This window comes from Castor canadensis, chromosome 14, assembly GCF_047511655.1.
Source record: "Castor canadensis chromosome 14, mCasCan1.hap1v2, whole genome shotgun sequence".
Classification (NCBI taxonomy): domain Eukaryota; kingdom Metazoa; phylum Chordata; class Mammalia; order Rodentia; family Castoridae; genus Castor; species Castor canadensis.
Genome location: NC_133399.1, coordinates 32,617,519 through 32,689,607, shown reverse-complemented (window position 1 = coordinate 32,689,607; position 72,089 = coordinate 32,617,519). Strand labels below are relative to the sequence as shown.

Below are 72,089 nucleotides of genomic sequence, written 5' to 3'. Positions count from 1 at the left end.
GAAGACACACAAAATGGTAGAGGACATTGAGATAAAAGGAGACTTTGAGTAAAGAGATAGATTTTGGATTTATATAACCGGTATTGCAGTATCAGTTCTTGGTCATTTTCCTTTAAAATTGTCATTTTCACAGGGTAGTAATGCATTCAATCCCTACTGAGGAAATTCCTATACAATGTATTTCATAAATATGCTATAATTTAACTGTGTTAAAATTTTTTTGGTGGAGTGGGGCCTTGTACTTGCCAGGCAAGCACTCTCCATTTGTCCTATGCTCTCATTCTAACTTAATTAATGATTCCATGACTTCTTGTTAGTCTCATCAGTTCTTGTGATACTAGGACTTGAACTTAGGGCCTTCACTTTGATCCACTCTACCAGCTCTATTTTTGTGAAGGTTCTTTTGATATAGGCTCTCATGAACTATTTGGCCAGGCTGGCTTTGAATTGTGATCCTCCTGATATCTGCCTCCTGAGTAGCTAGGATTATAGGCGTGAGCTACTGGCACCCAGCTAGTCTCATCACTGTACTTAAGAATCACTCGTGTTTTTATTCCTTTCTTATCAATAGCTCATGTTTGTATTTTGTACCTGGGGACATTTAGAATAAGAGGCATTTCTGATGTTGATGGAATTTTGGTATCTATATTATATTATATCTATATTATATTTTGAATTAAGCTTTTTGAATAAACTCTTATGTGACTTTTGAAGATAATACAAATTAATTTTATGTTCTGGGAGGAATTGTTGGTTGCAACAGTGTAGCTTGCCATGATTTAGAACTTCTAAAGACTTTTCCTAAATTAATAAGCTAATTTACTTTCCCACTAAATACTGCTGGTGTTCCACATCATCCCTCAAATACCTTCATTTACTCTAACATGTCATTGGTGTAGAATAGCATTCATTAATTCACATTTCTACTACTATGAAATTGAGAATCCTTTTTCCTTATCATGTACCATCTGTTTTTCCATTTTTTGGAATATTTATTTTTGATATTTCCATTGAGAGGCTTATGTGTTAAAAATTAATTCATAGTTCCTTTTGTGTCTGTGTGTGTTGTGTGTGCTAGATAAGCATTAAATTTCCTCCTTAGCCCCAAATAGGTTTTATTTTGTTAATGGAATAGTTGTCTTTGAAATATGAATATATTCCTAATTTAGTCTTCCAGAGTGACTTGACTTTTTTATTTACTTTTTGGTGCTTACTATATGCCCTCAAGTATGTAGGTTTCACATTGTTTAATTGGTGAATATTTTCTTTGGTCTTTGTTCAATAGGTCCTGATATTGAAACCCCTCCTTGCCTCAGTAAAAGTTTTACACTATTCTTTTTGTAATTTACAGAGAAAAAAACCAGAAAATTCTTTTAACATTTAACTTGAGACAGAAAACCAAATTCATTTCAATTTTATAAAACAGTTGAGTAAGCAGACCAACCATCCACTGTAATGCCAGTTCAGAAATAAACATTTTTGATTTATAGGATAATATCTGTATGGATTTTCTTTTCTAAACAATAGAATTGTTGTATTTTTCCTGCACTAATTTCACTTGTATTCATTATTGCAGCATATGTGCCAGATTAAACAAAATTTGTTGTGGCAACAAATGAGCACTAAAATATTTTTACTTATAATCACAATGCTACCACAGGCCACAGATTATTGTCTTTTTGAAGGTTTTTCAATTCTCTGCATCAATATTATTAACCCAGAAACACAATTTCAATCTAAGAACTGTGATCTGTGTTAATATGTGTTTGTATATAACATATGCTACTGTTTTGAATGAAAATCGGTAGCAAAATTCTGAAAAAGGAGTGAAATAACATTCCAATGTCTAGTCCATTATTATTGCACATAATATATTAGAAATTTCACGTTGTAGTACATAAAATCAGATTCCACTTTACCTGATCCATCAGCACTCACTTCTGCATTGTTTATGCTACAATGTGTATATTATTACTTTCTTTGCAACATATACATGTATCATACAATATATAAACATAATATCACTATACCTGATACTGTTTGTAAGGATGATTTTGACTATAAAGATAACTAGGGAAAAGGAACTAGAATTTAATAAGAAAGGAAGATATGTACATAAGTGAATGGCCCTTGAGATCCACAATGGCAGAAACAGGTAGACAGTAAAAGATCACAAATTTGTGATGACAGATTATCCAAGACTAAATTGGGAAAGGCAACAATAAAGTCCTCAAATTAATGTCTCAATTCCTTACTCAATTATCTTAATAATTTTACATAATAAGGAAATCACACTCAGCACATGTGAGTTCCTTTATAAGCTATGAGTATTCATTAAATATTTACTCTACTTCAACTATGACAGGTCTTGAAGTATTCAAGTGTGCTTTGCTCAATGCCATTTTTCAGTCTCCGTTATCTTTCCTCTACCTAAATCTTTCCAGGATGGCTGGAAACTTATGATATTGAATTTTCTCATCCTAGGAATCAGCTTAGGACATACCAATAAAAATTTTTACTTTTTTCAGTTTTATCTACAGACTGTAATTTTCATGATTTTTCTCATTTACTCTTTGGGTAAAGGAGATGTGCAACATATCCTTACAGATTAGTGTTTTATCTATAAGTAAGTGTGTACAATTAATATTCCACCAAAATAATAGTCACTATAAGTGCACATTTCAGAACTATATTCTCAGGTCCCAAGTGTGTGTCCTGGTTCGTATCAGTCTCTTGCTACATAATCATTTTGTAATTGGAGTCACTGAAAATGAAGGAATCCTTGTTGATTTTCAGAAGCATGAACTAAAACAACACTGACCTATCTAAATTCCTAATGCTGCTGACTTAGAGTTCACATCATGTGGGGGTAAATACTCATCTCTGAATCTCAGTCTCTTGACTTCAAATTCCTGAACCACCATGCCATAACATCAAGGTTTGATGTGTCAGTGCGTCTATGTGTCCATACCTAAGTCACTTTCCCTTTATCCTAAAATGAAATCTGGGCTGAAATGGGGGCCATGGAGGTACCTGACTCTTAAAGCTTTTAAAAGGGTAAAATCAGTTAATATTAGTAAAGTGCTGAGAAATGTGCCCAGTAATAAAATTCCATAAGTCATAGTGCTATGTTGATAGCATTTTATTGTAATGTATATGTATTAGAATTTATAATAATACTCATATTAGAAAAATTAAGTAAAAGGATAAATATTCAATAAATGAGACAAAGAAATGGAATAGGTTATTTAAGAGGTCTTGGAAACTCTAGCTTTTGCTGAAGATGCTATTTTGTTTCATGGGCTTGGAAATTTTAGTTCTCTCTGTAGAGCACCAAAAAACTAGGTAAGTTCATAAAAATTTATTAGTTCTCCTCTAGGCATGCCACAAGATTGACAATTTTATGAGCTCCTGGTTTTCATATATAGTTGTCTCATGAATAACAGCACTACATTATGGAATGTCTTCATAGTTCACTATGTTGATCTATGTCCAATTTTATGAAACTGACACTTTGTGCAGCCAGCCCTCTGTGCTGTTATAAGTATCCAACTCATTCTGATATAAGACCAGTTAAGAGAACCACTGGTCTAAAATCCAGAATGAATATTTTTGCATTTCATTTTCTTGGTCATTTGATATTTGAATCAATCAATCAATCAATATATGCTGAAAATTCCTTGCATGGAAGGTATAAAACACAGCTTGTCAATGTGTGAAATTCACCCAAAATTTTACTGAACTTGGTTTGCTAATATTTGTTAAGAGATTTCACATCTATGTGTTCTAAGAACATTGGCATGTAGTTTTGTTTTATTGTGTTGGGTGTTTTTGTGTTTGGTGAGTATTGTGTTGGGTGTTTTTGTGTTTGGTGAGAGAAATACTGTACTCTCATAAAAGGTTTATGAAAGTACTTCCTATCCTCTTCAGACTTTGGAGGAATTTGTGAAGAATTGCTATTTCTTAATGGTTTCTAAAACTCTGACAAATCAAGTATGTCCTGGATTTTCTTCAATGAGAGACATTTCCTTATTGATTTACTTTTCTAGAGTGTTATTAGTATGTTCTATTTTCTATTTCTTCATGAATCAATCTTCATGGATTACATGTGTCTAGAATTTCTCTATTTTCTGCAAATTATCTAGGTTATTTTATAATTTTTCATAGTAACCACTTATGAACATTCAAATATCTTATGATCCTTCAAATATGAGTACAATAATACTCAGTATTTTCTCAGTAAATAGAATTGGTTTTTTCCTTTGAGAAATGAGAGCATGTTTAATAAGGAAGTAATATTATCACAAAATCATGTCAAGCTATTTAGATAATTTGAGTAGGAGAATTTTGTAAATACAGAAAATAGGTAGAGGGGATTTTAACATGGCCTTGTAAGGAAAATGTTTTTCAGGAAACATCTCAGTAACTACTTAATCAAGGATGAACATTCAGTACATTTACCTCAAAGTGGGTTTTCCTGTTATATAGAACCCACATTGCCCTAACCTCAGGAGTAGACTGAATCTAGTCTCTGCATATGATCTGTCCCTTGCTAGCCCTTTCTGATTAAACTTCTTTAAATTTTCTTCTTCTCAGACATATCCATAAAAGTTCGTTAACTCTTGCCCTCTTTCTATGGAGACCAATGAACTGGAGCATTGAGATTGAAATAATTTGTGAAATGTTACACAACTGGACCCAATACAGAGTCAGATTTTAAGCACAGATAAAGATGTAATTACATTTCACCATATCTTCTGTGAACAGTGTTCAACTTAAAACATATGAATTGTTCATATCTGTAATTTTCCACATACTCTGGTTAAATGTAGGTAACAAAATTAGAGAGATATAGTACATAAGGAAATAATTTGTTAAATACTGATAATGCTTTAAAAATAACAGGAAAAACCTAAACTCAATTTGAAATATGACTTGATTTGATGTTGTGATAATTATATAAATGTAAACTTTAGGATGGGTGTGGTGTCTCAAGCCTGTATTACAGGCTGCATCACAAATGGAGCTTGGGTAGCTCCCAGTGGGTTCTCAGAGCATCCCCAGGAGAGAAACCTGTGCAAAAAGCAGATCATATTCAATAAAAGCCTGCTGTGGTGACACATACCCATCATCCAAACTATTCAGGAAGATTAAATAGGATGATTGCAGTACAGCCTGAACTGTGCATAAATTGAAGACCCTATCTTAAAAATAACCAAACCAAAAAGAGCTAGGGGCATGGATCAAGTGATAGAAAATTTCAAGGCCCAGAGGTCAAATTCCAGTACCACAAAAAAAGTTAATACAATATGAAATAGTGGTTACTTGAATCTGGAAAAGGCAGGCAAAAGGAAGAGACAAGGCAAGATCAAAGTTACAAATAGATAGGAGGGATAAATTCTGGTATTTCATTGCACTTTAGTATACTGCACATCATAAAGTAGGGATTTGATGATGACTGCATTAAGAAAATGTGACAGATATATGTATATATACATATATAATGGAATATTTTTCAACCACAAGGAAAAATGAAATTTTGTCATTCACAGGTAAATGGATGGAGATGGGAAACATCATCGAAAGTGAAGTAAACCAAGTTCCGAAAGGCTAGGAGCACATGTTTTCTCTCATATGTGGAAGAGAGATCCAAATACTAATATAAGCATTATCATATATTTACATTAGATTTCACAGTATCTACTCTGAGCAGTGTTCAACTTAAAACATATTAATTGCATATATATTTATGCATATACATACAGAACATGTTTCCAAAAGTGGGAGTGTTGGGGGAGACTAAATGAAGATGAAAAGAAGCAAAGTTTGATAGATAGTGGATAATATTAAAGTGCAATCACATCTGTGTAGAAAAAGACACAATGAAATGCAGTGAAAACTGTGGAGCAATACAGAGTAGTGGAAATGATGAAGAAAATAATAGAGGGGCTTAGACTGTTAAAAGTACAATAAATTTATAGAGAAGATTCCAAGTCAAAACCCCAGTGAACAATGAACAAACACTTAAACAATGAAGGACAGGAATTTAAAGCAGGATATCTTAAGGGGAGGGTAATAGTAGCAGGAACAGGTTAAATGAAGAGGTTAAAGTGGTTAATATGATTGAGATGCTTTATATACATGTATGAATATGGAACATTGAAACTTGTCAAAGTTATTTTATGAATGGGAGAAGGAAATGAAGGATAATGATGTAGAGATTGAGGCAAACCAGTGTACAATATGTGTATATGGATATGTCACAATTTAATCCCCCCCTTTAACTATCATATACTAATAAAAACATTTTAAAAAGTAAAGGAGGGTTTTGAAAGAACACAGCAGACAGTCTCTTATTTCCAGTCATTTATAAATGAATGAGGTTTTCATTTTTACAGATCAAACAGAGGTCTAGGAAAGACACATCAGGTGGCATGAATTTGAAAACATAATACACAACAAATTACCTAAGAATATTTCCAAAAATTTCTATTTAATATTTTCAAATTATATTTCACTACAGAGCTAAAATCATGATAAGAGAAACTACCACCAATGGGTCTACTGTATTTAACTAAATAATTTTAAAAATTGTGTGAAATGAATTTGTAAATTTACTTGAGTATACTAATAATTTCATTGTGTGCCTCTTAAATATAAAAATGAAACTAAATTGAAGAACTGCTTCATTAAATTTGTTTTCAATGTTATATTATCTTTCAAAATCCACAGGAAAAAATGTACTCCTGACACACCATAACAGTATTAAATCTCAAAAACAGAATGTTAAGCAAACAATACACAAGGGTCATATGTTAAGATTCAACTCTTACTTGACGGAAAGTACTGGTGTTTAAAATCTTTGCCTTGCACTTGCAAGACAAGCACTTTATCACTTGATCTGCATTCTAGCTATTTTTGTTTAATTTGTCTTTAGCTATGTCTTGTGTTTCTCTGTTCCCCTATATCTGATTCCCAAATAGCTTGAATTGTAGGAAGATTTCCATCTTGCTTGTCTCAGACCTGTTCTGAAGAGGTGGTGCTGAATACAATGGATCCCAAGGCCATCAAGAACAGATGTCTTCCTGAGCAATCACTTGATTTTCGTAGGAACCACTGACTCTCAATGATACTTTAAATATGACTTTCCTTTTCCTTCTTTACATCTTTACACCCAACACTTTCAAATGATGACCTAGTCTTTCTAAGATCACAGAAATTGAATTAAATTTATTCAAACATTTCATTTTGTTGAATTCATGTGAGATGAATAAACAGTGAAGTCTTAAAAACACAAGCTAGAAGGGAAAATTAAAGTCACCTTCAGCAAATATTCAATGATGAGGAATGAAGAAGGAAAAATATAATAAAAATTATGATTTAAAAAACAACAAAATTACTTATATCACATTAGGAGTTCTACCAAAAATGTTGAAATTAATTTAAATTAAAATCAATAAAATTAAATTCTAATGCACATGTACAAATAAATGTATGAAAGCAAAAGCTATACAGATCTAAAATAAAGATCTAGTCATGGAGTATGATAATAAAAAATTATATTGAGTATTTGCTTTTTGCCAGAAATGTACTAAGTGTCTTTTCAACAGCTGTAACACACTCATCAGGGACACTCATAAGATTATTATTAGACCATCCACACTATCATTGTCCATGGTCTTGTAGAAACCCACATCCAAATAGCTAAGAAACATTACATGAATTTTCAAGAATCCCAATGCCAGTACAGAAAAAAGTCAGTTCCCAATCCCGAGTAGAAACATTCTCAGTTATTATGATATTTATTCCTTGTACCAAAAGAAATTGGTGGTGGAAGATATCACCATTTGGCTCACTTCTAACGTGAGGCATTCTAAAAGGCCAAGTCCAAAGACATGACACAGTCAAAGAGAACATCTTCTGATTAGTTTCTTCAAGGCGTCTTTCATGTCCCTGTTCCTCAAGCTGTAGATAAATGGGTTCATCATTGGGGGAACTACAGTATACATTAATGAAGCCACTGCAGTAATCCTGGATGATTCAGCAACTGCAGAACTAATGTATACACCAAAAACTGTCCCATAGAACAAGGAAACAACAAAGAGATGAGATCCACAGGTGGAAAAAACTTTATACTTTCCCCCTGCTGATGGCATTCTCAGAATACAGGAGACAATTTTAATGTAAGAGAAAATAATTCCAAGGAGAGGAACACCACCCAATAAGCTAGTCACTGTATATACCAGGATATTATTGATGAGGGTATCAGAACAGGCAAGCTTTATGACCTGGTCAAGTTCACAGAAGAAGTGGGGGATTTCAAAATCTGTGCAGAAGGACAGCTGTAACATCATCAGACTATGCAGCAAGGCATCCCCAATGCTAATGAACAAGGAGAACAGAATTAATAAAATACACAGACAGGGTTTCATGATGACTGTATAACTAAGGGGAAAGCAGATAGCCACATAACGATCATAAGCCATTGCTGCAAGGAGAAAATTTTCCAATCCAGCAAATATGAGGACAAAGCAGACCTGGGTGAGACAGCCCGTATAAGTGATGGTTTTGCTCTGCCTCTTCATGTTCACCAGCATCTTGGGGACTGTACTGGTGCTGAAACAGATGTCAGTGGATGAGAGATTGGAGAGAAAGAAGTACATGGGGGTATGAAGGTGAGAGTCAGAGGTGATAGCCAGGATGATGAGCAGATTCCCAAGCACTGTGACCAGATACATGGACAGGAACAATCCAAAGAGAATGGACTGCAAGTCTGGATCCTCTGAGAGTCCCAAGAGGAGAAATTCCATGATACCTGTTTGGTTTCCTGAGAACATGTTGTTTAGGAGGCTGATGATAAAATACAGGTGATGAGATAGAAAACAAATGAATAGGACTCATTATTTAATAAAACTCTCACATCTGCTTTGAAATGTGAATATTATTAATCTTTCCCACTGCTTTTGCCTCTCTCTCTCTCTCTCTCTCTCTCTTCTCTCTCCCTGTCTCTTTCTCACTTTCTCTCTCTCCCTCTTTCTCTCTCTGTCTTTTCTTTAGATATTTTATTTCAGTACTCTTTACTATACTGCTTTCTTGTCCAAATTTTATTCCCTAACTTACTTCTCTTTTCTTGCATTTTTGAAATGGATAAGAATAAAGTACATATGCTATATAGAATTTTCCCTGGTAATTCTCCAAATCTGAAACCAGTATACAAACAAAAAATTTACTGTATTGTCTAAATCAAACCAGCATAAATTGGCTTTTAAATGGAGACAGACATGAATTTAAATCTATTGTTTTTGCTTAGGTCAAATAAGAAAAAATTCTACTGTGTAAGTATTTCCCCTTATTCATAAAATGAGAAACCCTTATTGAACCTTATAGGACTCTTGTACACATAAGCAATGAACAGACAAAATATTTATTTCTATTTTTGTTCTATTATGCCATGAAAACAGCCAGAATATCTGGTACAGTTCAACACAGAAGGTAAGTGATGGGTGGGACAAAATTTAGGAAAATGAAAGATAGATGGCCAATCTTTAGTATGACCAATGAAAATTTTAGGGAAAATGATTTATTAAAACTCCCTTTGAGAATTTTACATATGTAGAGAAGTATAAAAGTTCAAAAAGTAAATGAACAAAGTTGGTATGAATGTCTCTTATTATCATGTAAGTATATGTCTACTAGTGAAATGAATCACACCTACATGCAGCAATACAAATAATAAAACCCTAAGATGGATAAGTAATTTGCTTAAAAGGTATCTATGTTATAATGGAATTAAGTTTTAAAATATCATATATACTAAAATTTATTTTCCTACCAATTATATCAATTGTTCAAAAATGGCAAAAATGAGAAAGATTAAAGTACATACCAGTAAAAATTAAATTAAATTATGCTGCTATATTTGCATTAGTTACTGTTAAAATAAAACAATGCATATCTACTTTTCCACATTCTTCATCTATGAAGGTCATGCATTTTTCCATTCCCAAGAGAACCATTCGAAAGAAGTTAGTATTTGTCGTTCTCTTGGGGCTTCAGTACATTGAGTGCATCAGCAAACCATGCTATTGTTTTGCATTTCAAAAATTCATGTACTGTTCATGTTATTTTCTTATTTTTGAATAATATGTTTAATTACTCCTCTGTTTTAGTACATTGTATCTGTGTTTCATTAACTTCAACCATCTTATCTTATTTCAATATCTTATAACATCACAATTCATTTATTATTTTTCCAACTGATGCACATATTTATTATGGCATATACATATATGCTCAGAGATAAATAAAATATAAAATGTGCATAAAAGACAATAATACATGAAGAATAATTGAATTTAAGACATGTTTCACTTTGTAAAATGGAGAATATAGTGAAATATAAAATATATATTATCTTAATGCCTATGAATTTCTATTAAGAAAAGCAGTCTGATGGCAATATATCATTTTCTATTTTTGAAAACATGCATACATTTTTTCTTCTGTTCGGAGTTTTAATATTTAAATACTTCATGAATATAGACAGATAGGTAGACTAATATGTAGTCATAAAGTCTTCCTTTTTTCTCTACTTGTTCCCCTTCAGAATATTTATAAACAGAAGTGTCAGCCAAAGATTTCCACTACAACTGGGAATAATGAAATTATTTTATTATAATGAAATTCAGATGTAATAATCAGCTACTCATATATAATTGACCATTGCCAAATAAATAAAAGGTTGGTGGATTCTAGAATATTCTTCAAAGATAAGACAGAATAGACTGCTGTTAGGAAGAAAACGATCCTTGGACTTTGGGTTCAGAGTAATAAATTAGCATGCAAATAGTGCATAAAAAGAAGCAAAGAGGGGACAAGAGGAGAGGAGGAAAGTTTAGGCAGATAGCTTAAAAGTAACTCATCTTCCACATAGCTTCATGTCACAGCTGTGTAACAGACTGAAAGACGAAGATGTGTCACCTCTGACAAATTAGAAAACTAGTAGATCTCAGATTACCTGGACGCCAACACTAATGAAACACATTCAGTTCCCTGTGTGTGAAGATGAAAGTTCTGTTTTCAGGAACACAGAGAGGAAAACACCTGCCTCCTGTGGAGAATTGATAGTCCCTGAAACTAAGGTGGTGTGTGTTGCCTATTGATATGGTCAAGGGTATTGAATGGTGATCACAGGCAGTCTGTTTGCAGTCTTGATGGCCCTTGGGTTCTTAATATCCACAGCTCCTCATTAGCAAAACTCTTTGGGTCTCATGTGATTACAGGGCCACACAAATCCCCAAGGTGCCAGAATGAGCGATCAAGAACTTGTATTTGCCTAATTGTCTGCAGTAGAGAGGCAAAAAAGAAACCTTCTTTCTTCCCCATTTTTGTTTAACATTCATTTAAAGTATATTTGACACTTCAACAGTGTTTGACACTTTTATTCAATTCCATACTGCCTTACTGATATCCTAAAAAAAAAGAAAGACTGGTACCATATTTACATTTGTACATATAATTTTTTAAGTATGTAGATATAGAGATTACTATTTTAAATGCATGGAATAATGAATACATAATAAAAATCAGAAAAAACAAGTAATGATACTGTGCATGGCTCCTGTGACAGACTCTGCTAATTCATATTATATTCAATAATTCTAATATATTATGGGAAATCAATTTTAAAATATCAGTTTTTTATTAGGTAGCATTAATGTGGGCTATTTGACATAAAGTAAGTTGCATTATGTCAACCATAAAATTCAACATCCTTTTATGACAAAATTCATGAACAAATTTGGTACAAAAGGATCATATTCTGACATAATAAAAGCTATATATGGCAGACCCATAGTCAGTATCACACAGATGATAAAATATGAAAACATTTCCTCTAAGGTCAAGAACAAAACAAAAGTATCCACACTAACAATTCTTATTATATTTGATACTAGAAGTTTTAGCCAGGATGATTACGCAATAGAAAAAAAAGTGTACAATTAAGAAACAAGGAAGACAAATTGTGGCATTGCATGTGATATGATCCTATGTATAGAAAATCATAAAGACTCCACCAAAAGACTATTGGAACTGGTAAATGAATTCAGAAATGTAGCAATATACAAAATGAACATAAAAAATCAATAGCTTTTGTACACACCAAAAATGAATTTTCTGAAACAGAAATCATGATAACAATCCTATTAAAAATAGCCCTCTTAAAAATATCCAAGATGTTGGCCAAAAAATAGACATTAAGGCCAATGGGACAGAGTGGAAGACTCAGATATGAATCCATGCATCTGCATCCATCTGATTTGTAGTGTGGCACTGTAATCACTTGAAACTCAGAGAGTTTTGCTTAAGAGCATCTGTGGATATTAATGACCCAAAGGCCACCAAGGCTGCAAACAGACTGCCTATGATCACCATTCAAAACCCTTGTCCATATTAGTAGGCAACACACACCACCTTAGTTTCAGGGACTGTCAATTCTCCTCAAGAAGTAGTATTTTCTTCTTTCTGTGTTCCTGAGAAAGAACTTTCATCTTCTTCTTCAGGCACAGGGAACTGAATATCTTTTATTAATGCTGGCATCCAGGTGATGTTCTCATGCTCCATCCATTTACTTGAGAATGACAAAATTTCATTCTTCTTTGTAGCTGAATAAAATTCCATGTGTATACATACATTTTCTTAATCCATTCATCAGTAGTGGACCATCTTGGCTGTTTCCCTAAGTTGGTTATTGTGAATAATGCTGCAATAAACACAGGTGTGTATTCTGGTATATCCCTAGGAGTGGTAGTGTTGGATCATATCAGAGCTAAGTTTAGGTATTGAAACTAGTGCAGGAAAGAGTAAGGAATACATTGGAACATATAGGCAGAGGCAATAAATTTATAACTAGTACTCCAATGGCTCAGCACTAACAGAAAGGATTGACAAATGGGATTATATGAAATTAAAAAGCATCTCACAGCAATCAAAATGGTTAACAATTTAAAGAGGTATTCCAGGGAATGGGAGAAAATCTTTGACATACCTCAGAAGGGATTAATAACAAAATTAAAAAGGATATGTTTAAACTTGAATTAATTCAAAGAGAATATAAATAAGCATCTAAAAACAACAAAATGACAGGAAATACTACACACCTTTCAATAACACGATTGAATGTTAATGATCTCAATTCTCCAATGAAAAGACATAGACTGATGAGTTAATTTTTTTTCAAAGCTTTGAACATTTCTTGCCTACCCAAAATGAATTTCACTGTCAAATACTGGCTTAGAATGAAAGGATAGAAAAGTATTTTCCAAGAAAATAGACCAAAAAAACCAGTCAAGAGAATTTGTGCCCATATCTGACACAATAGATTTCACCTCAAAATTAGTCAGAAGAGAAAAACAATGTCACTTCATATTAACAGTTGGAACAATCCATCAAGAGGGGATAAAAATTGTAAACATATACAACAGCAAACATTGGCACACTCAATTTCATAAAAAAAAAAAATACTAGGCAAGAAGCCCAGAGAGTAAAGGATAAGGATATTTACTGAATATTTCAAATGACATCTGCTAAATAGGCCGAAAGGATTGACAAATGTGATTATATGAAATTAATAGGCATCTGCACAGCAATCAAAATGGTTAACAATTTAAAGAGGTATTCCAGGGAATACCGCTCCAAAACAGGTCATATTTTAGGTCATAGATAAAGATTTAAAAATGAAAGAACATTGAAATAGTGACCTCTATTCTATCAGGGTACAACGGAAAAATCTAGAAGTCAACAACAGAAGTGGAAACATTATGTTCCCATGTATGAAAATAGAAAAATGATATCTGTTGAATTTATTTCAGAAATGGGAGAAGGGGGGGAGGGAGGAAGGAGTTAAGAAGAATGATGGAGGGAGTGAATTCAACTATGAGATAGTATAAGAAACTTTTCAAATGTCACATTTTACCCCCAGTGCAACAATAATAGGATAATAAAAAATAAAAATAAACTACACAAAATGTTCAATCAAATGGAGAGTGAACAATACACTGTTTGATGAATACACTGTCATTGAATAAATAAAGGAGGTATCAAAAAAATCCTGGAACACAGAATAATTGGGATTTAGCAAAAACAGTACTAACACAAAATTCTACAGCAATGAAAGCCTATATTAAAATAAAAACAAAGATACCAAATGAATTACTTAACAATGCACCTCATGCTTAAAAAACAAGAACAAACCAAAACACAAATTATTAGGTGGAAAGGAATGATAAAGATTGTCACAGAATTTAATAAAGTACAGACTTAAAAAACAAAACAAAATGTAAAAGAAATAAATGGTTGTTTTGACACAACATTTAAGAGATGAAAAATGTTAAAACAAATACCAATGAAATTCATTAAAAAAGTGGATAAAATTCTAGAAGCTTATGATCTTACAAAATTGAACCCAGAAGCTTAGGCAGTTCACATATATCTATAACAAGTAGTGTGGTTAAAACAGTAATAAAATGTCTACAAGGAAGATCTAAGGACTGGATGATCAACCAGACTTTTCAGGAAGAATTAGCACAAATTCTACTCAAAATATATTATAAAATAAAAAAAGAACACTACCAAACTCATTTTACAAAGCAAGTATTACCACGATACCAGAACCTAGTGAGAACACAAAAATTAATGACTAATTTCCTTTATGAACATAGACAGCAAAATTTTTAATAATGTAAATGCAAAAAAAATTCACAAACAGATTAAAAATATATATTCCATGAATAATTTGGATTAATTGCAGATATACATGGAGGTTCACGATACACCAATCATTACATAACTGTATGAAAAATTATAATAACCAGAAAATCTAAAAGAAATCTAGGCAAATTTCCAGGTGCTATGACCTATCTTGACTGAACCAAAAGAACATAATAAACCATGAAACAGATAACAAGCAATATGGTTGGAGTGGTAATAAATAATCTCACAACAAACAATTCTACCAGATGGATTAACTGGCAAATTCTTCCACACTTCTAAGGAAGAACTAACATGAGTGACAACTAATAATGAGTATTCAACATTGTGTTGTTCAGGCTCCATATATTTGAGTAATTTCTGTAGTTTTTTTCTGTTGAGTCCTTATTCTATTCTCTAATTGTCTGATAAAATGCAAGAGGTTACTTCAATTGTTTTGTATTTATTAAGACTTGCTTTGTGCTTTTGTTTTCTGGTTGACCTATCTTTTGTGAGAGTGGCAATCCCTAACCTACCTAATATAATGACAACAAAGTATTTTTGATAAGGGTATATTTTCAGAATAAGATAATAGAAATAATCTAATTTTGAATGGAAAGTTATTAGAATGGGATGATAAGCCAAAGAAGACATAGTTGAAACTGAATATTAACTTAACAGCTGTCATTATTTTTATAGAGGAAAGTGGCCATCTCTTTTCCCCAGCACAGTTTTTTTTGTCTCAACTGCTTAAGCAAGCAGGGCCTGGCTAGTTTGAAGATTTAGCTCAGTGGCAGAGTTGCCACTCATTACCTGTACATATCTGAACCACAGACCAAGTACAAGAATGTGGTCTTAAAATTCTGCTTACATGTTGCCATGTGGAGTCCCAGGGATTGGACTCCTAATCTCATACTCTGGTTTCACACCACACTTGATTTTTGACATTTTTCATGTCTCTCTGACCCCCAAAAACACTCAAAATATTTTCTCCATTTGTGTGGTTCCCAAGTCAGAACAACTGTGCTGAGCATTTCTGTAATCATGCCACTTAAGTCCATGCCAAGATTTTCAAGCTACATCTGTGGCTAGTGCAAGGTCAGTATCATTAGAACTCTATCTTTTAACTAATGGGGGAAGAGAGGTTCTGTGATCCAGTTAGTTCAGCCAACTGGCCAGTCTGAACCAGGAATCCCCAGCAATACAGTTTCATTAACAAAGCTCCCCGCCTAACCACCTTCGCACTCCGTGTTCGTTCTGCGCTGACTGATATCCACCAGCCTGTTTGTGAGATTCTGGTGTAAACAAATCCACAGTGATGTCAGTTCAGATTTCCATAGCTCTTCTGGAGGTTGATGTGAAAGTGGCTGCTCAGTATGTTGTAACTGGGAAAAGATGCTAGAGGATGTTACACAGTTGCTATCTTGCTTCTCCCTTCTTCTTGATTTCTTTATATGTTCAGATATTAATACTGTCTCTGATAAATGGACAGTAAAGATTTCTCCCATTATGTGGGTTGTCTCCATTTTGGTTGTTTTCTTTTATTAAATGCTTTGCTTCTTTATTGTTGTGCTCAGGACACATTGTGGCATCTTTTAATTCTTACAGTATATAAAATATATTATAGTTGAATTAAGTTATCTTATTTTTTTTTATAAAAAGAATTACCAAACTGAGTTTATTACAGGAGCGCAAAACTGGTTTAGCATTACATAATCAACTTAACATATTAACAGAATGAATGTTTCATGACCATCCAAATAGATGGTTAATAAAAAACATTAATAGAATTTAGCATTCATTCATGCTTTTTAAAAGAGCAAATTAGAGCCAGGTGAAGTAGTGCTCATCTGTAATCCCAGCACTCAGGAGGCTGAGGCAAAAGGATGGAGAGTTGGAGGCTAGCTTGGCTACATAGTGAGAACCTGTCTCAGACAAACAAAAATTAGGATTGGGAGGTTAAGACACTGAAAAGAAAGAAAAAAGTGAAATTAGTAATTGGAGGAAACTTGTTATCTGATAAAGGATTTAATTTTTAAAACCTATGAAAAAATATAATGGTGAATTGTTCAAAATTCTTCCTTTAAAGTTAAAAATACGAAGGATTCTCATTACTATCACTTCTATTTGTCACTATATGAAAGGGCCAGAGTATGATAAGGGAAAAAAAAGAAATAAATATATAAGGATTAGAAGAAAAAAACTCACCATATGCAGAAGAAATGATTGAGTATATAAAAAACAGAATCTATATGCAAGTTACTGAAATTAACACGAATACAAATTTAGTATATACAAAGACAATATAGTAAGTAATCTATTAAACTTGTAATCGAAATGAAATTTTCAGTAATTTCAAACACATCAAACACTGGCCAGGTGCAGTAGCATAAGCCTGTAGCCCAAGCTACTCAAGAAGCTAAGGCAAATGGAATCCTTTTTTTTTTAATTTTTCTTTTATTATTCATATGTGCATACAAGACTTGTTTCATTTCTCCCCCCTGCCCCCACCCCCTCCCCTACCACCCACACCACCCACTCCCGCACCCCCCCTCAATACCCAGCAGAAACTATTTTGCCCTTATCTCTAATTTTGTTGTAGAGAGAGTATAAGCAATAATAGGAAGGAACAAGGGGTTTTGCTGGTTGAGATAAGGATAGCTGCACAGGGCATTGACTCACATTGATTTCCTGTGCGTGGGTGTTACCTTCTAGGTTAATTCTTTTTGATCTAACCTTTTCTCTAGTACCTGTTCCCCTTTTCCTATTGGCCTCAGTTGCTTTAAGGTATCTGCTTTAGTTTCTCTGCGTTAAGGGCAACAAATGCTAGCTAGTTTTTTAGGTGTCTTACCTATCCTCACCCCTCCCTTGTGTGCTCTCGCTTTTATCATGTGCTCATAGTCCAATCCCCTTGTTGTGTTTGCCCTTGATCTAATGTCCACATATGAGGGAGAACATACGATTTTTGGTTTTTTGAGCCAGGCTAACCTCACTCCGAATGATGTTCTCCAATTCCATCCATTAACCAGTGAATGATAACATTTCGTTCTTTTTCATGGCTGCATAAAATTCCATTGTGTATAGATACCACGTTTTCTTAATCCATTCGTCAGTGGTGGGGCATCTTGGCTGTTTCCATAACTTGGCTATTGTGAATAGTGCCGCAATAAACATGGATGTGCAGGTGCCTCTGGAGTAACAGTCTTTTGGGTATATCCCCAAGAGTGGTATTGCTGGATCAAATGGTAGATCAATGTCTAGCTTTTTAAGTAGCCTCCAGATTTTTTTCCAGAGTGGTTGTACTAGTCTACATTCCCACCAACAGTGTAAGAGGGTTCCTTTTTCCCCGCATCCTCGCCAACACCTGTTGTTGGTGGTGTTGCTGATGATGGCTATTCTAAGAGGGGTGAGGTGGAATCTTAGTGTGGTTTTAATTTGCATTTCCTTTATTGCTAGAGATGGTGAGCATTTTTTCATGTGTTTTCTGGCCATTTCAATTTCTTCTTTTGAGAAAGTTCTGTTTAGTTCACATGCCCATTTCTTTATTGGTTCATTAGTTTTGGGAGAATTTAGTTTTTTAAGTTCCCTGTATATTCTGGTTATCAGTCCTTTGTCTGATGTATAATTGGCAAATATTTTCTCCCACTCTGTGGGTGTTCTCTTCAGTTTAGAGACCATTTCTTTTGATGAACAGAAGCTTTTTAATTTTATGAGGTCCGATTTATCTATGCTATCTCTTAGTTGTTTTGCTGCTGGGGTTTCATTGAGAAAGTTCTTACCTATACCTACTAACTCCAGAGTATTTCCTACTCTTTCTTGTATCAACTTAAGAGTTTGGGGTCTGATATTAAGATCCTTGATCCATTTTGAGTTAATCATGGTGTAGGGTGATATACATGGATCTAGTTTCAGTTTTTTGCAGACTGCTAACCAGTTTTCCCAGCAGTTTTTGTTGAAGAGGCTGCTATTTCTCCATCGTATATTTTTAGTTCCTTTGTCAAAGATAAGTTGCTCATAGTTGTGTGGCTTCATATCTGGATCCTCTATTCTGTTCCACTGGTCTTCATGTCTGTTTTTGTGCCAGTACCATGCTGTTTTTATTGTTATTGCTTTGTAATATAGTTTGAAGTCAGGTATTGTGATACCTCCTGCATTGTTCTTTTGACTGAGTATTGCCTTGGCTATTCGTGGCCTCTTGTGTTTCCATGTAAATTTAACAGTAGATTTTTCAATCTCTTTAATGAATGTCATTGGAATTTTGATGGGAATTGCATTAAACATGTAGATTACTTTGGGGAGTATCGACATTTTTACCATGTTGATTGTACCAATCCATCAGCATGGGAGATCTCTCCACTTTCTATAGTCTTCCTCAATCTCTTTCTTCAGAAGTGTATAGTTTTCCTTCTAGAGGTCTTTCACATCTTTTGTTAGGTTTACACCTAGGTATTTGATTTTTTTTGAGGGTATTGTAAATGGAATTGTTTTCATACATTCTTTTTCCGTTTGCTCATTGTTAGTGTATAGAAATGCTAATGATTTTTCTATGTTGATTTTATATCCTGCTACCTTGCTATAGCTATTGATGATGTCTAGAAGCTTCTGAGTAGAGTTTTTTGGGTCTTTAAGGTATAGGATCATGTTGTCTGCAAATAGGAATATTTTGACAGTTTCTTTACCTATTTGTATTCCTTTTATTCCTTCTTCTTACCTAATTGCTCTGGCTAGGAATTCCAGTACTATGTTGAATAGGAGTGGAGATAGTGGGCATACTTGTCTGGTTCTTGATTTTAGAGGGAATGGTTTTAATTTTTCTCCGTTAAGTATAGTGCTGGCTGTAGGTTTGTCATATATAGCTTTTATAATGTTGATGAACTTTCCTTCTATTCCTGGTTTTCTTAGAGCTTTTATCATGAAATGATGTTGGATCTTATCAAAGGCTTTTTCTGCATCTATTGAGATGATCAAGTGGTTTTTGTCTTTGCTTCTGTTAATGTGGTTTATTACATTTATTGATTTTCGTATGTTGAACCACCCCTGCATCCCTGGGATGAAGCCTACCTGGTCGTGGTGAATAATCTTTTTGATGTGTTGCTGAATTCGGTTTGCCATTATTTTGTTGAGTATTTTTGCATCAATGTTCATTAAGGAGATTGGCCTATAGTTCTCCTTTTTGGAGGTGTCTTTGCCTCGTTTTGGGATAAGTGTAATACTGGCTTCATAAAATGTGTTTGGCAGTTTTCCTTCCTTTTCTATTTCATGGAACAGTTTAAGGAGGGTTGGTATCAGTTCTTCTTTAAAGGTCTGATAGAATTCAGCAGAGAATCCATCTGGTCCTGGACTTTTCTTTTTGGGGAGACTCTTGATTGCTGCTTCAATTTCATTTTGTGTTATAGGTCTATTCAGGTGATTAATTTCCTCTTGGTTCAGTTTTGGATGATCATATGTATCTAGAAATCTGTCCATTTCTTTTAGATTTTCAAATTTATTTGAATATAGGTTCTCAAAGTAGTCTCTGATGATTTCCTGGACTTCCATGGTGTTTGTTGTTATCTCCCCTTTTGCATTCCTAATTCTACTAATTTGGGTTTTTTCTCTCCTCATTTTAGTCAGGTTTGCCAGGGGTCTATCGATCTTGTTTATTTTTTCAAAGAACCAACTTTTTGTTTCATTAATTCTTTGTATGCTTTTTTTGGTTTCTATTTCGTTGATTTCAGCTCTTATTTTTATTATTTCTCTCCTTCTATTTGTTTTGGGATTGGCTTGTTTTTGTTTTTCTAGGAGTTTGAGATGTATCATTAGGTCATTGATTTGGGATCTTTCAATCTTTTTAATATATGCACTCATGGCTATAAACTTTCCTCTCAAGACTGCCTTAGTTGTGTCCCATAGGTTCCGGTAGGTTGTGTTTTCATTTTCATTGACTTCCAGGAACTTTTGAATTTCCTCTTTTATTGCATTGATGATCCATTCTTCATTAAGTAATGAGTTATTTAGTTTCCAGCTGTTTGCATGTTTTTTGTCTTTACTTTTGTTGTTGAGTTCTACTTTTACTGCATTGTGGTCAGATAGTATGCACGGTATTATTTCTATTTTCTTATATTTGCTGAGGCTTGCTTTGTGCCCTAGGATATGATCTATTTTGGAGAAGGTTCCATGGGCTGCTGAGAAGAATGTATATTGTGTAGAGGTTGGATGAAATGTTCTGTAGACATCTTCTAGGTCCACTTGATCTATTGCATATTTTAGATCTTGGATTTCTTTATTGAGTTTTTGTTTGGATGACCTATCTATTGATGATAATGGAGTGTTAAAGTCTCCCACAACCACTGTGTTGGCGTTTACATATGCTTTTAGATCTTTCAGGGTATGTTTGATGAAATTGGGTGCATTGACATTGGGTGCATACAGATTGATGATTATTATTTCCTTTTGGTCTATTTCCCCTTTTATTAGTATGGAATGTCCTTCTTTATCTCGTTTGATCAATGTAGGCTTGAAGTCTACTTTGTCAGAGATAAGTATTGCTACTCCTGCTTGTTTTCGGGGGCCATTGGCTTGGTAAATCTTCTTCCAGCCTTTCATCCTAAGCATATGCTTATTTCTGTCGGTGAGATGAGTCTCCTGTAAGCAACAAATTGTTGGATATTCTTTTTTAATCCATTTTGTCAAATGGTGTCTTTTGATGGGTGAATTAAGTCCATTAGCATTAAGCGTTAGTACTGATAGGTATGTGGTGATTCCTGCCATTTAGTTATCTTAGTTGTTTGAAGGTTTGATTGTGTGTACCTAACTTGATGTTACTTTCTACTGTCTTGCTTTTTCTTTTCCTGTGGTTTGGTGCTCCCTGCCTTTTCATGGTTAAGTTGGGTGTCACTTTCTGTGTGCAGCATCCCTTGCAGAATCTTTTGTAATGGTGGCTTTGTGGTCACATATTGTTTTAGTTTCTGCTTATCATGGAAGACTTTTATTGCTCCATCTATTTTGAATGATAGCTTTGCTGGGTAGAGTATCCTGGGGTTGAAGTTATTTTCATTCAGTGCCCGGAAGATCTCACCCCACGCTCTTCTTGCTTTTAATGTTTCTGTTGAGAAGTCTGCTGTGATTTTGATGGGTTTACCTTTGTATGTTACTTGTTTTTTCTCTCTTACAGCCTTCAATATTCTTTCCTTAGTTTCTGAACTTGTTGTTTTAATGATAATATGTCGTGGAGTAGTTCTATTTTGATCTGGTCTGTTTGGTGTCCTGGAGGCCTCTTGCATTTGTATGGGAATATCTTTCTCTAAATTTGGGAAATTTTCCGTTATTATTTTGTTGAATATATTACGCATTCCCTTCGCTTGCACCTCTTCTCCTTCTTCGATGCCCATGATTCTCAAATTTGGTCTTTTGATGGAGTCAGTGAGTTCTTGCATTTTCTTTTCACAGGTCTTGAGTTGTTTAATTAATAGTTCTTTGGTTTTTCCTTTAATTACCATTTCATCTTCAAGTTCTGAGATTCTGTCTTCTGTTTGTTCTATTCTGCTGGATTGGCCTTCCATTTTGTTTTGCAGTTCTGTTTCGTTCTTTTTTCTGAGGTTTTCCATATCCTGGCAGTTTTCTTCTTTATTGTTGTCTATTTTTGTCCTGAGTTCATTTATTCATTTATTCATTGTGTTCTCTCTTTCACTTTGGTGTTTATACAGTGCTTCTATGGTTTCCTTTATTTCTTCTTTTGCTTTTTCAAATTCTCTATTTTTATTGTCTTGGAATTTCTTGAGTGTCTCCTGTACATTTTGGTTGACCCTATCCAGTATCATCTCTATAAAATTCTCATTGAGTACTTGTAGTATGTCTTCTTTTAAATTATTCTTGTGGGCTTCATTGGGTCCTTTGACATAGTTTATCTTCATTTTGTTGGAGTCTGGATCTGAGTTTCTGTTCTCTTCATTCCCCTCTGGTTCCTGTACTAATTTTTTGCTGTGGGGAAACTGGTTTCCCTGTTTTTTCTGTCTTCCCGTCATTGTCCTTGGTGTTGTTACTGTCCCTGTACTGTGTGTAATTAAGTATTTTCTTGCTTGTAATAATAACAATGGTAATATTGAGAATGGAAGAGTGAGCTGAGATGAAAAGCAAGAAGTTAAAGAAAAGGGGAAAACAAATATGCAGACAAGAGGGAGGAAGCAGAACAAGGTATCAGACAAGAGAGTTTCAAAGGTATAAACGGGGAGTGTTAGTGTACTAATCAACAGTAAGCTGAACAGACAATAGAGAGACAGAGAGAGGATTGAAAATCAAAGATAAAAAAATAAAAAATAAGTAAATGAAAGTAATATCTATATATAAATTGAATTAAAATAAAATGGAAAATAGAAAATTAAAAAAAAAAACAAAAATCCAAAAAACTTCCAAGTTTATATGCAATGCAGTTTCAGTCTTAATTTGGATGTCCATCTCAATCTCCAGTCCTGGAGTTGGTGCCTCAGATGTTGTTCTGTAGTTGTCTCATCAAAGGGGATGCATAAAGTAGAACAAAACTGCACACACACACACACACACACACACACAAGAAAAAAAAAAGCCCCACCAAGTGTCCCCAGTTCAAATGCAATACAGTTTCAGTAAGTTTTTCGGCTTGAAGGTGTAATTCGGTTGTTCTCTCATCAAAGGTAGGGAGAAAAAGAAAAAAAAAGCGCCTGGAGGCAGTTCTGAGAGTGGTATCTGCAACTGTGGCTTGCCTGCCTGCTGCTCTCAGCCTGTAGCTGGCTGCATTATTTATGCAGATCTCTGGGGTGAGCTAGCACTCACCTGGTCCCACAGGCTTTGTTTGCTCAGAGTTCTCCTGTGCAGGAGCCTCTGCTACAGGCTTTCCCCTTCCCAAGCACTGGGAAAGGTGACACTGCCCCGTGTTGTCAGGCCTGCGTGTTTATTTACAGTTCATGTGGGAGCCCCTCTCCTCTGAAGTTTTCCTCCCACTGCCACTTTCAACAGCTTTCCTGCTCCTGCTTACTGGGTGGTGCTGCTGCTCCTGCCAGCCGCCATGTTTGTTTACAGTTCACGTGGGAAGTGGGTCTTTCCTCCTCTCACAAGCTTCCCCGCTCCTGGTTGCTGGGCACGCTCCCCGCTCCCGCCAGAGCCTCTCCGGCCCACCTGGCTTGTTTATTTACAGTCCCGGGAAGGATTCCCTTCCCCCAATCTTCAGCGCTCAGGGCGCCCCACCCTCTTTCCAGCGTGTCTTAACTGTTCTTACTGCTTATTACTCAGTTTCTCTTTTTTTTTTCCCGGGTGGAGGTCAGTCTGTCCAGGGGGCTATGCTGCTCTGGCCCAGGCTTGTCTGTGGGGCTACCGCAGTACCGCGAAGCTCACCTGGTCCTCGTCTTCCCAAGCCATCTGGGTGCCGGCCACTGGCGGCCCGGGGGCCCTCCTCATTTCTCCGTTTAACGTGAAGTGGAGATTCTCTGCACTGGCTGGAGATGTGGAGGGGTCAAAGTTATGCCTTTTCTCGGTGATTATGCCTGCAAAGTGTGCCTCCAGCATCTCTCCAAGATTTCACTATAGGAGGGTCGCTTTCTGCTTCCTACCTCTAGCCGCCATCTTGGAATTCCCCCAGTTATCTTCTTTAATGTGCAGAAACTTTTAAATTTGAGGTGACCACCTTTGTCAGTTCTTGCTCTTCTTTATGGAGCAATTGAAGTCCTATTCAATATATTGCCTAAGCATGTATTTTCAAGTGCATATTCAAAGTATTACCTAGGTTTGTCCCATATGTTCAAATGTATTCCTTATATTGTCTTGTAGAAATTTAAAAGTTTAAGATCTTTCATTAGGGTCTTTGATACCTTTGGAATTTATATTTTATAGAGTGAATATTGACTCTGTTTTCTCTCTTCCACATGTAAATATGCAGTTTTCCCAGAACCATTTGTTGAAGAGGCTTCCTTTTCTCCAATATATGTTTTGGGCTCCTTTGTCAAAAATCAGATGACTGCAGATATGTGGAATTATTTCTGAGTTGTCTTTTCAATTTCCTTCATCTAAATGTCTCCTTTTGTGACATTATAGTGTTTTTCTTTTATGATGACTGTGTACTATAACTTAAATTCAGTTATTAAAGTACATCCAGGATTACTCTTTTTGCTTAGGATTGCTGTAGTGATGTGCATTCTTTTATGATTGCATATAAAGAATGACATTGGAATTTTGATGGGAATTTTATTTAATCTGAAGATTGTTTACAGTGTTTAGTAATTTTTACAATATGAATTATGCCAATTCATGAAAATGGGAGGTTTTTTCCATCCTATTTTCTTCAATTTATTTCTTCAGTGTTTATAATTTTCACTGTAGATGTCTTTCACCTTCTCAGTTAGTTTATACCTAACTTTTGAGATTATGGTGAATGGGATTGGGTTCCTGATTTTTTTAATGGCCGATTCTTTGTAAGTATATAGAAAAGGTAATGAATTTTATATATGAATTGGTGTACTATTCCTTTGACAAAGTTTATATAAAATCTAAGTTTTTGGTGAAGTTTTTAAAGACTTTTGAGCACAACAACAATCTGAACATAGGAATAATTTAAGTTTTTCTTTTATGTTTGTATCCTTTGCTTACTTTCTCTTGCCTTATTGCTCCTTCTCATAATTCAGACACTATATTGAATGAGAGTGAAGAAAGAGGAAACTCATGTCTCATTCCTGACTTTAGAAGAGGAATTCTATTTCAATGAGACAAAATAAACTTTAGGTCAAAATGGAAAAATAACACAAAGAAGGCTATCATATAACTTCAAGCAGTCAATTCATTATGAATAGAATACTCATTAATCTATATGCACTCATAATTTGAGTACTGAAATGCATAAAGCAATCAATAGATTTTAAGGGAAAAACAGATAGCAATATATAAATAATTGAGTTTTCCAAAGACTAACTAGCAATAGTGTTCATTCAGACAAAAAAATCAATAAATATCTATAAACTACTCTTAAGACCAATGGACCAAACAAACATAAACAGAACCTACATTCAACAAAATCATAATATACTTTATACCAATCACATAGGTAATCTTCTCTGGTACAGATTATATAAGATCACATGGTACTATCAAAATTAAAACAAATCAGCTCAAAATTAGCAAAAGAAAGGAGGTAGCAAATATCAGAGCAGAAATAAATGAAATAGACCACAAAAGTAAGAGGAAACTTGTAGTTACTTTTTTATTAACTTGGACAAAACACAGTGTATATCAATATTTCTATTAATCAAGAACTATGAACTTGTTTTAATTTAATTTGTTTTTTTTTGGCTGTTTCTTTTCTAAATTTAATTCCTTATTGTTGGAACTAAATATCTATATTTAGTTCTTAACTTTATTTCTTAATTTTTTTCTCTCTATTTCCCATATGCTTCACTATTTCCCCATTATAAATGTATATCACTTTCTCATACTCTTATCCCTATATGTACTTCTTCTTCCCATGTTCCTACTATCCTCACCTCCACACATTTGTCACTTACATTACTCAATTTCCAATCCTTATACAATTAAACAAATGTTAAGCATCCAGATCATCTTCCTAGGAAGCAGAGTTTTGTCTCCATACAACCTTTAGTGGAAATATAAATAATGGTTCCAATTATTACTTATTCATTCAAATACTTGACTTATTAATGAATAACCTAGTTACTGCAGTATTTTCTCCACATATGCAAGGCATTAAATGAGAAACTTAGCTCAACAGATGTAGATACAACAGTGTAGAAATTTAAATATGAAAAACTAAGACATTCTCTACTTTTTAAAACCCTACAACACTACACTGTTGGTGGGAATGTAAATTAGTGCAACCACTATGCAAAGCAATATTTAAAACCTAAAAATATAACTTCTAGACAATCTAGAGATACCTCTCCTAGCATATATCTAAAGAAATATGCTCTAGTATATAAAACCTAAAAATATAACTTCTAGACAATCTAGACATACCACTCCTAGCATATATCTAAAGAAATATGCTCTAGTATATGATTGAGCTACTTATACACCCATTGTACAAAGCCAAGCTTTGGAAGCAAACCATATGCCACATTACTGATGACTGTATTTAAAAAATGCGGCATATATAAATTATTAAGTTTTTTTCAACCAGAAGAAAAATGAAATTATATTAGTTGAAGATAAATAGATAGAACTGGAAAATATCATGTTAAAAAGTGAACAAGGCTCAGAAAATCAAAGATCACGTTTTCCCTCATATGTGGACAGTAAACCTATAACATAAATGTGTAAAAATACATATATGATTATATGTATATGTGTGTGTGCATATGTGTGTGTGGGTATATACATAGTCAGTATGTCTGAGGGGACAATGTGAAGCAGGAGAGGGAAGAATGTAAAAGAATGAAAAATATTTAAAAACCCATCTATGTATGACTATAATATGTAATACACTGTAAGCTGTTGAATATTAAACAAGCATGATGATAAAGAAAGAGTAAGCAAGGGGGGTTTATTTGAATAAAGCGTATTATATATAGTCTGAATTACCAAGGTGAAACCCACTTGGACTATAAGTATACATTAACAAAAGGAAAGCCTGGATGATAAAGCAGGATTTTTCCTAGGGTGGGTACCAGTGGCAGGAGTGAGCATAAAGAAAGGGTAGATAAGTGTGAATTTGGTAGATGTATTTTGTATTCATTTATGAAAACAGAGTAATCAAAATATTGAAATTCTTTAAGAAGGCACAGAAGTGGGGAGGAAGAGGAATGATGAAAAGTGTAAATCTAACTAAGACATATTGTAACACATATGTAAATATCACAATGTATACCACTGCATAACTCTTATATTCTAATAAAAAACATACAACTCAATAACTGAATCCAAAGATAACACATAAGTTGAAATATCTGGTAGAGAATTCAGAAACCTATGGGTAAAAATGATGAGTGGCCTTAAAGAGAATTCAAAGAAACACATAATTTAAATTAGTCAATCATTTCAAAACCTAGAAAAGAAAGTCAGCAACACAGAAGAGAAATTCAACAAAAAATGGAAAGTATGAACAAAAGAAGAAATGTAAAACTGAAACCACCATAAATCAAATAAAACCACAGTGGATCATAGTATCAGCCAACCAGATTCAAGCAGAAGAATCTCTGAGATTGAGAACAAGATAGAGGACATATTGTACACAAACTATCATAAAACAAAAATTAGTACCTGTGACTACAAAATACAAAAACTCTGGGGTGCAATCAAAAAATCAAACCTAAGAATACACAGGGTGGAGAAGAGAGTTGAAATACAAACCAAAGGCATAGGAAACCTAGTCAATAAAATAATAGCAGAAAATTTCCCAAGATTCTGTCATGGTAGAGATAGTTATGCACAGGAACATTACAAACTTTAAACAGACATGACTAGAAAAAAACAACTTAGTGTCATATCATAATTAAAACACAAAAATTACAGAACAAAGAAAGGATACTGCTGAAAGCTTCATAAGAAAAACTCCAGATTACATACATAGGAAATCTCATCAGAATCACCTTGGACTCATAGCACAAACCCTAAAAGTCATGAAAGTATGAAGTAATGTATTTCAAGCTTGAGAGAGAATAATTGTCAACAAAGGACAATATATGCACCAAAGCTGAGCTTCAATCTTGATTGAAAAATAAGAACTTTTTGGTATATAGAGAAGTTAAAGTACTCCATATCTATCATGTCTGTATTACAGAAGATATGTAAGAGAATATTTCACAAAGAAGAGAAAGAAAATTTATCACAAATATGTGAGGCCAAGAAATAATAAAACCAAAATGGGAAATGATAAAAACATGAGAGCTAGGAAAGTATAAAGCACAATCAACTTGGTAATCCTGAAGATGAGCAATGCCAAAAGTAAAGAACAATAAACATTAGATTCAAACTGGAAAAAAGCAATGGAATTATAGGAATCTGTAAGTACCTATCAACTATAATCAGAAATATAATGGACATAATTTTCCAATTAAAACATACAGATTGTCTGATGGATCCAAAAGAAAGAACCAACAATCTGTTGACTACAAGAAACAAATCTCACAATCAAAGACACGCAAAAAATAAAAGTGAATGTTTGGAAAAAGATATAGTAGGCATGCAGAATGCAAGCTGAAGTAGCTATTCTTATATCAGACAAAACGGATTTTACATAAAAATCAGTTGATGATGTAGAGAAATTACTAAATACTAATAAAAGAAACAGTTCAGAAGAAGATATAAAAAATTCTAAATATATATGCACCAAACATCACTTCATGAAACAAACACTTCTGTGCATAAAGTAACAAGTGGGTCTAGTTATAATAATAGTTGAAGATCTCAACACTACACTGATATCAATAGACAAAACATCCAGATGAAAATTTAAAAATATATATTAGGACTAATCAATACCATTGATGATATGGCTGTTGCATTTGCAGAGTATTCCATTCTACAGAAGCAGATTGCACAGTTTTTTCTCAGAAACATATAGAACTTTCTCCAAAATTGATCACATGAAGCAAAACTCAACAAATACAAAAAGTATAATCTGAATCCTAATAAATCACAATGCACTGAAGTTAGAAATCAATGACAAAGAAACCTACAAAAACTGTTCAAGCTCCTGAGGACTGAACAACACACATTTAATGATTAATGGGTCATTGAAGAAATTAGGAAAGAAAGCAAAAAATTTCTAGATTCAAATGAAAAAGAGAACATAACTTTCCAGAACCTTTGGGACACAGCAAATGCAGTCTGAAGAAGTAAGTGAATAGCCATAAGTTCCCACATCAAAAAATTAGACAGATATCAAATAAAACAATCTGATGATGCACCAGAAAGTCTTAGAAAATCAAGAACAAGACAATCTTCAAAGTAGTAGTTGGAAAGAGTCTTAATACAGAAATTAATAAAATGGAGACCAAAAAATGATACAATGAAACAAAACGTTGCTTCTTTGAAAAGATAAACAGGGTCAAAAACCTTTAGCCAAACTAACCAAAACAAGAAAAGACAAAAATTTATTAAATCAGAGATGAAAAAGGGATGTTGAAAGAGATATCAACGAAAGAAGGTCACTAAAAATATCTTGAGCAAATTTGAAAAATCAAGGAAAAGATAGCTAAATTCTTCAGTGTATATAATCCACCAAAATTAAGCAGATCTACAATGACTAATGGGATTGAGACAGTTATGCAGAACATCCCAACAAAGAAAAGACCTGAGCCTGCTGAATTTTACCAGACAATTAAAGAAGAGCTAATTCCATTGCTTCTCAAGTTATTCCATAAACACAAAGGAAAGGAATACAACCAAACTAATGCTATAAATCCAGTAGTACATTAATATAAAAAGGCAGATAAAGCCACAAAATAAAAGAAAGTTATAGGACAACATCCCTGATGAATATGGATGCAAAAATATTCAATAAAATACTTGCAAACCAATATTAACACAATATTAAAAAGGTCCTACACCATGACCTATTAGACATTATTCCACTGATGCAAGGAAGGTAGAATACACATGTTAATACAACACACAAACAGAATCAAGGACAAAAACCACATGATCATCTATATAGATGCAGAAAAAGCTTCCAACAAATTTCAACATCCTTTCATGATAAAAAATTCTGAAGAATCTAGGAATAAATGGAACTCACCACAAAATTTAAATGACCGTATATGACAAACCGACAACCAACAAGATACGAAATGTGGAAAACCTGATATTTACTGTATAAAATCAGGAATGAGAGAAGAGTGTCCACTCTTCCCACACTTATTCAATATAGCACAGGAATTTTTAGGCTAAGGCACAAGGATTACACCTCTGAGGCCAGCTGTGCATAAATAGTAAGTTCCAGGCCTGAACTCAGCAAGACCATATGTCACAAAACAAGAGAGAATGAAAAAGAGAGAGAAAGAAGGGAGGGAGGGAGGGAAGGAGAAAGGAGAGAAGGAATGAAGGAAGGAAAAAGAAATACAGTCTGGTGCATATATGAAAAAGATAACTCTGAATGCACTCAGGGAAGACCACTCAGTTTTCTTTCTCTGGGATAACAGTTGAGTGTCAAATTTGACATGTGCATTTCCTAAAATGACCTAGTGACTTAGAGGAGAACCACTCCTAGGTGAGGCCACCTGTGGTGGACTGAATGAAACTCAACTCTCTGTTCTGGCATATTTATCTCTGATGTCCATCTAATAAAATGTAACTCCCTTTATTGGTGAGTACATAAATGCAAGAGTTTCTTTTCCTTCTTACTATTTAAGGAATTTTTACTAGCAAGTTTCCAGTATTACTCACAAACATCTCAAACTTTGTGTATCAGATAATTATGTCAATTTAATAGATCACTATCCTGAATACGGTAGATGATATGATTCCAATAGGTCTAGTGTTATTGCTCAGGTTATGAATTCTCACTCCTTTGCATCACATTCTAGAATGTAATTCTGACAGCCCTAGCCACATGATAAAGTTAAAACTGTTCTTTAGATGCAATGTCATCGTTCCTTAAATACTGTCACTGCCCTGGCTTCCTTCTACAACTTACCTTCTTCTGAGAGCATGTCTAAGAAAATTTGCTAAAATATTAATCCCTTAGCCTCTGCTTCTTTAGAACCTAAAAAAGGACACTAAGTTTAGAGAATCAAAATAATGCATCACATGATACAAACTAAAACATAAAATATTCAGGTACCATGCTAAAATGTATATGGAAAATATGCTATCCAATCTTTCTAGAAGAACGCAGTGACATAAGTGTGACATTCTGTCTCCTGTCACATTGATTTACTCTAGAAACCTAAGTCCAAATGAAATAACACATCATAGAAGGTTTCATACTGATGAGTTTCCTCAGGCCTTCCTTCATTTCTTTCTTCCTCAGGCTGTAGATAAAAATATTTGGCTTTTGAGGGACCACTGAATACATCAGTGAAGACACTTCAGCCTTCTTGGATGAGTCAGTAACAGCAGAGCTAATGTGCACCCCCAAATCTGTCTTATAGAACAAGGATAAAAGATGTAGGTGAGACGCACAGGTTGAAAAGACTTCGTACTTACCGACTGATGATGGTATTCTCAGAACAGCAGATACAATGTGAGTATAAGAGAAAATTATGCCATTGAGTGAAACACCACCAAATATACAAGCTTAATGATTACTAGGAGGTTATTGATCAGGGGATCAGAGTAGGTAAACTTAATGATCTGAGCAAGTTCACAGAAGTGGGGGATTTTTTTCTGTGCAAAATGATCAGACTGTGGAGAAGGGCATCTGCAATGCTAATGAACAGAGAGACCAGGACTAGTATGACACACAGAGATAAGAGTTTCATGATGACCGTGTGCCTCGGGGGGTGACAAATGGCCACAGGATGATCATAAGCCATCATTGCAAGGAGGCAATTTTCTATGCCACCAAAAACTGAGACAAAGCAGATCTGGATGAGGCAGCCTGGATAAGTGATGCTCTAATCTTGTCCTTGGATGTTCACTAGCATCTTTGGGACAGTGGTGCTGCTTACGCAGATATAATTAAAGCATAAGCTGGAGAGAAGGAAGTACATGAATTTGTGGAGATAGGAATCAGAACTCATGACTATGATAATGAGCAGGTTGCCCTGGAAGGTGATCACATACATTGACAGGAAGAGACTGAAGATGAGGGGCTGCAGGTATGGATCATCACTCACTCCCAGTAGAAGAAAGTTTGAAATAGCTGATTTTTAGATTTCATGCTGGTGAAGGATCTGATGTAAAATTCAGGTAAAAGAAAACAAAATGTATCTGCCAGCCATCAGCATCTTGGAATATGTTAGAAAAATACCTCCTAAGGACACCTTTATTTTCAGACTGCTAGATTCCAGAACTGTGAAAAATTACTCTTGTTATGCTGCCCAGTCTCTGGTCCTGAGTTATGACATCCTTAGCATCTATTACTCTCAAGAGAAAACCTCTAATATCTCCACAATAATTCAAAAATATTTCAGTACATTTTTCACTGTCATCTTGTTTGGAAATTGTCAGATTTTTTCCCTTAAGGAAACAGCCATTTTTTGGACAGAGTATGAGATAAACAGAGTGAGTGCTGAGTCAGTATCAAGGCAAACACACAGAATGCATTAAGATAAAGACAGATGATTGGCAAGCTTGTGGATATTGTTTCTCTTGTGTTTCTCTATCTTGGTTCTTACTTTCTTCAATGCTTCTCAAAGTGAAATTCTATGCTGATGGAGTGGCTTAAAAAAGCACCTGCCTAGCAAGTTTGAAGCCCTGAATTCAATCCCCAGCACAACCAAAAAACCATTTTTAAACCTACCTTTTGTCATTTTCACAGCCTTTACTAAGGGGCATTGTATTAACTCATAACATTCAAAAGAAAGGATATTCAGTTTGTCACCTGCATACTGAAGATGGAAATCTGTCCTCAGGATGGGCAGAAAGACTGAATGATTCAATGGAATCCTGGCCAAAAGTATCATCACAGGGAGGATGCTGAGGTATTGTTTCATAATTACAGAAGTTTTGTGTGAGATCACGTGCCAGCTCCTACAGTCTCTACATTCCCTCCATCCCTCAGGGCTTAATATCCAAAGCTCCTCATTAGACCAGCTATTTTACTATTACTTTGATCCCAGTAGTATGTATGGTAAATACTAACTCTATAGAGGGAAGGAATACAAGATGGATAGTTTCCTGACCCCTGAGAACAGATGTGCATCATTCAGTTCTCTCCATTGTTTCTGCTTATCTCCATTTCATAGAACTTGAATTCATAACACAAAAATGGTTAATGAATTCCAGTGATCCTTTTATGCTATTAACAAATGAAACTCTGGATGATGACTGATATCAGGAAGTCAATTTTCTGTTTTAGTAGACAACACATGTGTTGTATGTGTGTGCATAATAATGTAATTATAAATATTAGCAAGAATACAGTAAAATACACACACTCAGGAATACTTTTTCTTCACAATCCTTGAGGTATACAGAAACTTAATTGTAATGCAATTTTCATGGAAGATACTAAACTATTTTGTTATCAATTCTTGATGCCAAAATATAGACAGAAACATGACTCTCAGGTTTAGAATTTTTAAAAATCTTTTTCAATATTTTTGCCATAGTTTCAACAGAGAGTTTGCCATAGATTTACAGAAAGTGGAAGGTGAAATTATTCACCTACATGTTTTAGGTTGTACTGTACAGTTCTTTTATGTTAATTTTATTTATTTTTGAATTAGCATATACTAATATTATTAGGAGATATCATTGTGATAATTTCACACATGCATATATTTCTACACTTTTAATGAAAGTGTTTTTCAATTATAAAATTAACAAAAGGCAGTAATCTGCAGTGTGTCCAAATACTCAGAACACTTGGTCACATTTCAATTATTGTTTCATACTATAGAAATGATGTCCATATTGGTGTTCATTTTAAGACATTTATATTTAAAGGATTGAATACATTTTGTGCTTATCAACATATTTTTATACCACATAGGCTCATTCCATGTAAATTTATAATTTTTGAAATATAAGGTAAGATATCTGTGAGATATTATGTTCATTTTACATCCTGAATCAGCATTGAATTTACCAGTACTAAAAATATTTTCATGGAGTATATAGGTTTTTCTTTATATAGAATCCTTTCATCTGAAAATGGGAATAATTTGTTTTCCTCCCTTCATGTTTTACTGCCTTTTAATTCTATTCTTTCTTTATTCCTCTTACTAATACTTCCTGTAGTATATAGAATAGGAGCAGAAAAAGAGTACATGTTAATCAGGTTTCTGTTACTGAAAAAAAATGTCTGATATAATCACCTTTTGTGATCCAAAAATACCACTACTGTGGATATACCAGAAGGAATGTAAGTCAGGTTAGAGTGAAGACATCTGCATTCCAATGTTTATTGCAGCGTGATTCACAATGGCCAAGCTATGGAAACAGCCAAGGTGCCCCAATACTGATGAATGAATTAAGAAAATGTGGTATTTCTATTCAATGGAATTTTATTCAAACATAAAGAAGAATGAAATTTTGTTTGCAGGTAAATGGATGGAACTGAAGAATAAGTGAACTTAGCCAGGTTCAGAAAGCCAAAGTCAGAAAGTCAGAACATTCTACATGTTTTCTCTCATATGTGGAATATAGGCCCAGTACACTACAAGCAATATGACAAAACAGGTCATGCTAAGGAAAGGTCACTAATGGGAGAGAGAGGGTAAAAGGAAGAAGTTAAAAAGCTTAATATGAGTGATTTACTTTCTATACAAAAAAGAATATAGAATTTTTAAAACTTGAAATCACCATAAGAAGGGGACTAATGAAGAAAGGAGAAAAACAGAATGGATGAATCAATTTGGGTTAGAATACATAAATGCATGTAAATGTCGGAATGAAACACCCTATATAGCTATCTTAAACAAACAAAAATGTCTTTTTTTTTTCAAAAATGGAAAACAGGAAGGTAAAACAGGTCCTGCCTGGAGATTGGTTCCAGTGAGAGAGGGAAGATATAAGCAAAGGGTTTAAGAGGATGAATGTGGTAGAAATATTATGTACTCATGAAACAGAAAATTAAGATTTGTTGAAACTATTCCAGGAATGGGAAGGAGGGATAAAGAGATGTTAGAGGGAGTGAATTCAACTATGTATTCATATATTAAAATGGATAAATGAGACCAGTTATAATTATTCCAAGAAGGGAGGGTGATAAAGGAGAATGATGGAGAGGGTGAATTTGAGTAAGATATATTATGAGAACGTTTGAAAATGTCACAGTTTACCCCCAGTACAACAGTAATAGGATGAAAAAGTAAAAAAAAAGATAAAAATAAAATGTTTTCTTAGGGTCACAGTTTGGAGGATTTGTTCCATCATTTATTGGCCTCACTGAATTGTGTCTAAAATAAGGCAATGTATTCTGGTTGCACTAAGTGGAAATATGTTTATCTCATGCCCAGGATATAAATGACAGGAAGAGGAATGGGCTGTAGTCCCAATATTCTCATTAAGATCATTCCCCTAAAGACTGGAAGACCTTCAAGGATACTCCATCTCTTTTTATTCCTTCATTTTTAATAAAATATATTTGTTGAACATGGGAGATTCTTTGTGACAATTCACAATAGGCTTCTATTGTACATTGGTTGGATACCTTCCACAAACTCCCCCACTCAAGCTGTTCCCCACTCCACTAAAAGAAATTGCAAAGTTTCATTGTGCTCTTCTGTATATGTATATAAAGTTCATCAACCATATTCCCTCACCTTCATCTTCTTCAATTCACTCCCCCCTCTAAGAAGTACCCCCCTCCACACACACACTGTGCCTAATTTTACAATCTTGTCCTTTGTTATTAATTCCTAAGTTGATATTCAAAGGGGTTTCTCAATGTACCCCCATTGTAAGTACACCTTACTTTGAAGATCCCCACCTCTTAAAGGCTGTACACACATCGATAGTGGCAAGGAAGGGGGACTAAGACTACAATTCTTGGGCCTTGAAGAAGTACTTATCCAAACCACTCTCTTTTTCCTCAGATCTTAAAGGGAAAATGTTTTCCGTTTTTCTCAGTTCCATATGATATTAAGTGTATTTGTCATGAATAGATTTTATTATGTTGAATTATGATCCACCTATATCTAATTTGGTTAATTTTTTTTATCATTGTATGCTGAATTTTACCAAGTGCTTTTGCATCTATTAAGATGAACATATCATTTCACTGTTTTTTTGTACTGATTTGATATACTAATTTAAGAATCATACTTGCATTCTAGGGTGAAATCCTACTAGATCATGCAAGCAATCTTTTCCAAGAACTGTTGGATTCTATTTCCTAATATTTTGTTGAGATTTTTGGGGAATAATGGCAATTAACTCAAGACTTTGTGATCTACCACTTGAGTCTTGCTTACAGCTGTTTGTTGAGAAATTTAAGGTCTATGTTCTTTAGCAATATGGCCAATAGTTTTCTCTTTTTGTTGACCTTTTGTCTCATTTTCATAAAAGGGTAGAGCCACCCTTGTAGAAGGGGTTGCTCCCTTTCAATTCTTCATAATAGTTGGAGGATAATATGTTAGCTCTTCTTTCAAAGTTTCATACTTTCAGTGCTGAATTTTTCTTGGGGGCACTTTTACCACCAATTCAAACTCAATACTTATTTGTCTGTTGAATATTTCAATGTACTTGTAGTTCAAATTTGGTAAGTTAGGTATATCAGAAAGTTGTCTATTTCTAGTTTTTCTAATTTGTTGGCATAAAGTTATTCAAAAATAGTGTCTAATGATTCATTGCATTTCTATATCAGTTGCAGTGTTTCATTTTATATCTCCAATTTGAATCTTTGATGTTTTCCCCTAGGATAATTTATTTAGTTTTACATTTTAAAAAGACATTGTTTTTCACTGATGTTTTCTCATAGCTTTTTAATCTCTATTTCATTTATTTATTCAACTAAGATTGGGTTTGGTTTGCTCTTGCTTTTCTAAACCCTGGAGATAATTTGTTTGGTTATTGACCTGAAACCTTTCTGCTTTTATGTAGTAATACATTGACATAAAATTACCTCTTGACCCTGCTGATGCTATATCCCATAATCTTTGGTATGTTGTGTTTCCATTTCATTTTATTTCAAGAATTTTTAAATTACCCTTGGTTTCTATAATGAGCCATTATTCCTTAAGTAGCATGTTGTCAAGTCTCCATGAATTTGTAGTTTTTGAAGGTTTCCAGTTTTATTTAGTTTTCCTCAGAGAACATACAGAATATGATCTTTTATTAATATATTGATATTTGTTATGTAACCTAATTAATGATCTAGTTTTAAAGGATGTTCTATTAGCAGAAAAGTATGCTTTGGAACTGTTGAGTAAAATGTTCTCTAAATCTCTTAAGATTTTTGTTTATACTATAGCTATCTTCGATGCTCTTTTGATTTTACTATATGGCAGAAAACTCCAGATAGTGTTGAAAGAGCATTATTGAAATCCTACCTTATAATTGTATCATTGTATCAGGTCCTATCTCTTACTTTCTCTTCAATAGTATTTATCTCATAAAATTGCTTGCTCTGACATTAGATACATACACATTTACAGTTATTATCATTTGTTATTGAGTTACTTACTTCATCACTACATTGTGGTATTCTTTGTCTCTTTCTATATCTTCTCCCTTTAAATCTATTCTCTCTTATGTAATATAACAGTAGCGGTTCCTACTCACTTTTGATGTATGTACACAGAGAATTGATTATTCCATCATTTCATTTTCAGACTAGTGTATTGAGTATTCTTGTAGAAGGGATATAATTAGGTCCATTAAGACAAATTTTATCATCTCACCAAAGAATTTAGAGCTTTCGTATTTCAACTGTTATATATACGTAAAGAATCAGACCTGTTATTTCTTTAATTTTTTAATCTGTTTTGAGTATTGTTTGTTCTATTCTTCCTCTTTTATTCATATTTGTGGTTTACTAGTTTATTGTACTCATAACATTCATAACATTCTATTTCTCTTTTGTTTGTCCACTTTACCAGTGGGTTCTATATTTCCTGATTTTTCATGATGGAAATTATCTTTCTTTTGCCTCTGGTCTTAGAGCTTTTTCCTCTGGTCATAGAACATCTTTTATGAAGTCAGTTGCATAGTAAAGAAGTTACTCAGTTTTGTTTGTCTCAAAAAGTCTTTATCCTGAATTTTTCATGCGCATATTTGCTGAACATGATTTTCTTGGGTTGGAACTTACTGTCTTTCACCACTTGGAACATGCCATTCTATTCCCTCCTGTTCTGTATAGTTTCTTCTGAGTAACCTGTTCTTAATATAATGTTGGTAACCTTACATGTGACATGGTGCTTTCTTCCTGAAGTTTTATAATTTTCCCATTGTCTTGTAATTTTGAAAGCTTGACTATATCCTACTTACTATGTCAGGGTATGATATTTCTGGGCATGGCTATTAAACATTCTGTGAAGCTCCTGTATCTAAATGTCCTTGTATTTTCCATCATTAGAGAAGTTCACAGCTATTATGTCATTGAATATGTTTTATATCCCTTTCTCTTTGTCTTCTTCTTTAGATATTTGAAAATGCAATATATTTGTTCATTTCATGGCTTCCTAAAGCTTTCAAAGATTGTCTTCACTCTTATTTAATTTTTTTCTTTTACTGTTTCTTAATTTCTTTCATTCTAAGTTTGAGAATTTAAAAAAATCTTCAAGTGAAATATTTTTCTTCTCCTTGATCTAATTTATTGTTGAGATATTTTTATGGGACTTACTGAGCTCTTCATTTCTATGATTTTTTTGTTTGCTTAGATATCTTTATGTCTTTGCTGAATTTCTCATTCATATTACTCATTCATTACATTTAAAATTTTCAGAAAACATTTTGTCCAGAATCTTATTGTCCTTCTTTATAAACATTCTTTTAATTTCTTTTAGGGGGGTTGTATTTGGGAATTTCAATTTCCTTATCAGTCATTTTGCAAATATTTTTATAGTATCTCTGTTAGAGAATTAGTATGCTCTTTTATTGTGCTCTTATACTGAGAATTGTGCATCTGGAGGCCAGTTATCACTACTATATTTATGGGATGGCCCTTGTAGTAGAGGGCTCTCTTCTGAAGATGTATCATGGGTTATCAACTTGGTACACAATCTGGTAACATATTGCAATCTTCCTATAGCTTCCTTGGATGGAATTAATGTGCATAGGTGTGGTGCATGCCACAACACAGTAAAGGAGACCCACTCTATCTGGTAGGTAAGCAGGGTTGTTGACCCTCTAGTTGCTCAGACAGTTCTGGTCCAAACAGTCGTGGCTGTGATGCACCCACTATGTGACCACTCTGACAATGGGAGTGAAGGAACATGGTGGACAGTGGATGTTACTTCTGGCACTGCAGAGGTGAATTGTGCTGCTGGCAATAGCCCCTGGCACTAGTTATTCTGCAGCATGTGATGGGGTCTGAAGCACTTGTTCAGAGACCAAGCAGCATTGACAACCTACACATAGCATGGGCAGACGTGATGGGAAGTGTTTCTGGAGTGCCCCCTCTGTAACACTGACATCCAGCTATAATATATTGTATTTGTTGGATCAGAAGTGGGATTAACAAGGATAACACCATATCCTGAGTCCAGTGTGGACACACAGGTAGCTGAATATAAAGTTTTAAGGAAGTCCTCAGATACTTCAGATGCTCTACAGCAATGCTCAACAGAAGCACTTGCATGTCAAAGACCTTGCATGCCAATCTGGGAGCTGTTCCACCACTGTAGTGCTGAAAACAATGGAATCTCAGCATGACTACTTTTGAAGACTCCCTTGAATTTCCTGGGAGCTACACATTCTCATCATGAATTATTTCCCAAATAATTCAAAAAATTAAAATAATTCAAATGATTCAAATAATTCAAAAAAATAATTTTAAAAATAGCCATAAATGGAACTTTCTCTTTGCTTCTTTCTGGCCTCACACTCAAAAAATTTCTCCACATGGAAAAGTCCCTACAAGATAATAACGACATTCATTATTTTTATTCCAACCTGTTTATTGTACAAGTCATTTAAAATAGCATTTTGAAAACAAATAAACAACATTTGCCTCTGGAAAAGGAAAAAGAATGGAGTGAAATTCAAAAGGTATGGTATATTGATACAAGTAATTTTTTATTTTTAAGAAGTGAACTCTGTGTACAAAATATCAATATTAGAAATTGTGAGATCATTCATATATGCTTGTTTATTCTGTTACTTGGTGCTATTCTCCATAATAATTTTTTAAATATTCCCACATTAATTCAGAGACACAGACTAGTGTGTATTCTAAGGATCTGCCATGTTCTCTCTTGGAATATTCATAACAAGAATGTGTATAAGCCAAAGATCTGCTTATAGCAGTATTATGTGCCAGAAGTGAAAAGGTAAGAAGAATATAACCATATATCATTATTCCTTTCCAGGTAAATTAAGGAAAACTGTAGACAATTCTAGAGCATTTTTCAAAACTGAGCAAGAGTAGATTGGTGATGAGAATGGAAGACCTGCCTGGATTTTAGTGTTAAGACATCAGCAAAAAGAAAGCTGCTCCAATTTTGGTGTATGAATAGAGCACAAACATGAAGATAATGGACAATTAAGCAGACACACACAAGTTACCTAGTTCTGCTCATCTTCCATGTTCTCACCTGACAGCTGCCTAAAGTGAACTGATAGGCAAATATCTGTCAGTACTGGCCAAACATAAATTAGGAAACTTCCAATTACCTGGGTGCCAACACTAAGGAATGACACTCAGTTCATCACTAGATATGAAAACAAAAATGGAAGTTCTGTTCTCAGGAACAGAATGTCAGTGAAGAATCTTCCTTCTGTGCAACAATGATGGCTTCTGTGGTGACCACAGGCAGATGTTTGCAGTCTCTATTACTGGGGATTCTATATCCAATGCTCCTCATGAGTCAAGCTCTTTTAGTCTCATGTGAGCACAAGAGAGCACAGACAGGAGACTTAGTACACTGCGTTACATGGCATTGTCAAATTCTTCCACCCAGAGAGGCCAAGCATATGTCGTCTTATCTCCTCTGACATTGTTTTTAACTCACATCAATTTCAAGCATCTTGCCCATCTCAAGATATTGGCCCCTTTTTATGGATTCTAGTTTCTCTTTGTGAACTTAAAGACAACTGTGTCCTAAAAATAATATTAAAAATATTGACACCACTTTTAAGTTTGGAAATCTAGAGGGTTGGCAGTACTGAGGTATGAACTCAGGACTTTGCATTTGGACTACCATTTGAGCCACACCTCCAGAACTTTTTGCTATGGTTACTTTGGAGTTTAGGTCTCACTTTTCATCCAAACCCTCCCATTTTATGCTTCCTGTTGTTGCTGGGATGACAGGCACATGCCTCCATGCCCAACTACTGGTTGAGATGGTGTATATTTCTAGTTTTTTTCCCAGGGTGTTCCCGAACTACCATCACCCCAATCTCAGGAACCTGGGTAGCTAGGATCACAGACATGAGCTCCCAACACCCCTTCGAAATATAGGGTTTTTAAAAAAACATATGGATGTATAAACACATGTGACATATAATGAATGTATGATAAAATGCAAATGCTGAGGAATAATACTATGGCTCAGAGATTATGAGTCTTCCTATGCATATTACATTCATTACTTATTAATATGTTCTGTGTAGGCAAATGAAACAAGCATTCATATTGTTAACAGCTTTATTGGGGTGGGATTAATGTGAAATAAGCTATACATATATTTAATTTATAACGTTTTCTGCATTTTTACATTACACATTAATAAATGTGTATGTACACACACACTCACATAATTGGAAAAATTATCACCATAATAGATAGCCACATAGCCATCATCGTTAAAATTTTTAATACCTTTGTAAAATTTTCTGTTTTCTTTACTGTACTTGCTTTGAGATTCATCCATTTTGTTAGATCAATCATTCTTACCTTTTATTGGGGAAGAGTATTACAAATTGTGATTAACATATGAATTCACCTCGTTAGACAATTGAGAGGCTTTCAGTTCTCCACTACTACATTTTTGTACAAATCTCTTTATACACATATGATTTCATTTCTCTTGCTAAATACTTCACAGTGAAAAGATGGATCACAAGGAAGTTGTATGACTGATTCAAAAATGGCCAAGCTGTTTTCCAAATTGGTTGTATCATTAAATACTCTCATAGTGTTGTATGAGAGTTCTTGCTCCTCTGTATTCTTACTGATATTTGGTATGGATAGTCTTTCTAAATGTGCATACTCATATTCATTGTGGCTTTAATTTGCATTTCCTTAATAGCTAATGTGGTTGAATAATTTTCATGTGCTTATTTGCTGTCTATATGTATTTTGATGAAGTGTTTGTCCAAATATTTTTGAATTCTTAATATTTTTGCTTGAAATCTTATAATTTTTCATACTCTGATATTTTTATTTATTTATAAATTATGAAATTATTAAATCAGGGTAATTAACATTTCCATTACATTTAACATCTCTTGATGGTAAGAAAATGCCAAACCCTATCTTCTATCCATGAATGAGGAGGAATGGGGAGGGATGAGGAGATTTTGGTGAGTGGATGCAAAGTTAAAATTTAAATAGGAGTAGTAAATTCTGATTTTCTGTTGCACAGTTGGACAAATAGTTATCAATAATTTATTAAATATTCCCAAATATTTGCCAATTTTAGAGCTTTAAATTATTTTCATATTTCAGTTATAAGACTTTTATTAAATATATGATCTACAAACATTTTGTTTATATTCTCTTAAAAAATTCTTTTGAGACTGAAGTAGGTGGCTCATGCCTGTAATCGCAGCTATTGGAAGGCTGATAATTTAAGGCCAACCTAGTCAAATAGGTTATGAGATTCCCATCTCCAAAATAACCCTATGGATTCCCTTTTCTCTGTGGTGATCATTTTGTTTTCTACCTAACACCTCTTCCAAAAGATAAAATGTTTCTCCACACAAAAATGTTTTGCTCAAAAAGGCACATTACTATGTTTGGAGGATAGTCCTATATAGTCATTTTGGTGCATTATGGAAACCTGACTTACATATTATGACCATCACAAAACAAAAGTAATTCTATTAGTTATTTTTCTCAAGGCTTCCTTCATATCCCTCTTACTCAGGCTGTAGATAAAGAGGTTCATCATTTGAGGGACCACATTATACATAATTGAAGCCACTGCTGTCTTCCTGGGTGATTTATTGACTGCAGAACTAATGTCCACACCAAAAGCTGTCCCATAGAACAAGAAGACAACTGACAAATGAGACCCACAGGTTGAAAAGGCTTTATATTTTCTGCCAGCTGATGCCATTTTCAAAAGGGAAGAGACAATTTGAGTGTAAGAGAAAATGATCCCAGAGAGAGAACTGCCTCCCAAGATGAAAAACAAAAAGTGAATCAAAGTATTATTGATGAGGGTATCAGAACAGGCAAGCTTGAGGACCTGAGCAAGTTCACAGAAGAAGTGGTGAATTTCCAGGTCTATGCATAAGGACAGCCTCAGCACCATCAGAGTTTTCAGCAGGGCATGCACAATGCTAATTAGCAGAGACACTAGAACCAGCCAAACACAGAGGTGAGAGTTCATAATGACTGTGTACATTAGACGGTGACAAATGGCCACATAGCGATCATAGGCCATTGCTGTGAGGAGATAAATTTCAAATGCAACAAAAAACATAACAAAGAACACCTGGGTGAGGCATTCTGTATAGGTAATTGTATGATTCTGTGTTTGAATGTTCACCAGCATCTTTGGGATTATGCTTGTACTTAAGCAGATGTCAGTAAAGGACAAATTGGAGAGAAAGAAATACATGGGGTTGTTGAGGTGAGAGTCAGAGCTGACAGCCATGATAATGAGCAGATTTCTCAGGATAATGATCAGGTACACAGATAGGAAGATGCTGAAGATCAGTGCTGCAATTCTAGATCTGGTGTCAGTCCAAAGAGAAGAAATTCTGAAACCAATGTTTGATTAGTAGGTTCCATGCTACTGATGAATCTAAAGTAAAATATGGTGAAAAAAACAATAAAATCTAAGCTTCTCAGGCATAACCATTAGTAGCATCACCTTGAAACTTTACTGATATGCTGATTACTGGAACCCACTCTACATCTACTGATAATACGCTCTGGGAATGAGGATCAACACTCTACACTTTAACAAGCTCTTTGATATATGTTAAAGATATATGCTTAAGAGAAATACTCTTTACAACATTGTAAACCCAAAAGAATACTAAAATCCCTCCTTGTGCCTAACTCTACTTCCATTCTTTCTCTCCCTGTTTTGGTCTATGTAACTACTTGTTCAGCCTTGTGTTTAGTGAACACAAACTTGCTGACATGGTGCGTCAAGTGCTGAGAATGAAATATAATGATACACTTTTATTCTTGAAAATATTTTACAACATCAGCAGGTCATAGCAATGCATGCATGTAATACTAGGAGACTGAGGAAGGAGGATCATGAGTTCAAGGCCAGTCTGGGTTACATAGTAAGACCTTGTCTTGTAATAAAATGGCAGGGAGAGAGACAGAAAGATTTTTATTTTCCACTTTCAAACAAACTGGAATAAAAAGTAATATTACGAAGCCTATCTCATACCTAGAGAAATTCTTACTATAAAGTGTTAAGTGGCATATAATTAAAAGAAAAATGATAGCTGAATGGAAGAAAAAAATGCAAAGCATAAACTTGTAATAATGTGCATTACTAGGTATGATGGTTTACTCCTGTTTACCCAGCTCTCAGAAGGCTGATGCAGAAGGATGCCAATATTAATACCAGTCTATGGCAAGATCTGGTCTCAAAAAAAAATTCACATGAGGAATGGACATGTGGCTTAAGCCACAGAAAACCTACTTTGTGAGTATGAAGCCCTGAGTTTAAGCCCAGTCCCACCAAAAAAAGAAGAAATCACATGAAAATACCAATGATTTATTGGTATTCAAATTACAAAGAAATACAAAATAAAACTACCATCAAGTGTCCTAACAGAAATTTCACTGTAAAATGTGAATCTCCTTCTATTAAACACAGTAGTAATCATTACAGCATAGATCATTTTGAGTCATCCTTAAACTCACAAACTCTGAATTACAATTAGGCTCCAACACTTGTTTTATAAATTGGGAAGATTTTTCATCTGTATTAGTAGCTATAGTGATGACATCTGTATGACAGGGACCATCATAAAATTTTATGTGATTGTTACAATGATGATGCATCCAAATGCAGAAAGGAGACAACATAGTGGTCAGTATCTAGGAGTCTCACTTAGAATTCCCATTTGAACTTTTTTTAAAATCATAACAAAACATCTGGCATATTTCCACCTTAGATTAGAAGTGCTCCATAGGGAAAAATGAGAAAAAAAGAAAGAAAAATAGAATAACCATAATATTGTAAATGCAAATTTGAGGGACAGCTAATTTCATGTACTCAACTTTCTACTGAGAATCTTGGTCATGTTCAGAAGGAAGAAAAAATACCAATAGTCATTTGGCTTGTGCATACTTCAGTTAAGATGACTTAAAAGATAAGAAATTTGATACATTAATCAAACCAAGCATTGAAAAGTACAGAAAAGGAAACTTCTTTAATATAAAGTTCATTTCTTGAAAAATTTTAAATATTTGTGAAACACACACAAGGATGATTTTATTTATTGTAGATTACTTGAGCATAACAAAAAGTGTGGAAAATAATGAAGGGCAGAGTACTACCAATAAGTATTATCCAATTCACTTTCCTCACTTTAGTCCTGATCATTGCAATAAATAGTGCATGCAAAGTGAGGTCTTGTATTTCTAAAAGATTGTTTTATTCATCCCCATGGTAACATATACACTAATCTGAAAGTCATGATTCCCCTGAAGTTTTCATATGGTTCTTTCCCAAGTAATTTTACAGTTTATTTCTTTTTAAAAGATCTATATTGAAATCATCATACTCTGAAAAAAAGAAGTGTAACATGGAGACTATTTTGGGGTGGATGTGAAACAGCAAAAAGAAAAGGACAGAAAGAGAAGGTGAAGATGAGATGAACATGATCAAAGTATTTTACGTACATGTATGAAAACAGAACAAGGAAACCTGTTTAAGTTGTTTACAAGGTGGAGGAGAGAGGAGAAAGACTAACAGAGTGAATATGATCAAAGTACATATAGGCATATAAGGAAACATGACAATGAAACCCCTTTGTACAACTTATGTGTGATAATAACAAAAGAGAATTATGTCATTTTACTATTGGGATTCTTACACAATATATTTTCAATAACATTAAAAAGTATCAACAATTCATTTCTGTTTCATCACTTTTACCTATCAGAGAGTACTCCACTATATAGTTAGTTAGTTGACTTAGTTAACTATATTCTTCTGCAGTTGTTTGCTTGCTTTGGGCTGTGCTTTCCTCCTTTTGTGATACTGGGTTTGAACTCAGGGCTCCCTGCTTCTAGTTAGGCACTCTACACCTTGAACCAAACTATCAGCCCCTTTTGCCCTCATTATTTAGGAATAGGGTCTTGCTTTCTGCCCAGTACTGCCTGGACCACAATCTTCATATTTTAGGCTTCCTGACATCGCTGGGATTACAGGCATGTGCCACCGTGTGTAGTTTTTTTTCTCACAGATATGGAGTCTTGCAAACTTATTTTTTGCCCAGACTGGCCTAGAGCCACAACCCCCACTCCCCTGACAGCCCCCTACATAGTGTGGGATGCCAGTCATAAGCCACTGGCACTTTTTTATTTTTCCATTATCTATGTTATTTATATTAGGGTGTTTTCCTTTATCCTGTGTGTACAAATGTATACATACACAATGTGAAAGCATGCATAGGAAAAAAATCACACTTGTCTTTCTTCTGAGAAAGATAAGGATAGGAATGGGGGGAAAGTGAAAGCGTGCCTGCAGCATAAACTATTTTTTTACTTTAAAATGACATGAAACAAATAAAAAGAAGCCAGAGGTAGTGGCACACATATATAATAACAAGTACTCTAGAATGAAGGTAGATGAATCAGGAGTTTGAGGCCAGTGTAGGCCTATCTCCAAAACAAACTGAAAAGAAATGACAGTGGGATGTACTCACGTGACACTTGCCTAGTGTTCATAAAGCCCTGGGGTCAATCAGCAGCACTGCCAAAAAATACCTGATGTAGCAGAACATCATTTGTTAATTCTGGAAAAATTCAGTGGTGGTGTTTTTTAAATTATTGGTACAATATTTCTGCTGAAGTTACAACTTAAAATATTGTGTAGTTTAATGAAGAAGAGCAGTTAGATAAGGGATGTAGCATACTCATTCTTTTTGTATCTATAATTCATTATTCACAGGCAGTAAACAGAGAGTATATCAAAGAGCTTCTGCAGGAAGATGTATCAGGAGTTAATGGAATGATAAGGGGCAATTGATGAACACCTGTCCTCTGTACCACCACCTCACAGGTGCAAGACAGTACTTTAGAATTTCATCACCATCATCCTGTTTGGTAGGTTAGATTTATGCTCTACAGGAAAATCATGTCTATCACATATATACACAGAGAAAATTCGTACTTGAGAGTTACATTGACTACAAAAGTTCAAAAGTACATGCCAGAATGATAACAGGCAAGAAACGAACTGTGTGGAGGACTTGGTAATGATCATCTTCTGTGTATATTCTACTGGTTTCACAAGAATGAAACCATAGCAGATACCTGATTCTTTTCCAAAGCTGTTTTCAAAGACACTTGGAGTTACCTGGATGGTATTATTGTGGAATTATACTTGTCATCTTTACTGATGTTGGGTGAACACAGAAGTTCTGTCCCAGGAAGAGCAGAGGTACCAACTGAAGCAACATGATGTGTACCAAAGACAGAAATTCTTAGTGAATCCCTCAAATTTATATCCTAACTAGGAAGGACTGTTGAATGAGGTCGTTGCAAAAAGTATTTGCAGTTCCTATTTCCCTTGGGGCTCAATATCCAAAGCTCCTCATTAGGAACATACTGTTACTATCAATAGGAAGCCAGTGCAGTGTAAATCCTTAAAGTCCAAGATGATAGAAGAACAGAATTCAGGACAGCTGAATCCCTAATGTTTTCCATTCTTACCACTTGTCCCTGCTTTCTTACATTTCACATATCTTGAACACATACATGCACAATCCATCTCAAATTAGTTTCCCGTCTTCCTTTGTTAATTAACAGCAGTGGTATCTCTGAAGGCTGACTCTCATTTTAAGGGTAGAAACAACTTTTCATGTGTAGGTATACAGACTATATATAAAAAATAACTAAAATGCTGCAAAATTTAAACACTCAGAGAAATTCCTCTATAAGAGTCATTGAATGTTTTCTAAACTTTAGTTTTCTTTGTGTATATTTAATTCAACAGATTCTAGTCTATAATCATTAAGTGTAGTTTCATAGCCATCTTTTCAAATTTCATGACAATAGTTCCAAAATGCACTTTTCTTCACAATAGTGGTATTACAGACTGTAATTCTGATTCTCAATTTCTGAGTTTTGAGAAATTGCAAGGTCACTGACAAAGCAGTACTATGCTTATTTTCCATATCCATAGACACAGTTAAATTTTAACCATAATTAATAAGTGAAGATGGTACTCCATGTTAACACTTAATTAAAAATTTTTATCATGAACTGATTTAATGTTTTCTTGTGTTATGACTATATTTAATTGTATTTTAACTCAACATGTGCTTTTTTTTAATTAATAGCATTTTGATATTTCATGATATTATTATGAAAAAAAATGACATTGTAATATCCCCACCAAATTACCTTCCATTAATTTCAAATGAATGAAACAATAGCTAAAAAAATTCAAAACTTGTCTCAAAGGACAGGATATAAATTTTTTGCATACCAAAAAAAGAACTCAGACATCAAGGATGGTTTAGGTAAACTAAGTGACTCAATGGATTTAGGTCCATGAAGGAGAAACAATACTGTCTTCAATTAATAATGTTCAAATGTCCCAGAAAAAAATTATTAAGCCCTGGAAGCCAAAAACAAGTATAGGTCTTCATTATTTGGGAAATGTGTATAAACAGACTTTGTTGAACTATCTGAGCTCATGAATGTAGACTTAGTATAACTGAAGTTTTCCAAAAAGCCACCATGTGGCCGTTAAGCCATCTTGCCTGTCAGCTTTTTAGATGCTATAGTGAAAATAAAATTAAAACATGAATTTATTAAACTTAATTCAGGACAAAAGAATGGAGTGTGATTAGTAAATATATCTGGGAACTGATTAGATGATAAGCAGTGAGGCCATGGATGGAAAGAAAGAAAAACAGAATCATTCATATTCAAATGAGATCTGCAAATCAAAATTTAAACATAAAAGAAAAAATGATTCTGAAACAGTCTATTCTTTGATATTATAATAGTATACAATAGATTAGGTGATTTATATAGTACAGGAATTTACTGACTCACAGATCTAGAAGCTGAGAATTTACTATCAAGACTACGGTAGCTTTGGTGTCTGATTAAGTGTCTGACCTTCTTTCAAGACAGTGCCTTGAATACAATATGCTCCAGAGGGGAGAAATTCCATCTTTCACATGGAAGAAGAAAAAGAAGGAGAACAAACACCCAAAAGCCTATTTTATGGTGCCATTAGTCTATTCTGAGGACAGAATCCTTATGGCTGAATCACCTCTTAAAGAAGCAACCTCTTATTAGTGTTAAAATGGCAAAGAACAACATTCAAAACTTAGCACAGAGGATCATGACAACACATAATAACTTAATAAGTCCAGCAGAGTTTGATGGAGTTGGTGACAGGGAGTATACTGAAGACATGAAAATGAAGTGTAATTGTCAGACAGATTGTACAACAGACTACTGATTACAAGGCAGATGCAAGGTAGTTGTTAGGATGTCATTTGAATAAACCTAAATTGATAGCAGCTTGGATTATGGTGGTCATGATAAAGTTTATTATATTTGAATGAGTTCTAGATAAATTTTTATAGAATGGGAAAAAACATTTTATGAATGAGTATACATAGTTTATAAGAGATAGAGGGATAGAGAATTATGTTCAATGAGAAAAACTGTTCAGTGCCTGAAAGAATGCAGTAGTCAGCAATCATAACAGAGAAGGTTGTGAGCTCTGCAAATAAGTTGGAAAATATTTTGTATTTTACAGAAATGTTGAATATAAGATGTTTATGAGGCACCCACATTGAGATGTCAACTGGGCAGCTGATGCATGCTTTTGGAATCAAGGGAGATGGTTCTAAGTAGAGACACAAAAGTGGAGATATTTAGCATGTCGATGTCCACTAAAGCCATGGATCTGGATCCTCCTACAAAGACATGAAGGTAGGAAGAAGAAAGAAGAGGACTTAAAACTGATCCTGGAGACCTTTCCAGAATTTGCTGATTGGTAAGATAAGGAAGACACATACAGATGAAGCTGAACTAGGAGGTAAATGAGGTAGAGTAAAACTAAAGCTCTATAGGATTCTGCAAAGAAAACTAAGTATAATGATTTAGAAGTGCTAAGCAAAATCAATGTCGCTGTTATATTAGGTAAGAGAAGGTTGGAGAGTTAAAGTTATGTCTGAATGAATTAGAATACTAAGATAACTCTTCAAGAGTAAGTCCTGGGAATGTTGGAAAATAAATAATTGTAGGATTAACTTGTTAAGAAAATAGGGAGAGAAATACTAGAGAAGATAAGTATAACTTCTGGGGAAATTTTTGCTATTAAAAGGCCAGAATGATGTTATAGTTAGAATATATATAAATTTCAGAAATGTTTTTATTTCATTTGATTAGCATTTATTCATTATACCTGTTAAAAAGATTCATGTGATATTTACACACATGCCTAAATCATGGGTTGATCGAATACAGACTCCCTTTATCCATACTTCTCAACGTCCATGAACCACCATTCAGTTCAACTTTTTAAAAATTTTGTCATATGAAAGAGAACATGATGTACTTATCTTTCTGGCTAATTTCGTTAAGATAATGTCTCTATGTTGCTGTAAGTGACAGGATTTCATTTTTTGTGGATAAATATAAGCTCACTATGGATAATAAAGGAGTCATTTGTTCATTCATTGATTGGCAAGGATGGAATGTCCCTCAAATTCACATCTTGGCCACTGTGGATGGTGTTGAAGTAAAGAAGGGCATGCAGGTAACACTTTGATATACTTCCTCATGTTCATCAATTACTTTTACTGATTATTTCTTTTCTTATACTAAAGAATACTTAAAATAAAATTTGTTAATGAATCAATTAAACTTGTTTTAATTGGGATCAGACAAGCTAGAAAAATTGAGAGGAGATGAATTTGATCAAAGTACATTATAGGCATGTATGGAAATATGACCCTGAAAGCCCTGTGTACAATTACTATGTGCTACTACAAAAAGAGAAATGAAAAGATTTTACCTCTTTGCAATGATAAGTATTAAATATTTCATTAGACATGTGCACTGTGCTACAGTAGACCTGAAGTATAAAGGCAGAACTATAAATCACTTAGGTCAAAATAAAGAAGACTTTGGTTTTTACAGTCTCTTGCACAAATCATTAATGGAAACATTGACAAAGTACCCCATATAAAAATGAAGCATGTGGGTAACCCTCAGGACCCCCAAAGCCTCTTGGAAAGGAGTTGAGTCACTGTAGCTTTTGTGCAACAGCCCTAAGAGAGATTGCAACAGTCCAAAAAGGATAGTTGCTGAAATCCTCTGTTCTCTTTCTCTCTCTCTCTCTCTCTCTCTCTCGGACCAGGAAAACACAGTCCTGAGAGCATGATGTTCTGCACTTGGACTCGTAGCCACAGCAACATGACAGCCAGTCCTAGTACGGAGGTAAAGGGAAACAGGGAAATGCCATGTACTTGTCCTGCTTGTCTGCACTGCTTAAATACTCTCTTCAGAAAATAAACTGTGCCATTGCTGCCCAGCACAACCCTGAGTTCATGTCATTATTCACCGCTCAAGCACCCAAGACCTGAGTTAGAGCACTTGCTGCAGCTGGACTGCAGCAAGTGGTGCCGTGACTCAAATCTGCTCTGAATGTCTTGACAGTATAATATACGGAGAGAAAGGCTCACTGCAGAGCCCCAATAGAAGGTGTCATAAACCATACGTTGGGGGATGGAATGGGAAACTCACTGAGTTCAGAACATAGGCATTTCTTATGGCTACTGTGCTGTTGCTAAAAAAGTAAGGGTATATCTTAAACCCAGACACAAATTGAAGATTTTGTAGACACAGTTATCCAATTTAATCCTTGGTTTCCTGAGCATGGAACTTTAGATCCTGATAGCTGGAAGCAGATAGGAGAAAATGTAAAAAGAGTTTACCAGGGAGGGGAAAATATTCCTATTCATTTTTGAGCATGTGGTCCTCTATTCATTATAGCTTGGGACCTCTAGCAGATCCTCATAAAGAGGCTCATATATCAAGTCTTCCAGAAAACAATAAGGAAGACAATATGAAGGATATTGAGGAAAATAAGGAGGAGGAAAAGTCACCCCCACAAAAAACATGTAAAATTTAAGTTTCCCTCTGGAGGATTCTTCACCACCTTTTGCTGGCCTTTACCCATCATTGACCCCATTTCAGGTTGATCATCATACTGGTACTATACCTAAGGCAAGAACAAAATGGAGAGAGGAAAATGAAGAAGTTTCCCTAAAAACAACTTTTAAGCAACTCTTATTGGAGGATAGGAACAATGACCCTTCTCCTCCACCCTTGGGTCTTTCATCTTCAGAGAACCCTCCAGCCTTTCCAGTCACCCTGGGGCCTCAGGAACAACAATGGCATGAGCCCATTTGTATTGAGTTAGTTAGAAAATTTAGAGATTCAGTTGGGAAGAATGGGGCTAATGGTCCCTAAACTCTTACTCTGTTGGAAAATCTGAGTTGAGAAATTTGTGCACCATGGAACTTCAAGCAGTGAGCCTGAGCTTGCCTTAGATCTGGTGATTTCCTTATATGGAAAGCAAAATATTATGAAGAATGTGATGAACAGGCACAAAGAAATAGGGATGTAGGGGTGCCTTTAACTGAGGACAATTGCAGGGGTTTGGCCCATTTGCCGATGCCCTTCAACAGATGCAAGACATGCCCCAATATTTTGATCAGGTAATACTTTGTGCCAAAAGAGATTGGAGTAGCCTTCTTGACTCCAGTAGAGAATCAACTGAAAGTTTCTTGCAACTAAAACATGCCAATGAGCTGTGGGCTGAATTCTCGGCCAGTGTAATACATGTTATCAGAAACAAAATTCAACATGCAGATGCCCAAAGGTTCTTGGTCTGTCAGATTGCATATGAGGTGGCCACCAAAGAATGTAAACAAGCTATCAAACCAGTTAGGAATGGAGATCTTTTACTTGGGTTTCTGCTACCCAATATATTGACACCCAAACCTGTATGCCCACCACTCTTGTGGCTGCCCTAACAAAAGGGAGCGCTACTCTCTCCCACTCTACATGCTTTGGATGTGGACAAAAAGTCCACTGTAAAAGGGACTTCCATAAGAGAAAAGGTTACAGGGCCCAAATCATGTCCCACCACGAGGAAAACCTTCTAAAATTTGCCCACGATGCAGTAAAGGCTGTCATTGGGCTAAAGATTGTAAATCCAAATATTATGCAGATGGGAGACTTTTAAACAGGACTGGGGGCAACCTTCTGCCCTACCCCAAGAAGGAACAATTTCCTGTATCCACTGGAAAAGCTCTCGGAGTTCAGGATTTAATCCCCTGGTCTTAGAGGCATTAACCATCTCTCTGGATAATACAACTGTCCCAGTAACATATAGTTTCTATAACTCTGTAAAAGAATTAACAGGAATGGAATTCCAAGATGGCAGCTAGAGGGAGGAAGCAGAAAGTGTGCCTCCTATAGTGAAATCTTGGGGAAACTCTGGAGACACACCTGGCGGGCAAGGCCACCAAGAAGAGGCAAAACTTTGACCCTTCCACACCTCCAACCTGCACAGAGACTCTCCACTTCAAGTTAAATGGAGAAACCAGGAGGACCCCCAGCTGCCAGTCACCTGCACCCAGACAGCTTGGGAAGATGTGGACAAGCTAAGCGGTAAGCAGTACTTTCACAGACAACCCTGGGCCAGATCAGTATAGCCCCCTGGACAGACCGACACCCACCTGGGGAAAAAAGAGAAACTTTTTTTTTGAGTAATAAGAACAATAAAGACACGTGGCAAAAAGGGTGGGGCGCCCTGAGCTCTGAAAAGGAGGGGAGGAGAATCCTTCCCAGAACTGTAAATAAACAAGCTAGGCCTGGCTGGAGAGTCTCTGGTGGGAGCAGGAGCATGCACCCAGCAACCAAGAGTGGGAAAGCTTGTGAGAGTAGCAGAGGGAGGAAAACTCCACAAGAGAGGGAGGAAGACTCACTCCCACATGAGCTGTAAACAAACATGCTGGCTGGCAGGAGCAGCAGCACACACTGCTTTGTTTATCACTTGACTTATATATCATGTCGTCTGCAAATAGGGATATTTTGACAGTTTCTTTACCTATTTGTATTCCTCTTATTCCTCTTCTTGCCTAATTGCTCTGGCTAGGAATTCCAATACTATGTTGAATAGGAGTGGAGATAGTGGGCATCCTTGTCTGGTTCCTCATTTTAGAGGGAATGGCTTAAGTATTTCTCCATTAAATATAATGCTGGCTGTAGGTTTGTCATATGTAGCTTTTATAATGTTGAGGTACTTTCTTTGTATTCTTAGTTTTCTTAGAGCTTTTATTATGAAATGGTGTTGGATCTTATCAAAGACTTTTTCTGCATCTATTGAGATGATCAAGTGGTTTTTGTCTTTGCTTCTGTTAATGTGGTTTATTACGTTTATTGGTTTTCATATGTTGAACCAGTCCTGCATTCCTGGGATGAAGCCTACTTGGTCGTGGTGAATAATCTTTTTGATGTGTTGTTGAATTTGGTTTACCATTATTTTGTTGAGGATTTTTGCATCAATGTTCATTAAGGAGATTGGCCTATAGTTCTCCTTTTTGGAGGTGTCATTGCCTAGTTTTGGGTTAAGTGTAATACCGGCTTCATAAAATGTGTTTGGCAGTTTTCCTTCCCTTTCTATTTCATGGAACAGTTTAAAGAGGGTTGGTATCATTTCTTCTTTAGAGGTCTGATAGAATTCAGCAGAGAATCCATCAGGTCCTGGACTTTTCTCTTTGGGGAGACTCTTGATTGCTGCTTCAATTTTGTTTTGTGTTATAGATCTATTGAGGTGATCAATTTTCTCTTGGATCAGTTTTGGATGATCATAAGTATCTTGAAATCTGTCCATTTCTCTAAGATTTTCAAATTTATTTGAATATAGTTTCTCGAAGTAGTGTCTGATGATTATTGGAATCTGTGGTGTGGTTGTTATCTGCCCTTTTGCATTCCTGATTCTACTTATTTGGGTTTTTTTCTCTCCTCATTTTAGTCAGGTTTGCCAGGGGTCTATCGATCTTGTTTATTTTCTCAAAGAATCAACTTTTTGTTTCATTAATTCTTTGTATGGTTTTTTTGGTTTCTATTTCATTGATTTCAGCTCTTCTTTTTATAATTTCTCTCCTTCTGTTTGTTTTGGGATTTGCTTGTTCTTGTTTTTCTAGGAGTTTGAGATGTATCATTAGATCATTGATTTGGGATCTTTCAGTCTTTTTAATATATGCACTCATGGCTATAAACTTTCCTCTCAGGACTGAATTCTCTGTGTCCCATAGGTTCCAGTAGGATGTGTTTTCATTTTCATTGACTTCCAGGAGGAAGTCATTGAGTTCCAGAGGAACTTTTTAAGTTCCTCTTTTATTTCTTCGATGATCCATTGCTCACTAAGTAGTGAGTTATTTAGTTTCCAGCTGTTTGTGCATGATTTTTGTCTTGACTTTTGTTGTTGAGTTCTACTTTTACTGAATTGTGATCAGATAGTATGCATGGTATAATTTCTATTTTGTTGTATTTGCTGATACTTGCTTTGTGCCCTAGGATAATGATCTATTTTGGAGAAGGTTCCATGGGCTGCTGAGAAAATGTATATCATGTAGAAGTTAGATGAAATGTTCTGTAGACATCAAGTAGGTCCATTTGATCCGTTGTATATTTTAGATCTTGTATTTCTTTATTGATTTTTTGTTTGGATGACCTATCTATTGATGATAATGGGGTGTTAAAGTCTCCCACAACCACTGTGTTGGCATTAATATATGCTTTTAGGTCTTTCAGGGTATGTTTGATGAAATTGGGTGCATTGACATTGAGTGCATACAGATTGATGATTGTTATTTCCTTTTGGTCTATTTTCCCTTTTATTAGTATGGAATGTCCTTCTTTATCTCGTTTGATCAATGTAGGTTTGAAGTCTACTTTGTCAGAGATAAGTATTGCTACTCCTGCCTGTTTTGGGGGGCCATTGGCTTGGTAAATCTTCTTCCAGCCTTTCATCCTTAGCCTATGCTTATTTCTGTTGGTGAGATGGGTCTCCTGTAAGCAACAAATTGTTGGATCTTCCTTTTTAATCCATTTCATCAAGCAGTGCCTTTTGATGGGTGAATTAAGTCTGTTAACATTAAGTATTAGTACTGATAGGTATATGGTGATTCCTGTCATTTAGTTGTCTTAGTTGTTTGAAGGTTTGATTGTGTGTATCTAAGTTGAGGTTACTCTCTACTTTCTTGCTTTTTCTTTTCCTGTGGTTTGGTGCTGCCTGTCTTTTCATGGTTAAGTTGGGTTTCACTTTCTGTGTGCAGAATCCCTTGAAGAATCTTTTGTAGTGGTGGTTTTGTGGTCACATATTGTTTTAGTTTCTGCTTATCATGGAAGACTTTTATTGCTCCATCTATTTTGAATGATAGTTGTGCTGGGTAGAGTATCCTGGGGTTGAAGTTATTTTCATTCAGTGCCCAGAAGATGTCACCCCATGCTCTTCTTGCTTTTAATGTTTCTGTTGAGAAGTCTGCTATGATTTTGATGGGTTTACCTTTGTATGTTACTTGTTTTTTCTCTCTTACAGCCTTCAATATTCTTTCCCTAGTTTCTGAACTTGTTGTTTTAATGATGATATGTCATGGGGTAGTTCTATTTTGATCTGGTCTGTTTGGTGTCCTGGAGGCCTCTTGCATATGTGTGGGAATATCTTGCTCTAGATTTGTGAAATTTTCTGTTATTATTTTGTTGAATATATTACTCATTCCCTTCACTTGCACCTCTTCTCATTTTTCGGTGTCCATGATTCTCAAGTTTGGTCTTTTGATAGAGTTGGTGAGTTCTTGCATTTTCATTTCACAGGTCTTGAGTTGTTTAATTAATAGTTCTTCAGTTTTTCCTTTAATTACCATTTCATCTTCAAGTTCTGAGATTCTGTCTTCTGTTTGTTCTATTCTGCTGGATTGGCCTTCCGTTTTGTTTTGCAGTTCTGTTTCATTCTTTTTTCTGAGGTTTTCCATATCCTGGGTGGTTTCCTCTTTAATGTTGTCTATTTTTGTCCTGACTTCATTTATCTGTTCATTAATTGTGTTCTCTGTTCACTTTGGTGTTTATACAGTGCTTCTCTGGTTTCCTTTATTTCTTCTTTTGCTTTTTAAATTCTCTATTTTTGTTGTCTTGGAATTTTTTGAGTGTGTCCTGTACATTTTGGTTGACCATATCCAGTATCATCTCTATAAAATTCTCATTGAGTACCTGTAGTATGTCTTCTTTTAAATTATTCTTGTGGGCTTCATTGGGTTCTTTGGCATAGTTTATCTTCATTTTGTTGGAGTCTGGATCTGAGTGTCTGTTTTCTTCATTCCCCTCTGGTTCCTGTACTAATTTTTTGCTGTTGGAAACTCGTTTCCCTGTTTTTTTTTGTCTTCCCCGTCATTGTCCTTGGTGTTGTTACTGTCCCTGTACTGTGTGCAATTAAGTGTTTTCTAGCTTGTAATAATAACAATGGTGATATTTAGAACGGAAGGGTGAGAGGAGATGGAAAGCAAGAAGTTAAAGAAAAGGGAAAAACAAACAGACAAGTAGGAAAAAACAAAAGAAGGAATCAAACAAGAAAGTTTCAAAGGTATAAACAGGGAGTGTTAGTGTACTAATCGACAGTAAGCTGAACAGGCCTTAGAGAGACAGAGAGAGGAGTGAAAATAAAAAATAAAAAGAATAAAGATAAGAATGAAAATAAAAAATAAGTAAATGAAAGTAATATAGATATATAAATAAATAAAACAAAATGAAAAATAGAGAATAAAAAATTTTAAAAAACAAAAACAAACAAGCAAACAAAAAACCCTCTAAGTTCAAATGCAATGAAATTTCAGTCTTAATAATTTTGGTTGTCTGTCTTACTCTCCAGTCCTGGAGATGGTGCCTCATATGTTGTTCTGTAGTTGTCTCATCAAAGGGGACACATAAAGTAGAACAAAACTGCACACACACACACACAAAACAAAAAACAAAACAAACACCACAACATGTCCCATGTTTAAATGCAATACAGTTTCACTAAGTTTTTCAGTATGCATTTGTAGTTCGGTTGTTTTCTCATCAAAGATAGAGAGAGAAAAAAGAGTCTGGAGACAGTTCTGTGAATGGCTATCTGTGGCTGTGGCTTGCCTGCCCGCTGCTGTAGGCCTTGCTGTTGCTGGAGGCGTTATTTATGCAGATCTCAGGGGTGAGCTTAGCACTCACTTGGCCCTGCAAACCACAGAGTTCTCCTGTGCACCAGCCTCTGCTACAAGCTTTCCCCTTTCCAAGCACACTGGGGGAGGTGACACTCCACCCACTTTCTCAGGCTTGCGTGTTTGTTTACAGTTCACGTGGGAAGTGGGTCTTCCCCCCTCTCCTGTGGAGTTTTCCTCCCACCGCCACTTTCACAAGCTTTCATGCTCCTGATTACTGTTCAGTGCTGCTGCTACTGCCAGCCGCCATGTTTATTTACAACTCACATGGGAAGTGGGTCTTTCCTCCTCTTCTGTGGAGTTTTCCTCCCTCTGCCACTCTCACAAGCTTTCCTGCTCCTGGCTGCTGGGCATGCACCCCCGCCAGAGATTCTCCGGCCCACCAGGCTAGTTTATTTCCAGTTCCAGGAAGGATTTCCCTTCCCCCAACCTTCAGCACTCAGTGCACCCCACCCTCTTTCCCACGTGTCTTTATTGTTCTTATTGCTTATTATTCAGTTTCTCTTTTTTCCCCAGGTGGAGGTTGGTCTGTCCAGGGGACTATGCTGCTCTGGCCCAGGGTTATCTGTGGGGGTACCATGGTACTGGGAAGCTCACCTTGTCTACGTCTTCCCAAGCCATCTGGGCATGGGCGACTGGCGGTCCGGGGCCCTACTGGTTTCTCTGTTTAACGTGAAGTGGACATGCTCTGCACCGGCTGGAGGTGTGGAGGGGTCAAAGTTTTGCCTCTTCTCCTCATTTTCTTTAACTTCCTTTTAATTTCCCCTTTTATTTCATTGGTGACCCACTGATCATTGAGCAATGTGTTGTTCAGCTTCTAATTGTTTGTATATTTTTGGCTGTTCTTTTTGTTGTTTAGTTCTAATTTTAATACAATATTACCAGATAGAATGCAGGGTATTGTTTCTATTTTCTTATATCTGCTGAGGCTTCCTTTGTGTATTACAATATCATCAATTTTGGAGAATGATTCATGGGATGCTGAGAAGAATGTATATTGTGGAAATATTCCACAGACATCAGTTAGGTCCATTTGATCTATAGTGTGATTTAGTTCTAGAATTTCTTTATTGATTTTTTTGTTTGAATGACCTATTTATTAGTGATAGGAGGGTATTAAAGTCTCCCACTACTACTGTACTGAGGTCTATATGTTCTTTTAAGGCCTTTAAAGTATGGTTGATGAAATTGGATGCAGTGATATTCCTTTTTGAGAATTTCCCTTTTTATTGGTAGGAAGTGTCCTTCTTTATCTCATTTGATCATTGTAAGTTTGAAGTCTACTTTGTCTGAGATAAGTATTGCTACTCCTGCCTATTTTTACTGTCTCAGGAGATTAGCTCTGTGATCAGCTAGCTGCCTTGCTTCAGAGAGTGACTTATCACCTGCCCACTCTCTGCCTTCCTGCTGTTCCAGTATTTGTTTACTGATAGCTTGTGCTGAGATTAGTTCCTTGCCCTTCCCCTTCCCCAGTGCACTTTCAGCATTCATGCCTCCTCTGCTGTTGTGCTATATTACAGTTTGCTGTTTGTTATTCAGGTTTTGAGGGAGTCAGTTTGCCCAGGGGCTGTGCTGGTTTATCCTGGGGCTGTATGGAGGAATTCTGCATGATGCTGTTTGCTTTGCTGAATGTCTCACAGGGATGTTTGAAGCTGGTGGCAGCAGCTGCTGCAGCAGTGGCAGTGGCAACCCTGCCTTGCTGGTTGTGCAGTAGGTCACAGCTGTCAGATGCAATTAAAGACTGATTTGTAGGTCAATCATTGAATTTTTCCTGCACCTAGTGTGTTGGCAGTTATTATTTTGGCCAGAGGCAGTCAGAATTACCCAGATGTGGCTCGAACTTTTCGGGGAGGTTTTGGAGTCACAGAGTTAGGCTTTCTGCTTCCGTACCCTAGTTGCCATCTTGGATCACTTGGAATGGGTTTTAAAAGAACTTACTCCTCTATTTCTTTTTGCCTTTGATCAAGTCAGGTAATGAAGCAACAGGTTTAATTGAAAACCTAAACTGAAATGTTGGGGTGCTATATTTATGGTAATAGCTGAAACCACTTCACTTACAAAAGGAGTCTCAGATTGGTAAATATGTGTATATTTTAGGATTAGCTGATTTTAAACAAAAGTAGATATGCAAAAATGAAGAAAATTGCACTTTTCTTTGTCCTTAAAGCAACTACATTCATATCAAAGCATGCACAAGCAGACCTGTATACAAACGTGAATCTGCCTTAGCCAGTCATACTTTTTAAGCCACATGACTACTGCAACAGAATCAGGAAGGATACAAGTCATTGTTATCTTTACCTAACTAGAATGAGAGGGGAGACAAATGTACAATATTATGGTGCATCATTTGGGATGTTTTAAAAGTCAGTTTTTCTACCTATTTAGTTTGACTAACTTCTAAACAGTGAAGTTTACAGTCTTAATAGAGAAATATTAGGTTGCAAAATCAACTTCTCTTTATTAAAGATGCAAAAGTCAAGGTAAAAGAGTCATACTTTGGGGAAAAAATTAATAGTGATATCTGGGAGCATCACTTGCTATCTTTTATTTTGTCCTTTAGGATATGATAAGAATCTAAACTTCATTTAAACACGAAGTAAGTTAAGATGCTGTTTCTCATTATGGTTTTGTTCATTTGAGAGATACGGGGTGGGAGCTTAGGTAAATTAATCTCCCAGTTTACCTGGGGATATATACGCTAATACCCCATGTGAGTGAGTCATAAATATATTTTTAATGTTGACATAAAAAGAAATAATATCACAAAATTGTTTTATGTACCAGTTTACAAAACTCGGACCTGAGTGAGGGATGCACATGAGACCTCATAAATACACCATTTTTCAGGAAACATTTCAAGAATTACTTTTTCTGGTCTGGTATGTAATTTCCTTTGCCCAATAGTAGGCTTGCATGTGGGATCAATGCATGTAAGCTTAGGCATGGAAACAGGTTGAGTCCAGTCTCTGGAAATTGACCAATGACTCAAACTATTCCATGACATATCATACTGGAACATTTCCTAATTATGATACAGATCAATAAAAATGTGTTAGAAACTCCAGCTCAGGTTCTTCTTCTTTGTAAACAGAACAAAGAAATGGAACTTAGAGAATGAAATAATTCAGCAAATATAACAGAGCTAAGTAAATAAAAAGGCAAAGTTTAGTCTAAATAGAAAACGTGAGACATTAGGCATCATGCAGCCTTGTCATTATTGGAGGAACTTGGTGATAGAAGACATAGGAATTTGGGCTCATCAGTATTTCTGACACATTAACTAATTCTACAAACTCAAGCCCAAAGTACAACACAAATATTACAAAAATGGCATACTAATAATGAGTTGTCTCAAGGCTCCCTTCATTTTGCTATTCCTCAAACTATAAACAAAAGGGTTTAGCAGTTGGGGGATCACAATATACATAATTGAGGCAACTACAATTCAGTTGTTGAGTCAGTAACTGCAGAACTCATGTACACCTCAAAAGCTGTCCCATAGAACAAGGAGACCACTGAGAAGTGAGACCCACAGGTGGAAAATGCTTTATACCGTCTTCCCACTGATGGTAACCTCAAAATTTATGTGAGAATTTGAGTATAAGAGAAAAAATTCCAACAAGAGGGATACCAGCAAACAGGCCGCCCACCAGAGCTATCAAGATATTATTAATGAAGGTATCTGAACAGGCAAGTCTGATGACCTGAACAAATTCACAGAAGTGGGGAATTTCCAGGTCTGTGCAGAAGGACAACCTCAGTAGCATCAAACTGTGCAGTAAGCCATTCAAAATGCTAACAAGCAAGGATATTAAAGTCAGCAGGATACAGAGAAAAGGAGTCAAGAAGAGAGTATACCGCAAGGGGTGACAAATGGCCACATAGTGATCATAGGCCATTATTACGAGAAGACAATTCTCTAGACCATCAAAAGTCAAGACAAAACAAACCTATGCAAGGCATCCTCTGTAAGTGATGCTCTGAGTCTGTGTTTGGATGTTTACCAGCATTTTTGGGATTGTGGTTGTACTTATACAGATGTCAGTGAAAGACAGATTGGAGAGAAAGTAGTACATGGGTGTGTGGAGATGTGGGTCAGAGCTCACAGTCAGGATGATGAGCAGGTTTCCCAGGATGGTGACCAGGTATATGGACAGGAACAAACTGTAGAGGAAGGGTTTCATATCTGGATCCGCTGTCAGTCCCAGAAGAAGGAATTCTGAAATACCTGTTTGTTTCTAGTTTCCATCTTAACCATGAAGCTTATGGAAATGCTGTAGTGAAAAGATAATAAAATGTTTTACCAGCAGTAATAACAAGAGTAGTGGGGAAGGTGTAAAAATTTCAAATTCTTGGTCTCCAAACCAGACTTGCTGCTGATATATTCTTGGGGGACAATGTGGCATCAAATTATTTAATCAGCCTCTGGATGGTTTTCTGCATGCCAAATTTTAAAAACTAATTCACTGAAATTTTTTAAATGCCATTTTACTGTGAACACTAATTCATATGTGACTATATTCTCCAGTCTCTTTCTCTTACATCCCTGTTTGCTCTTTCTCATGTTTCCCTAAACTCCCTTTATTGAAAGAAAAATGTACTGATTACCAACTATGTTTCATACATTGTAATATGCAATGATAATAAAACAAAGAATAAGCCATGGTTGTTAATTCAGAATTATTCTTTACCTTGAATTAAGGAAAAACTAAAGAATGAGGGTATGAAATATGTTCTCTAATGTAATGCTATATAAAGATTGCTTTCTGTCACTATCACTGAAAGTGGTGTCAAATTATAGATATTTTGTTGCCATTCACCCACAAGGATAGTTAAGCCATGTTATGTTATATCATTGCTGTGAAATAAACAGTCCTAGTCAATGACTGAGCAAGAGCTCAATGCAGAGTTGACTGTCCTGATGAATCTTTGTTCATGCACCTGAAAAGCACAGAATTAACATTCTGAAATGATCATTTGGATCTCAAAATTTATCTTTTTTAATTTTAATATTTTGTTCCAGAACAAAACCTATAATCTTATCTTGCCTTCAATGTATGTCTACTGATATCATGAAAATTCTTACAATAGGTAAATGCCATCCATGCAGGTAGATATGACCAATGATTAGGAAATGTTGCTTTTATACCAGAATACCATAAGATTACCAGTGGGTACTTATGTCCTTTCCCTTATCAATTTATTTTAGTAGAAAGGGAATGACACTTACCTATAAGATTCTCTCTCTAAGTATTTCTTCCTGTAAAGTGATAGGAGGTATGGCATTTAAAAAGAAAGCAATTAAATGAAGGAATTAATGAAAGGAATTGTCTTTTAAGGAAAAAGATGAAAATAAGTCATACGTGATTCTGAAGAAAACAGAGATTTACCAGATAACATGCACTAACAAGTTGCTTAGAAGATAATCAATATTAGTAGGATTGTCTGTAAGGACTGATGGATTATGTCTTCAAGAAGGAACACTGGCTATGAGAGCAGTAAGCACTTCATGTAATATTGGACTCATACACTCTTGAGCTCATCAAGAATGCAGCACAGATTTTGAGAAGAGGAAAAATTATCAACTGTTTCAAAAGCTGGTATATTCTATTTGTACAAGAGTAAATGCACTATAGATCTTTTACATACCATGATTGTGGTAGTCATTTTAATGTATATGCTTATTCAAACATCACATTGTACACCTTGAATGTACACAAATCTTGGTCAATTATAGTTCAAGGAATGTGGAAAAATACTAGGGGTTATTTCTTAATGAGTCACTAAGAGAACAATGCACCAAGTACATTGCTCAACAAATGGGACCCTATATTGTCATTCCTTCTATTTTTTAATGTCATGAATTATTGCTCTATAAACTATTCATTTCTTGAGAAGAAAAGCCACTGTGTTGGAGAAATTGAGGAAAGAAGAAAGCAACATAATATGTCTAATGTGCTAAATGCCGATGTCATGAAAGTGTTAATGTGCAAACCACCTCTGGGATTGCTGGCCAGGAAGAAAAATGTGGAAGAAAGAATCAATAATAGCAACATTCATCTGGCATTGATATATAATGAAATATGAGCATTTAAAATGTATTAAATAAGAAAGGAAATGGACATGTAAATCATAACTGACCTAACTACAAAATATTAACCAAGGGAAATTTAGGTTACCTAGTTGGCTTCAAAAGAAATGACTATCAACATCTTACCTAGCTATGGGATATGTGTCCTCATGAATTGAACACAGACAAAATGAGTCCATGTACTTTTGGTCAAGAAGAATCATCTAAGATTTGGGTAAAGTGCTGCTTCATGTATTAATTTAGTTTATCACAGGCTGACTGCTATAGACTCAGTTTTTCAAGGGCACAATTTTCAAAGCTCCTTATAAACCAGCTGTGTCATAATCATTCTAATCCCAGGCATGCAGGTCCATAAAGACCAACTTTGTAGAAGTGAGAAATTCAATACAGCTGACTACTTAGACTCTGAGGCCATAGTTTTATTCATGCATAGTAATTACATAAACTAATAGATTTCATTATGTCATTTCCAGTAATGCACACAATGTGTTTTGATCATATTGATATCCTCTATTACTATTTCTTAATTTTTCTCATACCCACATTTCCCACTAAATATCCCTCAATAGTGCTCCTTTACCTTCATATCTCTATTTTCCCTTATTTATGAAAGAACTCATTACACTTGTACACTTGTCTTTGTGACACTGCCATATCATTATTGACACACACAAAAAATATATATATATATATATGTGTGTGTGTGTGTGTGTGTGTGTGTGTGTGTGTGTGTGTGTGTGTTTCCTCAACTGGAATGATTCTCATTCTTTTTGCTCAATAAACTTCATATATATATATATATATATATTCCTATATATATATATATATATATATATATATATATATATATATATGTAGCACTTTTTATTCCACTCAGGATTTGATGGGAAACTAGACTGACTCTTACAGAGTTACACCAAGCCAATGAGTATAATGTTGCAATAAACCTGGGTTTGCAGTTATCTCTACTGTAGCTGAATTTGATTCTTTGGATATATAGCTAGATTATATGCTCGTTTTAATTCCTTTTTACCTCCATGTTAATGGAGTTGACACTCCATTGTTTCTGAATTTATTTACATTCCTATCAACATGTATAAACTTTCTTTTTCCTCCCTATCCTTTCCAAGAATTGTAGTTTTCTGTTTTCAGGAGAATAGCTGCCTAGGGTGAGGTGAAATCTCAATATAGCATTATTTGTTTTTCTCTGATGGTTAAAGATGTAGAACGCTTTTCTGTATTTATTTGTTATCTGTATTTCTTCATTTGAAAAGGGTCTATTTCATTTCCCAGTATTTAATTTTTTAACTGTTTTAGATATTCCGAATAACATGTCACAAAATAGCTTGCAAATTTTCTCCCATTCCTTGGGGTGTTTCTTCATTCTTTTAACTATTCCCTTTACTATGCCAAAGTATTGTAATTTGATGCAATCACATTTGTTAGTACTTGCTATGGTTTCCTGAGATAATGGGGTCTTATTCTGAAACTCACTATCTATACCTACATCTTGAAAGGTTCCCCTGTATTTTTCTCCAGCAATTCCATGTTTCAAGTCGTACATTAATATTATTGATCTTTTTTATCTGATTTTTATGCAAGGCAAGAACTATAGATCAAATCTCAGAAATCTTCAACTTGGTATCCAGTTTTACCAGCACCATTTGTTGAAGAGGCTATCCTTTTAACAACAAAAAAATCATTTTGGCATCTTTGTCAAGTATCCAATGTGCTTATTTTAAGATCTCTATTCTTAAAATAATAATTGAAATAGACATTGCTCTCCATGTCTGTTTATGAGCTGGTATCATGTAGCTTTTGTTAAAATATTGCTCTGTAGATAGTTTTAAGACAGGCATTGTGATACCACAATTCTTGCTCTTTTTATCAGATTTGTTTTTTGCTATTTGAAGTATTGTTACCTCTATATAAATTTGGGATTCTTTCTTCTATTTCTGTGAAGAAAGTCATTCGAATTTTGATGGGTATCACATTTAATCAGTGGGTTATTTTGGTAATGTAGCCATTTTGACAAATTAATTTTGCTAACCCATGGACAAGGGATGTCTTTCCATCTTCTAGTTTCATTAATTTCTTCCTTCAGTGTTTTATACCTTCCATTATAGAAGTCTTACACCTCCTCAGTTAGGCTTTCTCCTAAATATTTTGAGGCTGTTATAAATGAAATTGTTTTTCCTGATTCTTTTTTCAGTGAGTTAATTATTGAAATATACCAAAGCTACTGACATTTATGTTGATTTTGTACTGGTTACTTCGTAAAAGTGTTTTTTAGATCTACAACTCTTCTTATGGAGTTCTTTGGGTCATTTAAGTATAGGATCGTATGATCTGCAAGCAGAGATTATTAGACTTCTTTTTCCTATTTTTATTCATTTTTTCTTTATTTCTTTTTTTTCACTGCTTGCCAGTATGAAATTCTAATAAAACACTTGCCGTCATTTGCAAAGCATTAGCCAACGACTTTAAATAGTTCCAGGAGCAATGATGTTCAACATCTCACCTAAATATTGAAGGTGGAAGATCTGTCCTCAGGAAATGCACACTTACCAAATGATTTAATGAGCTCCTGCTCTAGAAAGATCATCTAGCTATGAAGAGGCTCCCATATAAATTTCTGCCCTGGGAAGGTCTTGTAGGTAGGTGAAATGATCATAGGCTGGCTCCAATAATCTCTATATCCATGGTGCTCCATACCTAAAAGTCTGCATTAAGTGAGATATTTTCCTCTCATTCCTGTACCAGAAGTGCACCTCCTTGAAGACCAAGAGTATAAAAGTGTGAAGTTCAGGATTGCTGATTTCCTGGCTGTGAGACCATCTATAACCACTCAGTTCACCATTATGCATGTTCCATTTCCTTCCTCTGACTTTACATAACATACACCACTTATCTAATATTTTTCATTATTACTTTAAGTTGCAAAACAAGAACTCTTGATATGTCACTAATATGAGAAAGACATCTGATTTTAGGGTGAAAATGTGTCATCTATTTATAAGTATTAATAATGTAATTGAATAGTATTGCACAGCTGCAATACCAGGTACATTGGAAGGAGAGATTGGGAGAATCACAGTTCGTGGCCAGCCTAGGCAAAAATTTGGTGAGACATTATCTGAACCTATATAGCAGGGCATGCTAGTACAAGCCTCTCAACCCAACTGTATAAGTAGAAGGCTTTCAGTTGATGATATCCCAGGCAAAACTCAAGATCCAATTAACAATTAGCTAAAGCAGAAAGAGCTATGTGAATGGTTCAAGTTGTAGACCACTTGCCTAGCAAGTTCAATATCCTAAATTCAAACCCTAGTATGGGTTAAAAATATAAATAAATATTTATAATATTAACTAAGGTATTATAAAAAGGAACATAAGGGCTGTGTGCTATCATGTATCATGGATGTTTATGGAAACTTTTTTATATCTTACCCAGAAAAATTCTAATCAATTTTTGCTCAATACTAACTGACAAAAATATATACAGGACTGTGACTCTATTGTTAGAATTTTTTAAACAACTTTTCAATATTATCACAACAGTTTCAATAATTTTATATTCAGACTGAGGCTGTGAGTGAAATTAATTTTCCATTTCTAGTTGAAGTGTTAATTCAATTTAAAAATCTCCAAAAGACAAAGGCATGCAGGTTCCATATATTCCAGGACATTTGGGTAGTTACCAATAATTTTTAATAGGTAGTTATCATACCAGATTACCATAATGGTGTTCATGTTTAAACATTTTATATTTAAGGATATCAAAGCTTTCAGATGTTTATCAACATATTTTATGCCATGTTCTCTTTTTTGTTATTAGCATAGTTGTAAATGGGGTTACATTGTGATACTTACATAGGTGCTTAAAATGTATCTTAGATTTATCCCTTCCACCATTCTTCCTACCCCTTCTTAGATAAACTTCAACCATTTTCAGTCTTCTATTTTCATATGTGTATATAAAACAAATCCACTGTATTCACACTCATTCACCCTTTCCTTATGCCTACCTCTCTCCCATGAGAATCCACCCCTGGAAGAAACCTGTTTTACTCTCCTGTACATCATTTTTTAAGTGCATATTGATAGTTCAAGTGGGGATTCACTGTGATCCTTAAGGCCTATATATTTTGTACTTTAATAATCTGCTCATTCCTTACTCTTTCTCTATCATTATGCTCCTCTAATATTCAACAGCTTACAGTGTATTATATATATATATATATAATCATACATGTATTTATATATTCATTTAACTTGTACCTCTAGCTTCCACATATAAGGGAAAACATGCCACCTTTGACTTTTTGCGCATGGCTCACTGTACTTAACATGGTATTTTCTATTTCCATCCATTTCCTTACAAACACATAATTTCTTTTTCCTTAAGTGTAAAGCAGGAGAGTTTATTGACACAGAAATGTATAAAGTATGAGAGAACAGCCCCCAGGGTTGGGAGGAGTCCCATGAGAGGGTGCCCAAGACAACAAAAAGTCATTATTCTTCATGGCTGAATAAAACTGTGTTTTATATATATATACCACATTTTCTTAATCCATTCATCAATTGTGGGGCATCTGCGCTGTTTCCAAAGCTTGGTTATTGTGAATGGCACTGCAATAAACATTGGTGGGCAAATGACTCTATTGTATCCTGGAGCACATTCCTTTAGATATATGCTTAGGAGTGGTATTGCTGGATTGTATGGTAGTTCTGCTTTTAGATTTTTGAAGGACCTCCAGACCACTTTTCATAGCAGTTTCACTAGCTTACATTCCCACCAATAGTATAGAAGTGTGCCGTTTTGCCCCACATCCTCACCAGCATTTATTGGTCTTTGTGTTAATGATGATAGCCATTTTGACTGGAGTGAGGGGAAATCTCAATGTCTTTTGATTTTCATTTCCTTTGTGCCCAAGCATTTGAGCATTTCTTCATATGTTCATTATCCATTTGTAATTTTAACTGTCAGTTCATTTGTCTATTTATTCAGGATGTTTTTGATTCTTTGGAAGGTATATCATGTTCTTTTATTTTATATGATTTATAGCTTTAAAATAGATTATTTGAGGTGAGGTCTGGAGGTGGCTCAAGTGATAGACTGCCTTGTAAGCAAGTACAAAGCCCCGAGTTCAAACTACAACACCACCAAAAAAAAGATCGAAATGCATTATTTGAAATTTATGGCAGTATGAGTTTGTAATGTTTTTCTTCATCATCTTAAGCCCATTAACTTTAAAAGTAGAAATAAAAAATAACATATAAATTCAGTAACATGGTTATAAACTAAGAAATTTTCTTCAATCAATGAACTGTAATATGAAATAAGAAGACTAGACTGTAGTTGACAGAATAAATGCAAACCGATGTTTAATAAGCTACAGTCAAGGGGCTCAGTAGACTCATTTCCAAAAGCAAGAAAGTAGATCCTCTTTTCAGGTAATGAGAAAGAAATGTTCTAGGACACTACATGAGTATGGCAGGTATACATATTTTTTCTTTTCTAAATAGACTTTATGTTTAGAGAAGGTTAAAATTCAGAGCAAAATTGAACCAAAAGCACTGAATCATTTAGGTCCTGTCCCTTCTAACAAACACAGCCCTTTCTCCACAATTTATAATATGTATTTTTACATCTTATGAACCCACATTGACAGTTCATAGTCATGCGGTATCCAAACTTTACAGTAGGCTTCACTCTGCATTTATATGTGTTATATTTTGTTTTTCATTACTGATACATGAAGTATGTCTTTCACTTCTTTTTTAAAAGTTTATTCATTTGATTTTTGAATACTTTTTTTACATATGTATGGGTGTATATGTGACATTTTGATTCTTATATATAGTAGATACTGTTCAATTCAGAATAATTAGCAAACCAATCATCTTAAACTTTATTTTTTTTTGTTTTGGGGGTATATTCAAATTTCTCTTTTCTAATAAATTTGAGTTGAACTACGTGTTTCTGTGAATTATTTTCATCCTGCTTTTCCACAAAACACCAGAATTTATTGTACCTCTCAAATAATAATACTGTCCCTCTTGATAGACTGCACCCTTCTCTCTATCCGTCCTGTTCTCCCCAGTCTCACATAACCATCATTGTGGTCTCCACTTCTGAGATCAAAATACACTCCTCTTTTGAGTGAGACTGTGCTGTTTGAGTTCCTATACTTGACATATTTCAATTAATATAATGTCTCCCAAATCAAACCACCGGCTTTTATTTAGCCCATTTTCTTCATTCATTCTTGAGTTAATGGATATGTAGTTTGATTCCCATAATGGATACTATGAACAATGCTGTAATGAACATGGTGGTGTAAGTGTTTTTTTTTTTTTTTTGACATGTTCATTTCCTTTCTTTGGGTATGGGTATTTAACCCAAAATGGGATTTTTTATGGTAGCTCTGTTTTTATTTTTTATATTTGTTTGGCAATACTGAGGACTGAACCCAAGGCTTCATGCTTGACAGCCAAGCACTCTACCACTTGAGCGAAACTCCTACACTGGAATTAGTTTAGGATTTCTCTCTCTCCACGCCCACTCCTCTGTGTGTGTGTGTGTGTGTGTGTGTGTGTGTGTGTGTGTGTGGTACTAGAGTTTGAAATCCTGGCTTTGGGCTTGTGTAGCTGGAAATTTAACCCTTGTACAACCAGTCCTGCTTTTAGTTGTTTTGAGGAACATCCACACTCTTCTCATAAAAATCTTAACAATTTACATTTTCATCATAATTGCAGAAGGTTTCTCCTTTCTTTACTTCCTTAGCAGTACTTGTGACCTTCTGCCATTTGCATAGCAGCCAAACTCAATTGGATGTTATGATGTCATCTTGTTGTTTTGGCTAGCATTTTCCTAATTATTGATGATAATGAGCATTTTCTTAAGTCTGTT

At 35.0% G+C, this 72,089-nt stretch overlaps 1 protein-coding gene and 2 pseudogenes across 1 annotated transcript; all 3 read right to left on the bottom strand.

Annotated features, from left to right (window-relative positions):
- Positions 1–7,904: 7,904 nt before the first annotated feature.
- LOC109677551 (olfactory receptor 7G2-like) lies at positions 7,905–8,837 on the bottom strand. Its single transcript, XM_020153470.2, has one exon. The coding sequence runs from the start codon at positions 8,835–8,837 to the stop codon at positions 7,905–7,907; it is 933 nt and encodes a 310-aa protein (XP_020009059.2).
- A 34,599-nt stretch (positions 8,838–43,436) lies between these two features.
- LOC109702482 (olfactory receptor 7G2-like) lies at positions 43,437–44,374 on the bottom strand (annotated as a pseudogene).
- Positions 44,375–60,610: 16,236 nt separating this feature from the next.
- On the bottom strand, positions 60,611–66,212 carry LOC109702479 (olfactory receptor 7G2-like; annotated as a pseudogene).
- Between the last annotated feature and the right edge of the window lie 5,877 nt (positions 66,213–72,089).

What these genes read in the sequence shown, in the direction of transcription:
- LOC109677551 (XM_020153470.2), bottom strand. Translation starts at nt 8,837, where the DNA reads ATGTTCTCAGGAAACCAAACAGGTATCATGGAATTTCTCCTCTTGGGA.